Source organism: Ovis canadensis, chromosome 6, assembly GCF_042477335.2.
Source record: "Ovis canadensis isolate MfBH-ARS-UI-01 breed Bighorn chromosome 6, ARS-UI_OviCan_v2, whole genome shotgun sequence".
Classification (NCBI taxonomy): Eukaryota; Metazoa; Chordata; class Mammalia; order Artiodactyla; family Bovidae; genus Ovis; species Ovis canadensis.
In genome coordinates this window covers 101,142,949-101,215,037 of record NC_091250.1, presented here as the reverse complement: position 1 = coordinate 101,215,037, position 72,089 = coordinate 101,142,949, and the positions used below count along the sequence as shown (strand labels likewise).

The window sequence follows — 72,089 nt, the reverse complement described above, 5'->3', positions numbered from 1 at the left end:
CCTGCCAAACCCCTGCCTAAGGTCGCCTACTCCTCTTTGTTCTTCTTTGTTAACTTTGTGTTTTCAATAGGAATCATGCTGTATTCTTTATTTAAAATGTTTGATTACAGTGAGTCAGATGTGGGAAGCTGGATAAAGTGACTTTCTAGTTAGATATTGATATATGTCTATATGAACAAAGTATCTGAATTTCATTGTCGTTCCAGAATAAGCTACAATATGTGGGACACTTTAAGAATATGTCAGTTAAATAACAGCTTTATTATTCAACACATAATGAAGCATAATAAGATATCCACTAAACAATATTTATAGTTATATTACATTGTATAAGTAATATAATATTAGCTGCATTATTATAATTATATTATAATTGTAATGTTATAGGATAATTATTTATGTCACATATTCTAGGAGTACTAACATACACTAATGGTGTAGATACAGTTTTTGCTACCTGACACTCCACTTGGAAAGACAGAATACAAGCAAATCATAAAAACTGTGCAAAAGTGTTATAAAAAGGAAAGAACAGAATGCTAATAATTATCTAGCATGAATCATAGAAGGTATCTCTGATTCACTGAAAATTAAGGTGAAATCAGAAGAATGCTCAAGAATAAACAGAAGGGATGGGGCAGGGGTAAAAGAAGATAAATAAGAAAAGCATGTAGAGTAGTAATGATAGTTGCCAAGAAGTCCAAGCTTAGTGTAAACAGGAAAAGCCCAAGTAAAGAGACAGATGATGCTGGTGAAGTCAGGTGGAAACGGATAGCGACTTAAAACATCTAGTAGGGGCATTGGGAAAACATTGAAAGGATTAAGAAAGAAAGCAGTAAAATATTGTTTAAACAGGCTTTCCTGGTAGCTTAGCTGGTAAAGAATCCACCTGCAATGGATTCCTGGGTGGGGAAGATCCCCTGGAGAAGGGATAGGTTATCCACTTCACTATTCTTGTACTTCCCTACTGGCTCAAACAATAAAGAATACACCTGCAATGTGGGAGACCTGGGTTCAGTCCCTGGGTTGGGAAGATCCCCTGCAGGAGGGCATGGCAACCCACTCCAGTATTCTTGCCTGGAGAATCCCCATGGACAGAGGAGCCTGGTGGGCTACAGTCCATGGGATCACAAAGAGTTGGACATGACTGAGCGACTAAGCACTATGTTATACTATTGCTTAAACAAACAAAAAAACAAGACAACAAGTAACATGTAGTCACTGGGTTAGATGTAAAGAGTAAATTGTGGGAAAAAAGACCACTTTGCAGGTTGTTGCTAGATGTAGGCAACAATGAGTGAAAACTAGACTACAGTGTTCTTAGAGATACAACCACACTGTATCTTATAATAAATAGTACCAACCTTATATTGTTGAGAGAAAAAATTTGTAAGTACATGTGAAACATCCAAAATGTCACTGGCATATACTCATGGTCCAAAAGATATATTCACTGCTGTCATTTTTTTAATTTTGTTATTATAATATAGTATCAATAACCTAATGTATGCCAGCCACCTTGATCTAATTCCTAATTGAAACTGATTTTCTTAATCATCAAGATTATAGTATTCAGCAAACTGCTAGAGATTAGATATCCAATGGAGTGTTTTAATGGTAAATTATAAAAATTTACATAAAAATTAATGAAAATAATTTAATAAATTTAATAAAATTCACTTTAAATAAAATTTAATTTAACATACTTAATGTAAACTTTTTAATGTTAGGAATTTTTAAGATTTTGGCAATCAGATATGTAAGATGAAATGCTAAAGTCTTTCTGTGAGCTTTGAGGCTCTTCACCTGTGCTTTGGCTAAAATGAACATTCTGCTTCTACAATATAAATGCATGTATTTATAAGGAATATTTAACCACATTAAATTATACATAATATTTAGTTGGAAAATAACAGATATAATAAGATCACAGTTTTCTCTAAGGTTAAAAAAATATAAGCTGGAATTACAATTTTCAAGATTAGGAAACTTTTCTTTGTGTTCTATAAGAGCTAAACCAACTTTCTAACAGAAGTGACATAATATTGTGATTTTGAAATACGTTTCCCTGATAATTAGTGATATTGAGTATCTTTTCATATACCTGGTGGTGATTTAGAAGCCTTCTTTAGAAAATGTCTATTTTGTTCTTCTGCCCATTCTTTAATTGAATTTTGTCGTATGAGTTCTATATGTATTCTGGACATTAATCCCTCATTCAATATGTGGTTAAAACTTTCTTTTTTTCCATTCTGTAGGTTGCAGTTTCATGCTGTTGATTGTTTCTTCTACTGTGCAGATGCTTTAAGTATAATACAGTACCACTTGTGGATTTTTTCTTTTGTTGTGGCTTTTATGTCATATCAAAAAAAAAATCATTTTTAAGACAGATGCCAAAGAGTTCCATCCTTACATTTTCCTTTAGGGATGTTATGATATATAGTCTTATGTTTAAGTCTTTGGAATTATTTTAAGTCATTTGGAGCTATTTTTGTGAGGGGTGTAAGGCAGGGGTCTCATTTCATTTCTTGTGTATATACTTATCCAATTTTCTCCAAAAAGAAAGAAGTGACTATTTTTTCCACAGGGGGTGTTCTTGTCTCCCTTGCTGAATTGGTTGGCTATATATTCAGGGTTTTAATTCTAAACCCTGTATGCAGTTCCATTAATCTACGTGTCTATTCTGGGGCTCGTACATTATCATTTGAAATGTTGCAGCTTTAGTATAATTTGAAATTGGAAGGTATGATACTTTTGGTAGTGTGAACATTTTAACAATATAATAACATTATATTCAACAGTAAAAATTTGAAAACTTTTTCTCTAAAATGAGAAACAAAATAAGGATATATCAAATATATTTCACCCTTTTCTAAAAGTATATAAATTTGAAAATAAGGATATCTCTGAATGGAGCATTTTAGTAAATCTTATTTCCTATTATATAAATGTTCATACTTTTGAGCTTATATTATTTTCACAAAGATATCAGAGTATAAAATGAATCAGTCCACATCAGTGATTAATTTGTATAGATAGGATATATTAAAATAATACCAAATCAGTGTATCTTTCACAGCATAGATGGAGCATTTTTGGTTAGCAAGCCAACATGGCAATGCAATGAAGACAAGTAACTTTAAATGCTACTACTGGTCAGGAAAATTTTGCTCCTCTACATTTATTAAACCGGATCATTGAGCAATGTGTAATTATTCTAGTATAGTGTGTACACTTTTTAAATTAGAAAGGATAAAGGACCACAAGCCAAAGCAATTCAGAAGCAATACAAGCAAATACAGATTCACATGGAGTTTTATATAGTTTAAAGTGAACTACTAAAAAGGTGACCAGATCTCTGCTGCAGAAAGCCCTGGGGCACTAATGCCCCCATTAGTGCCCCATTTGGAGAAGGCAATGACATCCCACTCCAGTACTTTTGCCTGGAAAATCCCATGGATGGAGGAGCCTGGTAGGCTGCAGTCCATGGGGTCGCTAGAGTCAGACACGACTGAGCGACTTCCCTTTCACTTTTCACTTTCATGCATTGGAGAAGGAAATGGCAACCCACTCCAGTGTTCTTGCCTGGAGAATCCCAGGGACAGGGAAGCCTGGTGGGCTGCTATCTATGGGGTCGCACAGAGTCGGACACGATTGAAGTGACTTAGCAGCAGCAGTGCCCCATTAGTGCTCACTGGGGGCCCTAATGTAGGGGACTCTGAAGGTCCTTCACCACAGCTGACATTGTACATCCTACTGTGACACCAATTATACAATATAGTTCAGGATGAAGGTTGCCACATGTAAACAAATTCAGCAATATGGTCAGTCAAATAAGTAACTACACAAGTATATCTCTGAGTTATACACAGGACTTATAGGACTATCTCATAGAACTCCCCAACAATAATACCAGACTCCTCAATGTCAGAGATTAATAATTTAGACAGCTTGGGAAATTATGACAAATTTTAAGATAAGGATTATAGAGCTGAGTGAATGATAGACATAAGTGATTCAAACTAAAAGTTTTTCATAGTGCTAATAGAGAAATGAAATATTAATGACTAATCTAAAATAATTATCAAAAAAGTATGTTTGGGATAAATAACTGATTTAGTAGACCTATAATAATAAAGAATTTAAGGTCAGTTTAATCCTGCAGTACAACTTCCTTCTAAGAATCTATGTTAGTAATTAATAACATAATAGATGAAAAATGTCAGTATAATAGTGTTTAACAGTGTCTCCTTGCCACCAATGTGTATTGGCCCTATCTCATTTCCTGCTTATAAACAAATATATTTGCAGAAATATACATAATACTTCTGCTTCATTGACTATGCCAAAGCCTTTGACTGTGTGGATCACAACAAAATGCAGAAAATTCTTCAAGAGATGGGAATACCAGACCACCTGACCTGCCTCTTGAGAAACCTATATGCAGGTCAGGAAGTAACAATTAGAACTGGACATAGAACAACAGACTGGTTCCAAATAAGGAAAGGAGTACATCAAGGCTGTATATTGTCACCCTGCCTATTTAACTTATATGCAGAGTACATCATGAAAAATGCTGGGTTGGATAAAGCACAAGTCAAGATTGCTGGGAGAAATAGCAATAACCTCAGATATGCAAATGGCACCACCCTTATGGCAGAAGGTGAAGAACTAAAGAGCCTCTTGATGAAAGTGAAAAAGGAGAGTGAAAAAGTTGGCTTAAAGCTCAACATTCAGAAAACTAAGATCATGGCATCTTTTCCTATCACTTCATGGCAAATAGATAGGGAAACAATGGAAACAGTGACAGACTTCACTTTTTTGGGCTCCAAAATCACTGCAGATGGTGATTGCAGCCATGAAATTAAAAGATGCTTACTCCTTGGAAGGAAAGTTATGACCAGCCTAGAAAGCATATTAAAAAGCAGAGACAGTACTTTGCCAACAATGGTCTATCAAGTCAAAGCTATAGTTTTTCCAGTAGTCATGTGTGGATGTGAGAGTTGGACTGTAAAGAAAGCTGAGCACTGAAGAATTGATGCTTTTGAACTGTGGTATTGGAGAAGACTCTTGAGAGTCTCTTGGACTGCAAGGAGATCCAATAAATCCATCCTAAAGGAAATCAGTCTTGAATATTCATTGGAAGGACTGATGCTCAAGCTGAAACTTTGGCCACCTGATGAGAAGAACTGACTTATTTGAAAAGACCCTGATGCTGGGAAAGATTGAAGGCAGGAGGAGAAGGGGATGACAGAGGATGAGATGGCTGGATGGCATCACTGACTCAATTGGCATGAGTTTGAGTAAACTCCCAGAGTTGGTGATGGACTGGAAAGTCTGGCGTGCTGTAGTCCATGGGGTCACAAAGAGTCAGGTGCAACCGAGCAACTGAACTGAACTCAATATAATGGAAGAAATAGACCTCATATCACCCATTTCTTTTTCAAGGACTTCAGGGATGATTTATGTTGAAAAAACAGCCATTATGGAAAATAATATGGAGTTTTCCAAATTTTTAAAATATTTTTTCTTAGTGCTGGATATTTATTAGCACAACTAACCAACATCCAAGATGTGAAGTTAACATATTTAAGGAACATGAGGAGGAAGGAAATCACTCTATAAACTATATAGTATGTGGTAAGAATAATATATATCAACACCTATGGCTCAGCAACATCTCTTCTTTGGGTAAGTATACAAAAGAATTGAAATTATTATCCCAATGAGATATCTCTACATGTGCATAAAAGCTCAACTCACAAGAGTCAAGAGGCTAAAGCAACCCAAGTGTCCACCAACTAAGGAATCAATAAACAAAATGTCATATACACCAGTGATGGAATATTACTCACATTTAAAAGGAAATTCTAACAAATGTCACAACATGAAGGAACCTTTTGCTAAGTGAAATAAGTCAATCAGAAAAAGATAAATACTCTACAATTCAACTTATAAGAAGTATCCAGACTAATTGCATTTGTAGAAACATAGGGTAGAATGAAGCTTGCCAGAGGCTAGAGAATGAGGAATATGGAGTTTCTTAATGAGCATAGAATTCCAATTTTGCCAGATGAAAAAGTTCTGGAGATTGGTTACACAGTGGGAATATACTTAATGTTGCTATACTATACATTTAAGAATGATTAACAAAGTAGATTTTATGTCATGTGTATCTTACCACATATTTTTTTAAAAAACCTCTACTACAGACTATATTTTATTTTCTCTCTTTAGTTGCTGGTAGCAATCCCTTCCTGAGAAGGCAATGGCACCCCACTCCAGTACTCTTGCCTGGAAAATCCCATGGGTGGAAGGCTCACGAAGAGTCAGATATGACTGAGCGACTTCACTTTCACTTTTCACTTTCATGCATTGGAGAAGGAAATGGCAACCCACTCCAGTGTTCTTGCCTGGAGAATCCCAGGGACGGGGAGCCTGGTGGGCTGCCGTCTATGGGGTGGCACAGAGTCAGACACGACTGAAGCGACTTAGCAGCAGCAGCAGCAGCAGCAGCAGCAGCAGGAGCAGCAGCAGCAATCCCTTCAATAATATTTGCTGTGCTCCTTCTCTTTTGTGATGGAACAAATTCTTTTTTTTTCACAGGAAATGGAAGAATTTGTGCAGAGCTCTGGAGAACATGGTATCGTGGTGTTTTCGTTGGGGTCAATGGTCAGTAACATGTCAGAAGAAAGAGCCAATGTGATTGCATCAGCCCTTGCCCAGATTCCACAAAAGGTACACACAGTAACTTAACAGTGAGCAACTATTTAATGTCTGTTAAACTCTATGAAAGTTCTGATTTTAGACATTTTCTAACAGAAAGGTAAACTATATAACTCCAATTTGTCTCTCATTTATATAAACCAAAATATACATAGTAGGTGTTGTAGAATTACAAGGAGTGTCTTTCATCCGTAGTAGATTTAGATTAACATTGTAATAAAAGAAAGAATGATATTAAAGAGATACAATATGAATTTTGGTATTATAATGGTATTGTGGGGCCGGAAAAGAAACCACCAAATTCTGCTTTGTCACTTGTTCCACTTCCTTGAATGATATCTGAGGTACAGTACACATACAAATGTTCTCTGGGGTTAAATTTTAATAGAAAATATAGTCACACAATAATGTCAAGCAATACTGAGAGAAGTCTGTTGTGCTTCTTGCAGTGTACATTTAGCATGTAATCCTGGTCTTTTTTGTATCCCCTAAGTTTTGGAACAGAACTATCAGTGTGTTTTTCAGAATGCTACTCAGAGAAAGGATGGACAAGATTCCTCAAACTGCCATCCCCCAACTGATTTAGAGAAGAGATATATCTGCCTCCCTGCTTGACTAGGCCCTGCTAAAATCTGCAGCAGGAAGATCAATGTGAAAGAGTGAAGATAGGGTCCTTGCCCTTAAGGTGAACTCTGTAAAGTCTGGTCCTTAATAAACTGTGCTTCTAACCTGTCACATTCTTCCTCCTGAGTGAAGAGGGAGAAGGGACTATAAGAAGCAGTCAAGCATAAGGGAGACTGGCATGGAGAAGATTCAGCTGCCTTCTTCTTCATAAAATGCAGCAATAACTTTTTTTTCTAATATATAAAATACCCCTGCAGTCTTCGGATATTTGTTAACAACCTTTTTAGTTTGCAATTGATAGGCCTCTCCTAATAATTTATGCTATTTTTTTGCTGAGAAACTAAAATTAATTTACATTCATTCACAGAGCAAATAGAAGTTAAACACTAATGAATTAGAATCCAGTTTATGAGAATTGCTTGGAATTCTAAAATTGTTCCTTATTTTTGTGCTGGATCTAGAGACCACACTAATCAATTCTGTCAATGCTTTGTGCTTCATTGTTGAAGTATTCAGGATCAGTTGAATAAACTTTGATGCCACTATTTTGGAACTTTTTCAATAGTCCTGTTGTCCCTTTCAAATTTCCAACTGGCTCTTCTTTTCTAAAGGTAAAACATCCAAGTCTAGTAATAGAGATAATACTTTGGATTCATGTCAAAAAATTCCAGTTGTCATTGCTTTTGAAAGTGCTTAACAGTTTATAATTTAAGTGAAGCTATACTTCCTAAGAAGCACTAATTAACTTATTATTAATAAATTATGAATAAGCAAAGGTATTTATTTCTAAGTGGCTGAGGCATGCCATTTTCCTCTTTGTAACCAAAATGTGTGAAATTCTAATAAAATAACTTGTTATACTAACAAGTTGATATAACTAAACTCTCTTCTATAATGGTCAAAAAGAAATCAGTGAATATTAAATTTGAAGATGACAGCTAGTATAAAAAGAAGGCATATAAGTGTTTAGGTTACTTGTAATCTGTCACTGTCTTTTTGTTCTTGAAATAAGACCACCTAGAAATTATTTAAGTTTTCATGTTGGCACTGACATCTCAGTCGTCTATGCCGTCATGTGTATATCAAATGTAGGTATTCCTGTTCATGTCAGGGTATTGTGCATGGGTGCTAATTCACTTCAGTCGTATCCAGTTCTTTGCAACCCTATGGACCATATCCCACTTGGCCCCTCTGTCCACGGAATTCTCCAGGCAAAATTACTGGAATGGGTTGCCGTGCGCTACTCTAGGGCATCTTCCCAACTTAGGGACTGAACCCACATCACTTATTTCTCCTGCATTGGCAGGTGGGTTCTTTACAAGCAGCGTCACCTGGGAAGCCCATCAATGTATTAACAGCTAGTATTACTTAATATGCCCTCATTTCTTACATGTCATATGGAAGACATGTAACTAGATATATTTTGATCACTTTAGAATTCTAACGTTGAAGTTCAACTCATAGAATAAGATATTACCCTTACCCTAACAGGTTCTATGGAGATACGATGGCAAGAAACCAGACACCTTAGGACCCAATACTCGGCTGTATAAGTGGATGCCCCAGAATGACCTTCTTGGTAAGACCTGGTAGAAAAAAATATTGAAAACATGGGTAACAGCTGAGCAAAGTGATAGCACTTCAAAAGGAAACAAATGTATAGAAAATTATTGAAACACTTGAAAAATGTATTATTTTTTTTTATTTCCTATGCGAGGGAAAAAAAGGAGATTATATAACAATTGGCCTTTTATTCTACACAGTCACACCCCTTATGGCCAGAATCTTTATTTTGGCTCTAATTTCTACTCACCATGATCTTTTCAATAACTCCCTTGATTGTTGTTCTGTCTCTGAATTCTTTCCTTATACCTCTTTTTTCCCCTCTGTAGGGGTATGCTAAATGCTACTAAAAATGAGTCCCCTTTTTATTAAAGGAGACTCTCCATTTTCTGTTAAAAAAAAATCTGCAATCATTTGTATGATACAATAACACACTTCATGAAAAAAGGTTGCTTTTCCTTCCTCTGGTTCCAGTGCTACTACCACTACCCTTCTTTTCCCCTGATACCATTCCTGTCAGACTAAATGACTCCACTATATCTTTAAGAGAATAATTTCTGGCATGCCCTCCTCTTTTTTTTGCATGTGTGGTTTCTTTTACCCAGAATGTTCTTTCAAGTTGTTCACCTGCCAATCATGGATTCATCTGTGACGTTCAAGTGACTCAGCACTTCTTTCACAAAGTCTTTATTTACCCTTTCAGCAGACATAGCAGTTTCTTCTCCGAGTTCTGAAAGCAATTTAAAAGCACTCTCACATGTGTAGTAATCTGTTATCTAAAAAAACACTGCTTCTTTCAGTGCCTTATAAAGCCCATTTCTCATTTATTCTAAAAGTTATAATTAATCATGTTATTGAAATTCGCTCAATCCTAGGTCATCCAAGAACCAAAGCCTTTATAACTCATGGTGGAAGCAATGGCATTTATGAAGCCATCTACCACGGAATCCCTATGGTGGGCCTTCCTTTGTTTGCTGATCAACCTCATAATGTTGTTCATATGACGGCTAAGGGAGCAGCTATCAGATTGAACTTGGAAACAATGTCAACAGAAGATTTGCTCAATGCATTGAAAGAAGTCATTAATAATCCTTTGTGAGTATATGTTTTTTACCTGACATTCTTTCTAGAGAAGTTCTCATCTGAAGGCCAAGGAGGCAGAAATGAGCCTTTGCATAAGTATAATGAAGAGTAAGATTTATTCAATGCTTTGAAAACAATCAACAATAACCTATTGTGAGTGTCTCAATATTTTTTCATGTTTTTATGGGGAAAGTTTGTCAGTAGTTTAAAGACGGTAGAGAAATTCTGAGACTTAATCATTAGAATGAGAAGAATCACTGAAATGGTAATAGAAGGATTAAGAAGCATTGAGAACAAAGGTAAGTAGGGAACCATGAATCATATTAATATGAATATTCATCTGCTCACTTTACTTTCTTTCAGCCTGTGAACTCCTCAAATGTTTTAAACTCTGCAAAGATACTTTATTTTCAGTAAACCACTTTGACATAATCAGTCTTAAATTCCCATTATATTTAATGTTTTCCAAGTTTTCTATGCTAATATTTTGACTCCATCGCTGATAAATGGTAAACACCTAGAACTTTCTAATTACTCATTTTCAACTATGTAAATAATATTTATAAATACAAGTTTATTCTTAGGTTTTCTGATTGTGATAAATTTTGTCTAATTTAGAAGAATTATAAATCTAAATGCAGTTGATTTGGAAGGATATGTTGGGATATTCCTTTTTAAAAAAACTTTACACAGTTGTTTTTTTTTTTAATTTTAAAATCTTTAATTCTTACATGCGTTCCCAAACATGACCCCCCCTCCCATCTCCCTCCCCACAACATCTCTCTGGGTCATCCCCATGCACCAGCCCCAAGCATGCTGCACCCTACGTCAGACATGGACTGGCGATTCAATTCTTACATGATAGTATACATGTTAGAATTCCCATTCTCCCAAATCATCCCACCCTCTCCCTCCCTCTGAGCCCAAAAGTCCGTTATACACATCTGTGTCTTTTTTCCTGACTTGCATACAGGGTCGTCATTGCCATCTTCCTAAATTCCATATATATGTGTTAGTATATTGTATTGGTGTTTTTCTTTCTGGCTTACTTCACTCTGTATAATTGGCTCCAGTTTCATCCATCTCATCAGAACTGATTCAAATGAATTCTTTTTAACGGCTGAGTAATACTCCATTGTGTATATGTACCACAGCTTTCTTATCCATTCATCTATTTTCCATTCAAAATTATTACCAAATATTGGTTATGTTCACAGTGTTGTACAACAAAACCTTGAGCTTATATTATTCCCAGTAGTTTAGCTTCCTACACCTCATACATATATTTTTATTCCTCCAATCTGATAACCAAAATTGTTCTCTATATCTGCAAGTTTTTAATCATACTTTGCTAACTAGAACTTTCTAACTTAATTTCAACTATACAGATATTGCTTATAAATGTAGACATATCCTGAGTTCTTTAGGTTGTGATTGATTTTGTCTTATTTGGAAGAGATATGATGGGATATTACTGTTTAAAAGCCAAATTTTCAAAAATGAGAAATATTTGATTTCCAAATCACTTCAGGATATATGTGAATTTCAGTTACACAATTATATTAATATCATAAATATGATATATATATATGTTTCCCCCTATTATTTCATAATGACTTTGCAATGAAACATTTTGAGAATGTCAGTAATAGTAGCACAGTGTGTATTTGTGTTTTTATAGCAGTGTTATTTAAATTTAATTTTAGCACAGCTATTGTCCTAAATTAGTAGTGCAAAAAGCACATTTTCTTTTTTTTCTTAAGTAATAGATCTTTCATTTGCTGTACATCTCTTTAGTATCTTTATATTTTTTAATTTTAATAATGTAAAGTTGGTATCAAAAATGAAGCTGATTTCTTAGCTGCTATATACTTAGTGTTCATGATATGCTACATATATTTTTAGTAAGTAGCTTCTTTATTATAGTCTATTCATGAGATGGTTAGATGGTATCACGGACTTAATGGACATGAGTCTGAGCAAGCTCTGAAAGTTAGTGATGGACAGGGAAGCCTGGCATGCTGCAGTTCATGGAGTAACAAAGAGTCAGACATCACTGAGTGACTGAACTGATTCCTATTGTATCACAAATATGTTTCCTGATTACTGTAATCTTTGCAAACACCAAGTGCTCCCCCTATGCTTTGACAGAAAAGGGAAAAAAGTTAACTCCATTGTTATCACTACAGTACCATGTTATAGCACTTTGTGATTTAGAGTTCATGAACCATATCTCATTATTCTTTCTACTTTCTTGTCTGTTAGCCATCATCTCTAGGTCAGGAAGATCCCCTGAAGAGAATGGCTACTGACTCTAGTACTCTTGCCTGGAGAATTCCATGGACAGATGAGCCTGGCAGGCTACTGTCTATGGGGCTGTAAAGAGTCAGACACAACTGAACACAAACACACACACAGTCCATCATCATTTTAACAGTAGAAACAGTAGTTCAGGCATTGTAACTACAATGCCTGAAAGTGAAATTTTGAGTCTTCTCCACATTCTAAGAGAATCTTGTTCTAAAAGAACAAGAACCTGAACAATATGAGAAAACATTTTCTGAGAGTATACTAGATTCTAAGAATGTCCCTGGTTCAATTCCTGGGTCAGGAAGATCCTGGCAAAGAGATAGGATAATCCAATATTCTCAGGCTTCCTTGGTAGCTAGAATAGTAAACAATCTGCCTGCAATGCAGGAGATCTGGGTTCAATCACTGGGTTACGAAGATCCCTTGGAGGAGGGCATGACAACCCACTCCAATATTCCTACCTGGAGTATCGCCATGGACAGAGTAGCCTAGCTGGCTACGATCCATGGTGTGACAAAGAGTCGGACACGATTGACTGATTAAGCACAGCACAGCCCATAAGCTAAGATCCCAGTAATCACCTTGGAGGAAAAGTAGCTACTTTTCTTCCACTCTGCGTTGCACTTTTTGCTACCATTTGCAAGAAAATTTGATTTATTTATCTATTATAGCTCATTCTATAAATTAATCACTGATTTTCCTTCAGCTACAAAGAGAATGTCATGAGGTTATCAGCCATTCAACATGATCAGCCTATGAAACCCTTGGACCGAGCGATCTTCTGGATTGAATTTGTCATGCGCCACAGAGGAGCCAAGCACCTGCGGCCAGCCGCCCACAACCTCACCTGGTTCCAGTACCACTCTCTGGATGTGATTGGGTTTCTGCTGGCCTGTGTGGCAACTGTTGTATTTGTCATTACAAAGTGTTGTCTATTTTGTTGCCAGAAGTTTGCTAGCATAGGAAAGAAGGGCAAAAAAGACTAGCTGTTTCTGAGATGTCTAGCACGTTTGCCACATAAGTAGAACTCCTCATATTTATTACAGTAGGATGAATCATGATAAAATTCTACTTCTCTTGTGACAAAATGTAAATTTTATTTGCAAAGGATTTTCTACCTGACAAATCATGTCTTGCCAAGAAAAAACACTGATGAAAAATTAAATAAAACTATATGCATACATATTGAAATTTAATTTTTTAATTAAAAAGTTAATCTAAAAAGAAATGATTGTGTTTAACTATTTTTCACATGCGCTTCGTAAAACAGCAAGAAGTCTACTCATAGCATCTGTGTCATTTTCTAGATATTCAGAATTTTTAACTTCATTTTGATGTCAAATTTTATAGGTTTTCCTTGTTATTGAAATTGTTCAATAATTGGAATTCTGTAAAAAGTTTCATCCATTCATTCTATTTGTGAGACCACTATCTGGTCTTCATTTTTACTGTGCATGCAGCCTCAGCATCACCTCCTACCTAGAGCCATGGCAAGACTTTTGCTTTCATCCAAGTTAGCTTATTTCCCAGAAGAGTGTTTGTAGATTTAGAAATATAGCAATTGCTACCTGCTTCCTATTATAAAATTGAAATATCTGTGAAAATCTTTAATTTCATTACTTAATATTCTTTTTTTCATCCACCTTTTAGTCACCTATTATTTTCCCTCCCATATTCAACTTTTAATAATGGATGTAAGTTCTCAACTGTATATTAAGAAAATATATAACCTGGACTCTAAAGGGACTTAGAAAATTTTCATTCTCTCAAAATGTACCTGAATTTATCTACAGATCCTATCTATATCTATATACATATCTAAGTCTGTATATACTCTTACAAAACTGGACACAGCATCACTTAACTACTTGCAGATATGATGTGATATCCAATGGGTTTGTTGACCATAGATTGAATTAATTACTATTGCATTATAATGTATTTTGAACCACACTTTTGATTAGCATTTATCATTCTTTTGTCTCTTTATTCAAGCAGCTATTGCCTCATTCCTTGCCATAGCACTTGTATGTAAAATTCAATTCCTTATCATGACAGAAAATAACATAGACATCATGTTTTTAAACCTGGGTCCACTATAACTGAAATAATCTGCAACAATGAGCACAGTACAGGTGGGAGGGGGGTTCAGGATTGGGAACACGTGTACACCCATGGCAGACTCATGTTGATGTATGGCAAAACCAATACAGTGTTGTAAAGTAAAATAAAGTAAAAAAAAAAAAAAAACTATAGCTGTTTAAAAAAATAAATACAGTGAGCACTAAAAAAAAAATTACAGAAATTTTAAGAAAAATTGGTGAATCAGATGAAAGCAATCTGAAGCCACACTCATGAAAACTGCACATCAAGAAAGCAGCTTATGATTGAACTGGTCCAGGTGAAGAAATGAGTATTTTAGTCAAGAGGACCACAATCCACACTGTATGACATTCATCAACCTAAGACATAATTAATATTAAAAGTAAATTGAAACATGATTATACAGTGGAAGTGAGAAATAGATTTAAGGGACTAGATCTAATAGAGTGCCTGATGAACTATGGACAGACGTTCTTGATACTGTACAGGAGACAGGGATCAACCATCCCCAAGAAAAAGAAATGCAAATAAGCAAAATGACTGTCTGAGGAGGCCTTACAAGTAGCTGTGAAAAGATGAGAAGCAAAAAACAAAGGAGAAAAGGAAAGATATATACATCTGAATGAAAAGTTCCAAAGAACATCAAGGAGAGATAAGAAAGCCTTCCTCTGTGATCAATGCAAAGAAATGGAGGAAAACAATAGAATGAGAAAGAATAGAGATCTCTTCAAGAAAATCAGAGATATCAGGGAAAATTTCATGCAAAGATGGGTTCAATAAAGGACAGGAATAGTATGGACCTAACAGAAGCAGAAGATATTAAGAAGAGGTGGCAAGAATACACAGAAGCACTGTACAAAAAAATCTTCATGACCCAGATAATCATGATGGTGTGATCACTCACATTCACCTAGAGCCAGACATCCTGGAATGTGAAGGCAAGTGGGCCTTAGGAAGCATCACTATGAACAAAGCTAGTGGAGGTGATGGAATTCCAGTTGAGCTATTTCAAATCCTAAAAGATGATGCTATAAAGTGTTGCACTCAATGTGTCAGCAAATTTGGAAAACTCAGCAGTGGCAACAGGACTGAAAAAGGTCAGTTTCAATTCCAATCCCAAAGAAAGACAATGCCAAAGAATGCTCAAACTACCGCACTGTTGCACTCATCTCACACGCTGGTAAAATAATGTCAAAATTCTCCAAGCCAGGCTTCAGCAATATGTGGACCGTGAACTTCCTGAGGTTCAAGCTTGTTTTAGAAAAGGCAGAGGAACCAGAGATCAAATTACCAACATCCGCTGGATCATTGAAAAAGCAAGAGAGTTCCAGAAAAACATCTGTTTCTTCTTTATTGACTATGCCAACACCTTTGACTGTGTGGATCACAACAAACTGTGGAAAATTCTGAAAGAGATGGGAATACCAGACCACCTGACTTGCTTCTTGAGAAACATGTATGCGGGTCAGGAAGTAAGAGTTAGAACTGGACATGGAACAACGGACTGGTTCCATATAGAAAAAGGAGTATATCAAGGCTGTATATTGTCACCCTGCTTATTTTAAGTTAAATATGCAGAGAACACCATGAGAAGCACAGGACTGGATGAAGCACAGGCTGAATCAAGATTGCTGGGACAAATATAAATAACCACAGATATGCAAATGACACCACCATTATGGCAGAAAGTGAAGAACTAAGAGCCTCTTGATGATGAAGAGGGAATTCATAGGGCCTGGACCCCATCTTAGACCTGTTCATGCTGATCATGCTAAGCCACCTTTCCAATGGGCTCTGAACTCTGTGTTTAGTGTCTATGAAAACAACAACAGAAGGATAAGACACCCTCCAGACAGGGGAACCTTGAAGATCATATCTAGGTTACTCAACGCCTAAGAGAAAACATACACTAATCTCCCCTTCCTCCAGAAAGGCCATATATTTTTCTGTATCTATCGGAGTGTAACCTCTGGTTTACTGATTATTGGATAACTGTTTGACTGTTTGAGCACATGAGTACATAGCACGTGAATGATGGGGTTATTGGGATTGCATTTTCCTTGGTTTATGTAAGTCTCAAGGAATTTGGAGTGATGGGTTCTGACACGTATGCACAGGGTAGAAAAGGTTTTCACAAATGCTGGTCAGTGTCCTTGGCTAAGAGGAGACTCTCCCTTGGGCCCACCAGTGTAATAAACTGCACTCCACTATCTGCATTGTCCTTCTGAGTGAGTTTGTTTCCCAGTACGTGTGGCTACAACAATGAAAGTGAAAGAGGAGAGTGAAAAAGTTGGCCTAAAGCTCAACATTCAGAAAACTAAGATCATGGCCTCTGGCCCTATCACTTCATGGCAAATACATGGGGAAACAGTGGCAGACTTTATTATTTTGGGCTCCAAAATCACTGAAGATGGTGACTGCAGTAATGAAATTAAGAGATGCTTGTACCTTGGAAGGAAAGTTATGATCAACCTAGACAGCATATTAAAAAACAGAGACATTATTTTGACAACAAAGGTCTGTCTCAGTTCAGTTCAGTTCAGTTCAGTTCAGTTGCTCAGTTGTGTCCGACTCTTTGCGACCCCATGAATCGCAGCACGCCAAGCCTCCCTGTCCATCACCATCTCCCAGAGCTCACTCAGACTCACGTCCATCGAGTCCATGATGCCATCCAGCCATCTCATCCTCGGTTGTCTCCTTCTCCTCCTGCCCCCAAATCCCCCCCAGCATCAGAGTCTTTTCCAATGAGTCAACTCTTCACATGAGCTGGCCAAAATACTGAGTTTCAGCTTCAGCATCATTCCCTCCAAAGAAATCCCAGGCTGATCTCCTTCAGAATGGACCGGTTGGATCTCCTTGCAGTCCAAGGGACTCTCAAGAGTCTTCTCCAACACCACAGTTCAAAAGCATCAATTCTTCGGTGCTCAGCTTTCTTCACGTTCAACTCTCACATCCATACATGACCACTGGAAAGACCATAGCCTTGACTAGACAGACGTTAGTCGGCAAAGTGATGTCTCTGCTTTTCAATATGCTATCTAGATTGCTCATAACTTTTCTTCCAAGGAGTAAGCATCTTTTAATTTCATGGCTGCAATCACCATCTGCAATGATTTTGGAGCCCCAAAAAATAGTCTGCCACTGTTTCCACTGTTTCCCCATCTATTTCCCATGAAGTGACCACTTCTTGCATTCTCCCAGCTCATCAGCAATCACTGTGGGGGCTGGCAGCATCCACTGGATCTCAGTTTGGGGAGCTCTCATTCACATTGGAGGCCAGAAATTGCTAATGGCTATCACATTTCTTCTTTATTAATATGACCGGAGATATTTTCATTTCACATTTCAGTGCTTTAATAAAACCCATTTCTCACTTTATTGTGAATCTTATAATTAATAATTTTTACTGAAATTCATTCATTCCTAGGTCCCAAAAACCAAAGCCTTTGTAACTCATGGTGGAAGCAACAGCATTTATGAGGCCATCTACCACAGGATCCGTACAGTGGGCCTTCCTTTGTTTGCCGATCAACCTCACAACAACATTCATATGAAGGCCAAGGAAGCTGCTGTCATATTGGACTTGGAAACAATATCAAGAAGAGATTTGCTCAGTGCATTGAAGGAAGTCATTAATAATCCTTTATGAATTTTTTTTAATTAGATATTCTTTCTAGAGAAGTTCTCATCTGAAAGCCAGGGAGGCAGCCATGAGTCTTCACAGAAGCACAATGAGAAGTAAGTTTGGCTCAATGCTTTGAAAACAGTCACCAATAATCTATTGTGAGTGTCACATTAATATTTTTTCGTGATTTTATGGGAAAGGTTTGTCAGTGGTTTAAAGACAGTGGAGAAATTTTGAAAGAACTAATCATTAAAAGGGGATGACAGAAGATGAGATGACTGGATGTCATCACTGACTCAATGGACATGAGTTTGAGCAAACTCTAGGGGATGGTAAAGGACAGGAAACCCTGGCCTGCTGCAGTCTATGGGGTCACAAATAGTCGGACATGACTGACAGACTGAACAACAGCAACAAAATCATTAACATGAAAGAATCACTGAAATGGTAATAGAAGGATTAAGAAGCATTGAGAACAAAGTTATAGTAGGGAACAATGAATGCTATGAATGTTTGTCTGCCCACTTTACTTTCCTTCAGCATGAGAACTCCTCAGATGTTTTAAACTCTTCAAAGATGGCTAGGAAACCACCTTGACATAATCAATCTCAACTTCCCATTACATTTAATATTTTCCAGGATTTCTAATATTTTGAAATATTAGAAAATAGTATGCCAATATTTTGATTCCATCACTGATAAGTGGTAAACAGCTAGAACTTTCCAATTACCCAATTTCAACTATGTAGATACTAGGTATGAATGTACATAGTTTTGGGGTTTTTTGGTTGTGATAGTTTTGTCTTCTTTGGAAGAATTACAAAATCTAAATGTGGTTGACTTGGAAGGGATATGCTGGATATTTCTTTTATAAAACATTTTACACAATTTTTAGGTAATTTTCCATTCAAAACAAAATATTGGTTATATTCCTAATGTTGTACAATACAACTTTGTACTTATATTATTCCCAGTAGTTTTTGCCTCTTACCCATATATTTCTATTCCCCTAAATACAGTAACTAATAGATTGTTCTCTATCTGCAAGTCTTTAATACTTTGAACCCATCACTCATAAATGGTAAACAAATAGAACTTTTTAACTTAATTACAACTATGTCGATGCTGCTTATAAATATAAATATATTTTGAGTTATTTTGGTTGTGTCTGTTCTTGTCTTATTTGGAAGAGATATGTTGTGCTATTACTATCTAAAAGCCAAATTTTCTAAAAGCAAAAATATTTGATTTCCAAATCACTTCAGAATATACATGAATTTCAGTAACACAATTATATTAATATCACAAATATGACACATACATGGAACATACACAAACAGTGGAAACAGTGGCTGACTTTATTTTTCTGGGCTCCAAAATCACTGCAGATGGTGATTGCAGCCATGAAATTAAAAGCTGCTTACTCTTTGGAAGGTAAGTTATTACCAACCTAGATAGCATATTAAAAAACAGAGATATTACTTTGTCAACAAAGGTCTGTCTAGTCAAGGCTATGGTTTTTTCAGTGGTCATGTATGGATGTGAGTGCTGCACTCTAAAGAAAGCTGAGAGCAGAAGAATAGATGTTTTTGAACTGTGGTGTTGGGGAAGACTCTTGAGAGTCGCTTGGACTGCAAGGAGATCCAACCAGTCCATCCTAAAGGAGATCAGTCCTGGGTGTTCATTGGAAGGACTGATGTTGAAGCTGAAACTGTAATACTTTGGCTACCTGAGGCAAAGAAATAACTCATTTGAAAAGACCCTGATGCTGGGAAAGATTGAGGGCGGGAGGAGAAGGGGATGATGGAATATGAGATGGTTGGATGGCATCATCAACACAATGGAAATGGGTTTGGGTGGACTCCAGGAGTTGGTGATGGACAGGGAGACTTGGCATGCTGCGGTTCATGGAGTCTCAAAGAGTTGGACACAACTGAGCGACTGAACTGAACTGAACTCATACATATGTATACTTCCCTCTTTTGTTTCATAATGTCTTTGAAATGAAACTTTTAGAGAATGTGTCAATGATAGTAGTACAGTGTCCATTTATGCTTTATAAGTTGTGTTATTTAATTTTAGTGCAGCTATTTACCTAAATAAGCAATATAAAAAGCAAATTTTTTTCTTAAGAAATAGATCTTTCATTTGCTGATTTTCTATATGTATATCTTTCTAGTATATTTATATGTTTTTAAATTTTATTTTATTTTTTTAATTAATTTTTTCAGATTTTATTTTATTTTACTTTACAATACTGTATTGGTTTTGCCATACATCAACATGAATCCATCACAGGTATACATGTGTTCCCCATCCTGAACCCCTCTCCCACCTCCCCCATACCATCCCTTTGGGTCATCCCAATGCACCAGCCCCAAGCATCCTGTATCCTGCATTGAACCTGGACTGGCGATTCATTTCTTGTATGATATACATGTTTCAATGCCATTCTCCCAAATCATCCCACCCTCTCCCTCTCCCACAGAGTTCAAAAGACTGTTCTACACATCTATGTCTCTTTTGCTCTCTCACATACAGGGTTATCATTGGTGTCAGAAAATTAGGATGATTTATTAGCTGCTATATACTGAAGGCTATGATATAATGCATATTTTATTTAGTAACATAGTGTTGTGCATGCCTGGTAGGTCGTTTCAGTCGTGTCTGACTCTTTGCGACCCCATGGACTATAGCCCACCAGGCTCTTCTGTCCATGGGATTCTCCAGGCAATAATACTGGACTTTACACATATTAAGTAACTTTTTTATTGTATTCTTTTGCTATAGTATTGCAAAAAATGTTTCCAGATTATCACAGTCCTCTCGAAAACCCAGTGCTCCCCTCATGTTTTTGACAGAAAAGAGAAAGAAGTTACCTCCATTGTCATTGCTACAATGCCATGTTATAGCACTTTGTGATTTAGAGTTCATGAACCATATTTCTTTATTCTTCCTACTTTTTTGTCTATTAGTCCATCATCCTTGTGTCAAGAAGATCCCCTGGAGAAGAAAATGGCTACCCTCTCCAATATCTGAGCCTGGAAAATTCCATGGACAGAGAAGCATGGCCAACTATAGTCCATGGGGTCTCACACAGTCAGACTTGACTAAGCAACTAACACACACACACACACACACACACACAGTCCATCAACACACACACACACTCCATCATCATTTCAACAGTAGAAAAGAATGTAACCGCAATGCTTAAAAGTGAAATTTTGAGTCTTTTCCAGATTCTTTCAGAACAAGAACCAAAGCAACAACAATATAAGAAAACATTTTCTGAGAGAATACTACCTGCTAGGAATGTCTCTAAGAATCAATACATTATTCTCAAAATAATCAGATGAGGTACTATTCCTATCCAATTTATATAGCAATTGGGCCCTCCAATTATAAAATGAGTAGTTTGAAAATAAAAAGGTTTTAAAAAATTTAATAAAATTATACTAAAAAACAAAAATAGAGGAATAGAAAGAATATAAAAAAGCAGCCAGCAATTGTCAGTCAGTCAGGAATCAAACCGAGTCAATCCACTTCCACACTTTCAGCCACTACTTCACTAATGTAAGATCAGCTCTGTTTGGACATGCCTCTGAACCTCACCATAGACTTACCTGCTTATCTCTAGATTATGACTACATTTTAAAACGTATCTACCAGATTTATTAACAATTCTTTACTAGAGAATTCAAACTTTGCACAAACATGAATTCCTTTCCTTTCTTTCCCCTTTGGGACTTAACTCATTCCATTCTTTAGACTACACAATTATCCTCTCCCATTTTCTTTCTATTCTTCAGCTCTTGAAATTCTATGCATTTAAGATATCCTAACCCACAAGTTAAGGTCTCAATAATCACCTTGGCGTAAAATTATCTATTTTTCTTCCACTCTGTGTTGTTTTCTCTGTTACCATCTGAAAGAAAATTTCACACATTTGATCAATTAGAGCTCATTCTATAAATAGATGTCTGTTTGATTTTCTTTCAGCTACAAAGGGAATGTCATGAGGTTATTAGCTATTCAACATGATCAGCCTATGAATCCCTTGGACAGAGCAGTCTTCTGGATCGAGTTTGTCATGTGCCACGAAGGAGCCAATCACCTGTGACCAGTTATCCAAGACCTCAACTGGTTCCAGTAAAACTCTCTGGATGTGCTTGGGTTCCTGCTGACCTGTGTGACAACTGCTGCATTTGTCATCACAAAGTGTTTTCTGTTTTGTTGCCAGAAGTTTGCTGGCACAGGAAAGAAGGGGAAAAGAGACTAGCTGTTTCTGAGATATCAAGCTTGTTTGCCACATAAATAGAACTCTTCATGCTTATTTCAGTAGGAGGAATTATGGTAAAGTTCCTCTCCTTTTGTGACAAAATATAAATTTCACTTTCAAGGGATTGTCTACCTGACTTAGAATTGTGTTTTGCAAAGGAAAAATACTGGTTAAAATTAAATAAAAATGAATTTGCATGCATATATAGTGAAATTTATTATTTTAATTCAAAAGTTATACTAAAGAGAAATTATTGAATGTAATTGTTTTTCACATGTTGAGTGCAGAAACAAGAACAATAACCAGTCTACTCAACTGTATTATTTTGTAGATATTCAGAATTTTAAACTTCATTTGATATAGAATTTTATAGTTTTTCCTTGCTATAGAAATTGTTCAATAATTAGAATTTTGTAAAAAGATTCACCCCTTAATTTTATTTGTGAGACTATTAATAGTTCTTTGTTTTCACTGTGCATCCAGCCTCAACAGCACTTCTTACCTAAAGCCATGGCAAGACATTCACTTTCATCCAATTAAACTATTTCCCAGAAGAGTGTTTGTGGGATTAGAAACACAGCAAAGATCACATAATCGTTTCAATAGACACAAAATAGTATTCGATATAATCCAACATCCATTCATTAAAAAAAAAAAACTCTCATCAAACTGAATATGGAAGGAATATATCTAAACATAATAAAGGCCATTTATTATAAAAACACAGTCAATATAATACTCAAAATTGAAAACTTGATCAAAATCAAGGAAAAGATGCCCACTCTCACTTCCTGTTTAATACAGTATGAGAATTCATACCCATAGCAATCAGACTAGAAAAAAAGAATAGAACTATCCAAATTGGAAAGGAAGAGGTAAAAGTGCCACCACTTGCAGATGACACGATACTCTATGTAGAAAGCCCTAATTATCTTCATCAACATTATGAAAATAAATTAATTTAGCAAAGTTGAAGGACACAAGATTAATACACAGAAACCTGTTGCATTTCTATACACTAATACTGAAATATCAAAATACTAAATGACAAAGAAAATGTGAAGAAAAGGGAACCCTCATACAGTGTTGCTGGGAATGTAAATTGGTGCAATTGCTATAAAAAATTATGCAAATCACTTAAATACCAAAAATAAAACTACCACATGATCCAGCAATCCTACTTTAGGTATATAAAATGAAAAAATGAAAAACTCTAGTTTCAAAAGATACGTGCACCCCAATGTTCATAGCAGCACCATTTATAATAGCTAAAACATGATGGGACTTCCCTATAGCCCAGATGGTAAAGAATCTGCCTGCAATGCAGGAGACCCAGGTTCAATCCCTAGGTCAGGAAAATCCCCTTGAGAAGGAAATGGCAACCCACTCCAGTATTCTTGCTTGGAAAATTCCATGGACAGATGAGCCTGGCAGGCTACAGTCCATGGGGTTGCAAAGAGTCATACATGACTAAGCAACTAACACACACAAAGCATAGAAGCCACCTAATTCCCATTAACAGAAAATTATCTTAAGAAGGTGTGGCATATGTGTACTAAGGAATATTACTCACCCTCGGAAAGAATAAAATATTGCCATCTGTAATAACTTGGTTGGAACTAGAGATCACTATTCTTAGTGAAATATGCCACAAAGAGAAAAATACTATGTCACTTAACATAATAACTAAAAAAATAATACAAATGAATCTATATACAACAGATTGACAGACATAGAGAATAAACTTATGCTTACCAAACAGCAGGGGAGACAGCAACCAATTAAGAGTATGGACTAAAAGATGCAAACTACAATACATAAAATAAGCAACAAGAATCTACAAGAGAGCACAGGGAATTATTACCCAACATATTGTAATAAGTATAATAGAATGTAATTTTTAAAAAATACTAATTAATTATACTATACCCCTGAAATAACACAAAATTATAAATCAACTACACATCAACATAGATAGATCGATATAGATAGAAAATTTTGCACCTTGACTTCCCACTTCTTTTTCTTTTAGTTTGTAGCTGTGCTGGGTCTTCTTGCTGCACAGGCTTTCTTCTAGCTGCAGAGAGTGAAGGCTGCTCTCTAGTTGTGGTACACAGGCTCCTCATTGAGGTGGCTTTTCTTTTTGCAGAGCGCTGGCCCTAGAATGCATGGGCTTCAGTAGTTGGAATGCATGGGCTCAGTAGATGCAGTTTCCCAGCACTAGAGTGCAGGCCGAATAGCTGTGATGCCCTGGCTTAGTTGCCCTGCAATATATAGGATCTTCCTGAACCAGGGATCAAACTTGTGTCTCCTGTATTGACAGACTGATTCCGTACCACTGAGCCATAGTTGAAGCCCAGGCACTCTCATTTCTGAAATGGCAACATGATATATTCCATGAACAAATTCTTACATGAAGTAACAATAACTACTGAAAGTTATATTTTAAAACAATTATTTAGTGTCTAGAAAGTGCCCTAAAGATATACAGCAAGTACAGACACATTTATTTCAGAAAAATACATTAAGAGAAAAATCACTTAAAGCCTTTGCCATTTAAACCCCAAACATCTCCCTCTCTTATCATCTTTATTCAGAAAACTAGACTCCACTCTGGGTAGGTTCAGAAAGAACACTAGGCTCTCACTATCCACAGCTCCCTTTTGAGTGTTATTGTATCATCTTAGAAGGGTTTAGTCACTAGACTTTCTCCCACGTACACACACATACCCCCTAGTTATGAGTTACAGTGGCTAATTTCCATATAAGTATGGCCATCAAATTTCCCCCTTCTTCCACCAGCTCCACTAATAGGGCCAAGGTTCTATTCACGCACAGAATATTGAGAATACTGAATCACAGAAGGTGTTTTCCCAGTTCATTCATAGAATGGAAGTTCCATGATGAAAAGGAAAACTAAAAACTGACACTACTGTTTACATAAAAAAGAGGGATTTCACAGAGAAAGATATACACCACACTGTTCCTATTTCCAGCTCTGAAGAGAAAGTTCAGAAAGTTTGACCAGAGGGAGACTTAGGATATAAAAGCTATTCTTAAGGGGCTCAGTTAATAGAACAAGACTGTGAAAAAGTCAAGCCTATGAGCACTCACAAACTATGAAAGATCTGTTGGTAAACAGTTAAGAGGAAGGTAATTGTTTAATGACAGATACAAGCTAAACATTGACAAACTAGTTTATCAGAGAAAATCAGAGAAAGACACAGCTATGAAAATCATTCCTGAAGTCAGAACACATCTCAAACACTGACTTTTAAAACTATCTGGCAAGGGGTCAGATTTTGGAGCAATTTATGCCCCCAAGATGTTATAAACAGCTATGGCACAATCACTAAACAACTGATGAAATCTAACAGCATGAAGTTCTGTTCAGTTCAGTTCGGTCGCTCAGTCATGGCTGACTCTTTATGACCCCATGAACTGCAGCATGCTAGGCCTCCCTGTTTATCACCAACCCGGAACCTACCCAAACCCATGTTCATTGAGTTGGTTATGCCATCCAACCATCTCATCCCCTGTCGTCCACTCCTCCTCTTGCCCTCAATCTTTCCCAACATCAGAATCTTTTCAAATGAGTCAGCTCTTCACATCAGGTGGCCAAAGTATCGGAGTTTCAGCTTCAACATCAGTCCTTCCAATGAACATCCAGGACTGATTTCCTTTATGATGGACTGGTTGGATCTCACTGCAGTCCAAGGGACTCTCAAGAGTCTTCTCCAACACCACAGTTCAAAAGCATCAATTCTTTGGTGCCCAGCTTTCTTTATAGTCCAACTCTCACATCCATACATGACTACTGGAAAAACCATAGCCTTGACTAGATGGACCTTTGTTGACAAAATAATGTCTTTACCTTTTAATACGCTGTCTTCATAACCTTCCTTCCGAGGAGTAAGTGTCTTTTAATTTCATGGCTATAATCACCATCTGCAGTGATTTTGGAGCCCAGAAAAATAATGTCAGCCACTGGTTCCACTGTTTCCCCATCTATTTCCCATGAAGTGACACATGCCATGTCTAAGTTTTCTGAATGTTGAGCTTTAGGCCAACTTTTTAACTCTCCACTTCCACTTTCATCAAGGGGCTCTTTAGTTCTTCTTCACCTTCTGCCATAAGGGTGGTGTCATCTGCATATCTGAGGTTGTTGATATTTCTCCCCGCAATCTTGATTCTAGCTTGTGCTTCATCCAGCCCAGCATTTCTCATGATGTGTTCTACATATAAGTTAAATAAGCAGGGTGACAATATACAGCCTTGATGTACTCCTTTTCCTATTTGGAACCAGTCTGTTGTTCCATGTCCAGTTCTAACTGTTGCTTTCTGACCTACATACAGGTTTCTCAAGAGGCAAGTCAGGTGGTCTGGTATTCCTATATCTTTCAGAATTTTCAACAGCTTATTGTGATCCACACAGTCAAAGGCTTTGGCATAGTCAATAAAGCAGAAATAGATGCTTTTCTGGAATTCTCTTGCTTCTTCAGTAATCCACAAGATATTGGCAATTTGCTCTCTGGTTCCTCTGCCTTTTCTAAAACCAGCTGGAACATCAGGGAGTTCATGGTTCACGTATTGCTGAAGCCTGGCTTGGAGAATTTTGAGCATTACTTTACTGGTGTGTGAGATGAAAGGAGGCAGTTAAAAGAAGAGTGCTACTAAAAGCACTGTCTGCCCAGGTAATGTGAATTTTGTGGCAGCTGCACCCTCCAAATAGTTGCATCAGATGCTTTACCCTGTAAGGGAAAGAGACTTTATTAAAATGGTCCATGTAGTCAGTAAACATATATCAGTAACAAGACATGGAATTAGAGTTGCTACACTTCATTGTCTAAATGTAATACCTTAACAATAATTTCACATGACATATAAAGAAATACAAATATGTGACCTAAATGGTGAAAAAACAGTCAATAGAAACTGCTTATGAAAGGGACTAATGGCTGGCTCTAACAAGGAAAAACTTCAAATTAGCTAATGTCAATGGGTTCAGTGACCCAAAGGAAACTAACAAAAAGACAAAACACTGAAATAAATAAAATGAGAAACTAAAATAAAAATATAGGTGATCATAAGAGACTATTCAGTATCATTATATTCTTCAAATTGGAGAACTTTGGAGAAATATATAAATTGTTGGAAGCATACAACCTATCGTCATGAAACTATGATGAAAGAAGAAAGATATAATAAAAATGTACATCTAATAGAGCCTAAAAATGAGAAATAAAAATCATATTTTACAAAAATAACAAATGGAAATTTTGGAGTTGAAATTACTGTATTTGAAATGAAAAATTCACTAGTGGGAATAAATAAGAAGCTGATGAAAAAGCAAGTGAATTTGAAGATAAAAAAAAATAAAAAAAAAAATGAAGATAGATCAATAACATAATATCATCCAAAGAACAGAGACAAAAAATGAAAAGAGGGTTAGAGAATATTGGTACATGATAAAGCACACTAACATACACAAAAGAAAGCTCAAGTCAGAAAACCTTAAAGCACTAAAGAAAAATAATTCAACCTTACAAGGGAATATCAAGATACTGCTTATATCTTATGAGAAGCAGTGGATGCTCTCTGTCAGTGAGATGATATAGTCAAAATCCAGATAGTCAAAACTGTCAATCAAAAATTCTATATCAAAGTCATTGTTGTTCAGTCGCCCAGTCATGTCCAAACTTTGCAATGCCATGGACTGCAGCACACCAGGCCTCTCTGACCCTTACCATCTCCTGAAGTTTGCCCAAGTTCATGTTCATTGCATCTTTCATGCCATCCGTCCATCTCATCCTCTGACACCCTCTACTTCTGCTCTCAATCTTTCCAGCATCAGGGACTTTTTCAATGAATCAGCTGTTTGCAACAGATGACCAAAATACTGGAATTTCAACTTCAGCATCAGTCCTTCCACCAAATATTCAGGGCTGATATCCCTTAAGATTGATGGTTTGATCTCCTTGCTGTTCAAGGGACTCTCAGGAATCTTCTCCAGCAATCACAGTTCAGTGCTCCGCCTTCTTTACGGTCTGACTCTCACAACCTTACTTGGCCACTGGGAAGATCATTGCCTTGACTATACAGACTTTGTCAACAGAATAATATCTCTGTTTTTTTAACCCAGTCTCTAGGTTTATAATAGCTTTCCTGCCAAGAAGCAAACATCTCCTGATTTCATGGCTGCAGTCACCATCTGCAGTGATTCTAGAGCCCAAAAAGAGGAAACTTGTCACTACTTCCATATTTTCCCCTTCTACTTGCCATGAAGTAATGGGGCCAGATGCCATGATCTTAGTTATTTAAGACTTAGTTTTAAGCCAGCTTTTTCACTCTCCTCCTTCACCCTGATCAAGAGGCTCTTTAGTTCCTCTTTGCTTCTGCCATTAGAGTGGTATCATCTGCATATCTGAGGTTGTTGTTTCTCCTGCCTATCTTGATTCCAGCTTTTAACTCATCCAGCCTAGCATTCCTCATGATATCAAATGAAACACTCTTTCAAAACTGAGGACAAAATATAGATAGTCCTCTACCCTTATCCACCCAAAAGAATATATTGCTGAGAAATCTACATTACAGAAAAAAAAAAAAAAAAGAAGAAGAAGAAGGAAAGCCTATGGCTTAAGAATGTAAGTCCGGGCTACAATTCTAATCAGCATGATAAACCCAAGAGCACTGCTAATGGTAAGAAATTATATAAGACAGTACAAGTGCATATGGAAGAGGTGGCAAGAATACACAGAAGAACTGTACAAAAAAGATCTTCATGACCTGGATAATCATGATGATGTGATCAATAATCTGGAGCCAGACATCTTGGAATGTGAAGTCAAGTGGGTCTTAGGAAGCATCACTATGAACAAAGCTAGTGGAGGTGATGGAATTCCAGTTGAGCACTTTCAAATCCTGAAAGATGATGCTGTGAAAGTGCTGCACTCAATATGCCAGCAAATTTGGAAAACTCAGCAATGGCCACAGGACTGGAAAAGGTCAGTTTTCATTCCAATCCCAAAGAAAGACAATGCCAAAGAATGCTCAAAGTACCGCACAATTGCACCCATCTCACACGCTAGTAAAGTAATGCTCAAAATTCTCCAAACCAGGCTTCAGCAATATGTGAACCGTGAACTCCCTGATGTTCCAGCTGGTTTTACAAAAGGCAGAGGAACCAGAGAGCAAATTGCCAACATCCGCTGGATCATCAAAAAAGCAAGAGAGTTCCAGAAAAGCATCTATTTCTGCTTTATTGACTATGCCAAAGCCTTTGACTGTGTGGATCACAATAAACTGTGGAAAATTCTGAAAGAGATGGGAATACCAGACCACCTAACCTGCCTCTTGAGAAATCTGTATGCAGGTCAGGAAGCAACAGTTAGAACTGGACATGGAACAACAGACTGGTTCCAAATAGGAAAAGGAGTATGTCAAGGCTGTGTATTTTCACCCTGCTTATTTAACTTATATGCAGAATACATCCTGAGAAATGCTGGACTGGAAGAAGTACAAGCTGGAATCAAGATTACCAGGAGAAATATCAATAACCTCAGATATGCAGATGACACCATATTTATGGCAGAAAGTGAAGAGGAGCTAAAAAGCCTCTTGATGAAAGTGAAAGAGTGAAAAAGTTGGCTTAAAGCTCAACATTCAGAAAACGAAGATCATGGCATCCGGTCCCATCACTTCATGGGAAATAGATGGGGAAACAGCGGAATCAGTGGCAGACTTTATTTTTGGGGGCTCCAAAATCACTTCAGATGGTGACTACAGCCATGAAATTAAAAGACGCTTACTCCTTGGAAGAAAAGTTATGACCAATCTAGACAGTATATTCAAAAGCAGAGACATTACTTTGCCGACTAAGGTCTATCTAGTCAAGGCTATGGTTTTTCCAGTGGTCACGTATGGATGTGAGAGTTGGGCTGTGAAGAAGGCTGAGTGCCAAAGAATTGATGCTTTTGAACTGTGGTGTTGGAGAAGACTCTTGAGAGTCCCTTGGACTGCAAGGAGATCCAACCAGTCCATCTGAAGGAGATCAACCCTGGGATTTCTTTGGAAGGAATGATGCTGAAGCTGAGGCTCCAGTACTTTGGCCACCTCATGTGAAGAGTTGACTCATTGGAAAAGACTCTGATGCTGGGAGGGATTGGGAGCAGGAGGAGAAGGGGACGACCGAGGATGAGATGGCTGGATGGCATCATGAACTCGATGGTCGTGAGTCTGAGTGAACTCCGGGAGTTGGTGATGGACAGGGAGGCCTGGCCTGCTGCGCTTCATGGGGTCGCAAAGAGTCGGACACGACAGAGTGACTGAACTGAACTGAACTGAACTGAGGCTTCCTAGATGGCACTAGTGGCAAAGAACCCAGCTGCCAAAGGAGGAGACATGAGAGACATGAGTTTGATCCCAGATCAAAAAGAGTCCCCTAGAGAAGGGCACAGCAATCTACTCAGTATTCTTGCCTAAAGAATCCCATGGACAGAAGTTCCTTGCAGGCTACAGTCCATAGGGTCGCAGTGAGTTGGGCACTACGGAAGCAAATTAACACACACAAACACACACACACACACACACACACACACAAGTGCATTTATCTTCTCCTTTTCTTTCTTGACAAATATAAAAAGCAGGCATGTAAAACATTTACGTAGTTGTATTTCTAGACATATGAAATATTGTTAATGTATTGTAGAGGTAAGGGGAATGCAGCAGAGGTAAAGGCCCTGACATGACAGGGTTGTGCAGTGGCTTAAGCCCAGGTGTCAGGTGCTGTACCTGGGATACACAGCCTGGGGATGATGAGTCAAAGTTCCACTTCTGGCCACAGAGGAAGTCAGAGACCATCAGCAGTATGTTCCTAGTAATGACCTATCAGAGCCACATGTTGGGACCCAAGGGTGAGGTACAGAAGCAGTGGTGTGAACACGGTAATTGTGGATCAGAACCCTAACTAGGTCCCATGGTGAGGCACAGAGTGTCTGCACTGTTGCCCCAGCAATGATAGACTAAAGCCGTGACTCAGGACCCAGGAATGGCATGTGAAACAGCAGCAGCTCAGCCTAGACAATGGTCAGTCAAAACCAAGACTAGGATTAACAGGGTGAGTCCCAAATAAACAGCAGCATGACCACAGCTATTATAAGACAAACCTGGGAGCAAGGCACAGATCAGAAACTCCAGTTGCACAGAGGGTAAAGCACTGTGACACCTCAATCAGGGAAAGCAGGGTACAAAGTGATGAGGAGGCTCCTTGACCCCAAGATCAGGTCTCACCACAGCGAAATTTCAGCCTCAGGAAGGACACAACTGAAGGGACCCTGGGCAGCTCTGTCATTGAATCAATGGAGGTGCACACTGTGGGAGTGCTCAAGAGCAAGGCTGCGAAGGTCATGATGATGAGGTTGCTGGAGTTCCCCTGCATTATTTTTCTCCATGGGCTGAAATCCCTCTGAGGGGATCTCTGCCAGTGCCAAGCCCCTCTGAGCTAAAGGAAGGGGTGGGAGATGTAAACTCTTTCCCACACTTTTCTACATGGTGATCCTCAGGCTTTGCAATATGCAGGGTTTCTGCTGCTTCTTCACTGTAGTCGAGAAATTTCCCAAAGTAATTTGTAGTTGTTCATTTATGGTTTTTGCTATTTTTGTGAAAGATAATGGCATTGGGACCTCCTAACCACGCATCTTGTTGATGTCAGTTGAGTTCAGTCGCTCAGTTGTGTCCGACTCTCTGCGACCCCATGAATCACAGCATGCCAGGCCTCCCTGTCGATCACCATCTCCTGGAGTTCACGCAAACTCACGTCCATTGACTAGGTAAAGTAATCCAGCCATCTCATCCTGTTGTCTCCTTTTCCTCTTGCCCCCAATCCCTCCCAGCATGAGTCTTTTCCAATGAGTCAACTCTTCGCATGAGGTGGCCAAAGTACTGGAGTTTTAGCTTTAGCATCATTCCTTTCAAAGAACACCCAGGGCTGATTTCCTTCAGAATGAACTGGTTGGATCTCCTTGCAGTTCAAGGACTCTCAAAAGTCTTCTCCAACACCACAGTTCAAAAGCATCAATTCTTCGGTGCTCAGCTTTCTTCATAGTCCAACTCTCACATCCATACATGACCAGTGGAAAAACCATAGCCTTGACTAGATGGATCTTTGTTGGCAAAGTAATGTCTCTGCTTTTGAATATGCTATCTAGATTGGTCATAACTTTTCTTCCAAGGAGTAAGCATCTTTTAATTTCATGGCTGTAGTCACCATCTGAAGTGATTTTGGAGTCCCCAAAACTAAAATCTGACACTGTTTCCACTGTTTCCCCATCTATTTCCCATGAAGTGATGGGACTGGATGTCATGATCTTCGTTTGCTGAATGTTGAGCTTTAAGCCAACTTTTTCACTCTCCTCTTTCACCTTCATCAAGAGGCTTTTTAGCTCCTCTTCACTTTCTGCCATAAATATGGTGTCATCTGCATATCTGAGGTTATTGATATTTCTCCTGGTAATCTTGATTCCAGCTTGTACTTCTTCCAGTCCAGCATTTCTCAGGATGTATTCTGCATATAAGTTAAATAAGCAGGGTGAAAATACACAGCCTTGACATACTCCTTTTCCTATTTGGAACCAGTCTGTTGTTCCATGTCCAGTTCTAACTGTTGCTTCCTGACCTGCATACAGATTTCTCAAGAGGCAGGTTAGGTGGTCTGGTATTCCCATCTCTTTCAGAATTTTCCACAGTTTATTGTGATCCACACAGTCAAAGGCTTTGGCATAGTCAATAAAGCAGAAATAGATGCTTTTCTGGAACTCTCTTGCTTTTTTGATGATCCAGCGGATGTTGGCAATTTGCTCTCTGGTTCCTCTGCCTTTTGTAAAACCAGCTGGAACATCAGGGAGTTCACGGTTCACATATTGCTGAAGCCTGGCTTGGAGAATTTTGAGCATTACTTTACTAGCGTGTGAGATGGGTGCAATTGTGCGGTACTTTGAGCATTCTTTGGCATTGCCTTTCTTTGGGATTGGAATGAAAACTGACCTTTTCCAGTCCTGTGGCCACTGCTGAAGGTGAAGGTGCAGGTGAAGTCGCTCAGTCATGTCCAACTCTTTGTGGCCCCGTGGACGGTAACCTACTAGGCTTCTACGTCCATGGGATTCTCCAGGGAAGAATACTGGAGTGGATTGCCATTTCCTTCTTCAGGGGATCTTCCCAACCCAGAGATCGAACCCAGGTCTCCCGCATTGGAGGCACACACTTTAACCTCTGAGCCACGAGGGAAGTCCTGCTGAGGTTTCCAAATTTGCTGGCATATTGAGTGCAGCACTTTCACAGCATCACCTTCCAGGATTTGAAACAGCTCAACTGGAATTCCATCACCTCCACTAGCTTTGTTCCTAGTGATACTTTCTAAGGCCCACTTGACTTCACATTCCAGAATGTCTGGCTCTAGATGAGTGATCACACCATCTAGATTATCTTGGTCGTGAAGATCTTTTCTGTAGTTTTTCTTTGTATTCTTGCCACCTCTTCTTAATATCTTCTGCTTCTGTTAGGTCCCTACCATTTCTTTCCTTTATTGAGCCCATCTTTGCATGAAATGTTCCCTTAGTATCTCTAATTTTCTTGAAGAGATCTCTAGTCTTTCCCATTCTGTTATTTGCCTCTATTTCTTTGCATTGATCGCTGAAGAAGGCTTTCTTATCTCTTCTTGCTATTCTTTGGAACTTTGCATAGAGATGCTTATATTTTTCCTTTTCTCCTTTGCTTTTCCCCTCTCTTCTTTTCACAGCTATTTGTAAGGCCTCCCCAGACAGCCATTTTGCTTTTTTGCATTTCTTTTCCATGGGGATGGTCTTGATCCCTGTCTCCTGTACAATGTCATGAACCTCATTCCATAGTTCATCAGGCACTCTATCTATCAGATCTAGTCCCTTAAATCTATTTCTCACTTCCACTGTATAATCATAAGGGAATTTATTTAGTTTATATCTGAATGATCTAGTGGTTTTCCCTACTTTCTTCAATTTGAGTCTGAATTTGATAATAACGAGCTCATGATCTGAGCCACAGTCAGCTGCCGGTCTTGTTTTTTCTGACTGTATAGACCTTCTCCATCTTGGGCTGAAAAGAATATAATCAATCTGATTTTGGTGTTGACCATCTGGTGATGTCCATGTGTAGTCTTCTCTTGTGTTGTTGAAAGAGGCTGTTTGCAATGACCAGTGTGTTCTGTTGGCAAAACTGTATTAGCCTTTGCCCTGCTTTATTTCATATTCCAAGGCCAAATTTGTTGATGTCATCCTTCTCTAATTCTGTGTCAATGAAACAGCAGACACATGAGCCTCTCATTTGCAGTGATTTACATTAATCTTCTCTCTTAGGTAATATAATGGATTTGCGTGTAAAAGTTCATCGACTTTTACATTGGTGACAGTGGTGATAAAACAGTAATAAACACACTTCATAATCTTGAAGTGTTATATACTTCTCCCTTCACCTGATTTCCACATCTGCTGACTATGTGTGTAATCTATTTACTTTAGGCATAGGAGTTATAATTTAACTTCTGATTGATGTCTTCTGGATATAAGCCTGAGCAATAGAAAAAGTCTTCAGTGTTTGCTTAAAGTACTGCATATGAACAAGATGTCTATGAAATGGCTCTCACTTCTGCTGCTGCTACAATTGGCTTGCTACTTTAGTTTTGGAAGTTGCGGAAAGGTGCTGGTGTGGCCAATGGACTATAGTCATTGGATGAATATGAAGACAATTCTGGATGAACTTGTTACAAGGAGTCATGAGGTGACTGTTTTGACACCTTCAGTTTCCACTTTCATTGATCCCCAAAAAACATCTTCTCTCAAATTAGTGACTTTCCCTCTATCTTTAATTAAAGAAGAAAATGAGAATTTTCTCAAACTTTTCATTGAGAAATGGAAGCATGCAGTGAGAGATTCCTTTTGGAACCATCTTTCAACAGTGGAAAGTTTATCTTGGGGATATTCTGATATTTTAATGACGACTTGTAGAGAAGTTGTTTCAAACAAGGAACTTATGGTAAAACTGCATGAAGAAAGGTTTGATGTCATTTTTGCAGATGCTGTTGGACCCTGTGGTGAGCTGCTGGCTGAGATACTTAAAATACCATTCATGTACAGTCTCTACTCCACACCTGGATCTTCAGTTGAAAAGAAGAGTGGAAGGCTTCCATTCCCACCATCCTATGTACCTGTGATGCTGTCAGAATTAAGTGATCACATGACATTCATGGAGAGGGTCAAAAATATGATATATGCACTCTATTTTGAATTCTGGTTCCAGGCATACAATGAGAAGAAGTGGAATCAGTTTTACAGTGAAGTACTAGGTAAGTCATGTGCTTAGTTGGTAACATTAAGTCTTATCTTTATAGAGCCTTGAAATGTGAGTTTGTATAAGTATAAATTCACTGAAATTTGTCTCAAATAAGTGAAACATTCAAATAAAAATATAAAATAACCATCAGTCTTATAAATATCATGAAATGAAAACACTTAAATTATAGGGTGAGGTACAACCTTGTAGTCCTTTACTAGTACTGGATACCAAGAAGTCATATACCATAAGTTGAGGCACATACGACCTTTGCTAGTGACTATCAACTTACCAAACTTTTTTTTTTTAACTTAAAATTTTAAGTCACTAAAAATCTCACAAAATGTCTTGGCAAATGACATGTACACTGAGAATTAAACACATATTTGTAGCTCAAGTATCTAGGTAGCATTTAGAAATTGTTTCTACTTGTGTAGTTCATTTTCCAAATAGTGTTATATTATATCATATCATCCTATCTAATGTTGTATATTTGTCAAAGAACAGTTTCATTGAAACATATTTGGTCACATCATCTCAAGGTCCTTTATAAAACTTACCTAATGTATATACATGGGCTTCCATGGTGGCTCAGAAGGTAAAGAATCCACTTGCGATGTGGGAGACCTGGGTTCCATCCCTGAGTTGGTAAGATCCCCTGAAAGAGGACATGGCAACCCACTCCAGTATTCTTGCCTGGAGAATCCCCGTGGACAGAGGAGCCTGGAGGACTGCAGTCCATGGGGTCGCAGTCAGACACGACTGAGTGACTAAGCATAATACATATACACACACAGCAATATTCTCATTTGATCCAACATTTGTTGTTGTTTTGTTTTTATTTTCACTTTCAGGAAGGCCCACTACATTAGTTGAGACAATGGGGAAAGCTGAAATGTGGCTCATTCGAAACTATTGGGATTTTTCATTTCCTCGCCCACGGCTACCAAATTTTGAATTTGTTGGCGGCATCCACTGCAAACCTGCCAAATCCCTGCCTAAGGTCACCTACTCCTCATTGTTATGCTTTGTTAACTTTGTATTTTCAATAAGAATTATCCTGCATTCTTTATTTAGAATGTTTGATTGCAATGAGTCAGATATGGGAAGCTGGATACAGTGAACTTCCAGCTAGAAATTGATATATTTCTATGTTACCACACGTATCTGAAATTTATTAACATCACAGAATAAACATAATATGCTAGAGACTTTGAGACTATGTTAAATTATGACTTCACTATTCAACACATAATGAAGTATCAGACATTTATAGTTATATTATTATATAAAAATATAGTAAATATATAATTCATATTTTAATATTAGCATAATATTAGTTACAATTATAGTAGCATAATTATCCTACTATAAGATAATTATATATATATAAATTATTTGGGGAGTGCTAATATAGAGAAACGGTGTAGACAGTTTCTGCCACCTGACCCTCCACCTAGAAAGACAGAATACAAGGAAGTCATAAAAAGTGTGTAAAAGTATTATAAGAAAAGACCACTGTGCTATAGAAACATCCAGTATGAATCATAGGAAAATCTGAAGATGTTCATGAATAAACAGAAGAGACAGGGCTGGGACAGAAGAAGATAGAAAAGAAAAGCGGGTAGAGTGATAATGACAGTTTCCAAGAAGTACAAGTTCAATCTAAACAAGAAGAGGCTAAGTAAAGAGGCTGATAATGCTGGTGATGTGAATTGGAAACAGATAATTATTAACTTGAGAAACGTCTAGCAGGAGCACCTGCAAGAACATTGAAAGGGATAAGAAAGAGATATGGTCACATATTCTTAAAAAAAAAAACAAAACACAAAACCAGGATGTAGTCATTGGGTTGGATTGTGAACGGTAGGGTGGGAAAGGAGAATATTCGGCAGGTTGTTCAGGATACAGGCAACATACTCAGAGATAGGACAACACTAAATCTTATAATAGTAGCAACCTCATATTATCATTGAGGGAAAAATTGTAAGTACATGTGAAACATCCAAAATGTCAGTAGCATCTAATGATCCAGAAGAAATATTAACTATCTTCATTATTCTTATTTTGTTACTATAACATACTATCACTAACCCAATGTTTGCCAGGAATCTTACTGAAATTGAGATGATTTTCCTAATCAAGATTATATTATTCAGAAAGCTGTAAAGTAGATACCCCATTGTTGCTGTCTAGTTGCTAAGTTGTGTCCGACTCTTTTGTGATCTGATGGACTGTAGCCCACCAGGCTCCTCTGTCCATGAGATTTCCCAAGCTAAAATACTGGAGTGGGTTGGCATTTCCTTCTCCAGAGTACCTTCCAGACCCAGGGATCAAACTTGCATCTCCTGCTTTGCAGGCAAATTCTTCTAACACTGAGCCAATAGGGAAGTCTTATGGAGTTTTAAAAAAATAAATTTAAAAAGTTTACTAAGTTAAAAAATTAATTTAATGTAAATAATTCAATAAATTTAATAAACTTTACTAAAGCAAATTTAATTTAATTTGACATATTTAAATTAAATTTTTAATTTAAAAAAAGAATATTTAAGATTTGGCAATCAGGTGAGCAAGATGACTAAAATATTTTTTTAAGTTATAAGGCTCTAGCTAAAATGAACAACCTTCTTCAACAATATAGATGAATGTATGTATAAATCTATATTTTCATAAAAATGCTTAATTACACTAAATCAGCTATAATGCAATATTCAGATGTAAAATAAGAAATATTAAAAGGTCACAATTTTCCTGAAGGTTAAAAAAGAATGTAAGCTTGAATTACAATTTTCATGATATATGTCATAATTCATATTTCATTATAGAAGTAGATAAAGATTAGAATTAAAGCACAAATTTTAGCATCATGTCTTCAAGGTCCCTCTACGTTATTGAAATTGGTAGGATTTCCTTCTTTCTCATGGGTGAATAACATTCCATTCTGAGTGTGTGTGTGTGAAACCTCTTTTTTAAGATTTACCCATTGATGGGCGCATAAGTTGTTTCTTAGCTATTGTGAATAATGCTACAATAAACATGGGAGAATATATATCTCTTTGCTATCCTGTCTTTATTTTTATTCTTTGGCTGTATACCCAGAAATGGGATAACTGGGTCATACAGCAGATCTATTTTTAATTATTTTAGGAACTTTCATTTTGTGTTCTCTAAGAGCTAAACAGTTTACATTCCCACTGACAGTGGGACACTTTTCTCTACCTTCTCACAACACATCTCTTCTTAGTTGCAGACTTTCTAACAGGTATGAGGTAATATCTCTTTGTGGTTTTGAAATACATTTCCCTGATGATTAGTGTTATTGAGCATCTTTCCGTATATCTGGTGGTCATTTGGACATTTTTTTTGGAAAATGTTAATTTGTTAATCTGCCCATTCTTTAACTGAATTTTGTAGTATGAGTTTTATGTATATTCTGGATATTACCCTCCTCGCTCAACGTGTGGTTACAAAACTATTTTTGTTCCATTCTGCAGGTTGCATTTTCATCTTGTTGTTTGTTTCTTTTGTTATGAAGAAACTTTTAAGTTTGACATAGTCCAATTCATCGTTTTTTTTCTTTTATTATGGTTGTGATATATCAAAAAATCATTTTCAAAATCAAACATAGGGAGATTCATCCCTATGTTTTCTTGTAGGTAGGAGTGGCATAGTATCTGGTCTTATGTTTAAATCTTTGATTGATTTTGAGTTATTTTTGTGAGTGGTGTAAGATAAGGGCCTCATTTCATTTTTTTTGCTTATGTTTATTCAATTTTCTTGGAAAATAAAGAAGTGACTGTTAAATTTACCCACTGGGTATTCTTGTTTCCCTTGTTGAATATTGGTTGACTATATTCTCAGGATTCTGATTCTAAATCTTGAATGCTGTTCCATTGGTCAATGTGTCTATTTTTTGCCAATACAATATGATTTGAAATATTGCAGCTTTGTAATAAAATTTAAAATTGTGAGGTGCCTTTGAAATTGCCTTTGGCTCTGGGTAGTGTGAATATTTTAACAATACTAATTCTGATCCATGAACACAGGACAACTTTCTATTTATCTGTATTTTCTTGTATTTCTAAAACAAATGCTTGTAATAACTGTACAGATTTTTCACATCATTCGCTAAATTTATTCCTAGTCATCTTCTTCTTTTGATGCTGTTGTGACTGGGATAGCTTTTTTCAGAAGTTACATTGTTAGTACATAAAAACAGAACTAATTTCTGTATGTTGATATTATCAACATATAACCTTAATGTAGTTTTATTGAATTTATTAATTAATTCAGGTTTTTAGTTGAATCTGTGAGATTTTTTGTACAAAAAAAAATGTCTTCTGCAAAAAAAATTAAAAAGTTTATTCCTTCCTTTCTATTTAGGATGCTCTTCATTTCATTGTCTTGCCTAGTTGCTCTAGCTAAGACTATGTTGAATCAATATGACATTTGGCATCCTTGTCTTGTTCCTGATCTTTGAGAAAAAGCTTTCAAACTTTCACTGTTGAGCATAATGTTAGGTCTGGGTTTGTCATGCATCTCTTTTATTACATTGTAACTCTTTTATTACATTTTTACAATATAACTTTATTACCTTGAGTTATGTTCTTTCTTCCTTATGTTGAGGGGTTTTATCATGAGAATGTTGTATCTTATCAAATGTTTTTTGTACATCTATTGAAGTAATAAAGTTATTTTATATTTCATTCTATTCATGCAGTGTATCACAATTATTATTTGGATACACTGAAGCATCCTTACATGTTAGAGATAATTCTCACTTGGTCTTGGTATATAATTCTTTTAATGTGTTCTTGAATTTAATTGCTGATACTTTGTTGATAATTTTTGCATCTATACTATAGTCTGGACATTGGCCTGTAGTTTTTACTTTTGTACTGTTCTTGATATAAGGGTAATTCTGGCCTTGTAGAATGGGTTTGGAAATGTTCCCATCCTCTTTTTTAATTTTTAAGATTTTCTGAAGAACTGGATTAATTATCCTATACTGTTTTATAGAATTCCTCAGTGCAGCCATATGGTCCCGGTGTTTTATGTGTTGGTTATGGTTAGTAGTTAGTTCATTCATTCAGTCATGTCTGACTCTTTGTGACCTCATGGACTGCAGCACGCCAGGCTTCCCTGTCCATCATGTCCATTGAGTCAGTGATGTCATGTAACCATCTTATGTGTTGGTAGGCTTTTGATTACTGATTTGACTTCTTTACTCATTATGACTATTCAGATTTTCTATTTCTTCCTTACTCAGTCCTGGTAGGTTGTGTTTTTAAAAAGTTATCCATTCTTGGGTATATAGTTTGTTAGCATATAATTATTCATGGTAGTCCCTTTGGATCCTATGTATTTTTACAGTATCAATTTTAATGTATCCTGTTTCATTTATAATTGTATTTATTTGAGTCCTCTTTTTCTTGGTAAGTCTAGCTAAAGGTTTTTAATTTTGTTTACTTCTTTGAAAAGACAGAAAGGCAAATGTGTAATATCACTTACACATGGAATCCAAAAATGCTGACTCATAATAATAGAGAGTGGTGGCTTCTAGGGGCTGCTGCTGCTGCTGCTAAGTTGCTTCAGTCATGTCCGATTCTGGGCAATCCCATAGCCAGCAGTCCACGAGGCTCCCCCGTCCCTGGTTGCCATTTTCTTCTCCTTCCAGGGCCTAGTAGGTGGGAAATAGGAGAGATGTTGTTTAAGGCTACAAACTTGTAAGCCCTAGAGATATAAGGTACAAAATAGTGAATATAGACTACAATATTTTATTATAACCAGCATACTTGCTAAGAGGCCAGATGTTAATTTATCCAGCCACACACACAAAAAAAAATCATAATGATGGAAGTTTGAACCATCATTAAAATGGCAATCGTATTACAATAATAGATGCATCAATCATCATGTTTTATATCTTAGCTTACATAATGTAATATGTCAAATACATTTTCAACACTTTCTACAAATATATGAATTTGAAATTAAGAATATCCCTGGATAGAGAGTTTTAGTAAATCTTGCTGCTGCTGCTTCCCTTTTAAATAATTTTTCATACTTTTGCATATTTTCTTACCATGAACTTACATTATTTTTTAAAGATATCAGAGAATGAGATGAACCGGTCCTTATCAGTAATCAATTTGTAGAGATAAAAATGTATTACAATAACACCAATTGGATGCATTTTTCACAAAACAGATGAAAAGTTTTGGGTAGCAAGCCAATGAAACAAAATATTGAAAATGAGTAACTTTAAATGCTAATACAGCTCACTGGAAATACAATCATTACCTGGATATACTGTGAGAATCTTAAGAGAGTTCAGTGTCTTAATATTAAGACTGATATCACCAGGGTGAAATTATACTTTTGAAAAAGCTCATCAAATACAGTCTTCAAGGTTAAGTTTAAAAAATTCCTTATTTTCCTTTTTAGGTTATAAAATAGTTTTGCAAAGAAGTTTTACAAAATAATTAGTATCAGAAAGTATACATTTTATGATGGAAGAATTGGGTCATTATTTTCCAGATAGAAAAGGATAATGAATCCAAAATAGAAGAAAGAACTAAGAAAATATGAATATGTGATTTTGATCAAATATCTAAGAAAAATTTGCTCCTCTACATTTTAAAACTAGAGAACATTGATCACAGCAGACTTACTCTAGTATAGAAAGTAAGTTTCTAATTAGAAAGGATCAAGGATCACAAAACAAAATAATTCAGAAACAATTCCAGGCAAGTTCAGATTCAACAGGAACTTTATTTAGTTTGAAATGAACTACCCAAAAGATGACTTGATCTCTGCTGCAGAAAGCCCTGGGGCACGTTTCCCACTGTGGGGTAGGTGCACCCTGAGGTGACTAATGTAGGTGATACTGAGGGTCCTTCAACACAGTTGGACATAGCACATCCTACCATGACATCAATTATACAATATAGTTTAGACAAAGGGTACCATACGTAAACAAACCCAGAAATATGGTGGCTCAAATAAATAACTATGCAAGTGCATCTCTGGGTTATAAATAGGACTTACAGAACTGTTTCACAGAATTTCCAAAATACAATGTCAGACTCCTCCATGTCTCTGATTAAAAATTTAGATAAAGAGTTTGGGAAATTATGACAAAGTTGAAGGTAAGGGATAAGGATTACAGAGCTGAGTGAATGATAAACATAAAGTGATTCAAATAATAAATTTTTCATGTACTAACAGGGAAATGAAGTACTAATGACGAACCTAAAATAATTCTCAAAAAATCTGCCTGGAATAAATAAATAATTTAGTAGACCTAGAATAATAAGGGATTACAGGTGAATTAAATCCTGCAGTGTAGCTTCTAAAAATTTATGTTAGTAATTAACAACATAACTGATGCAGAGGCTGAGTATAATACTGTTTAACAGTACTTCCTTGTCACTACCGTGTACTGGCTCTATCTCATTTCCTGCTTATACGAAACACCTTTGCACAATTATACATAATAAAAGAAATGACCACATATGACCCATTTCCCTCCAAGTACCTCCGAGTACCTCCAAGGGATGAAGTCTGTTTAAAAAAAAAAAAAAGTCATTACTGAAAATAACATACAGTTTACTCAAAAGATTTTTTAGTGTTAAATATTTATTAGCACATGTGACCAAAGTCCAAGATGAGAAGTTGGCATGTTCAAGAACATAGTGGGGTGCAAGGAAAGGGAATCAGTCTATAAACTAGCTATATAGCATGCAGTAAGAATAATGTACACTTTCTAGTATAAAACTTGTCTATCTATACAGCTCAGCAATTCCTCTGGATGAGATATTTGCACAACAGGTAAGTAAAAGCTGTATTAGCAGGACCCAGGAAGCTGGACAACCCAAGTGTCCATCAAGAGACAAAACAATAAATAAAATGTCATATGCACAATGATGAAATATTGCTTATCTTTAAAAGGAAATTCTGACATGTCACAACATAAATGAACCTTACGCTGAGTGAAATAAACCAATCAGAAAAAGACAAATACTGTAGGATTTAACATATAAGAAGTATCCAGACTAGTTACATTTGTAGAAACACAGGGTAGTATGAAACTTGCCAGAGGCTAGAGAAAGAGAAAACGGAGTTTCTTAATGAGCATAGACTTCCAGTTTTTCTCCAGAAAAAGTTCTGGAGATTGGTTGCATGGTGTGAATATACTTTACACTACAATACTATACATTTAGGAATGATTAAGAAAGTAAATTTTCTGTTATGTGTATCCTTCCATAATATTTTTTAAGAAGCCACTACTCTAGTATCTTCAGACTATATCTTATTTTCTCCCTTTAGTTGCTTGCATCAATCCCTTCAATAATGTCTGCTATGCTGCTGCTCTTTTGTGATGGGGCAAATTCTTTTCTTCACAGGAAATGGAAGAGTTTGTGCAGAGCTCTGGAGAACATGGTATTGTGGTGTTTTCATTGGGGTCAATGGTCAGTAACATGTCAGAAGAAAGAGCCAATGTGATTGCTTCAGCTCTTGCCCAGATTCCACAAAAGGTATACACAGTAACTCAATAGTGGACAACTATTTAATGAGTCTGTTAAACTTTATAAAAGGTCTGATTTTTCTTCCAGAAAGGTAACTAATATGATAGCTCCAATTTTTTGCAGGTGCTATAGCCATGCAGGGACTGTCTTTGATAGATAATAATTTTAGATTATTACCTTTACCTTAACAGGTTCTATGGAGATATGATGGCAAAAAACCAGACACCCTAGGACCCAATACTCAGCTGTATAAGTGGCTCCCCCAAAACGACCTTCTTGGTAAGACTTGGCAGAAAAAAAATATTGAAAACATGAATAACAACTGAACAGAGTGATAGTACTTCAAAGGGAAACAAATATATAGAGAATTATTGAAACAGTCGAAAAGAAAACTTTACTGCTTCATTTCTATCTACTATGCTAGGGGGAAAATGGGGACAGCTGGCAGAGCTTCCCAATCTGCTCAGTGGTAAAGAATCAGCCTGCCAGTACAAGAGATGCAGGAGAAGTGGGTTCTATCCATGGGTCCCCAAGATCCTCTATAGAAGGAAATGGCCACCCACTTCAATATTTTTGTCTGAAAAATCCCATGAACAAAGGAGCCTGGTGAGCTTCTGTTCATGGGGTCACAAAAAGTCGGAGAAGACTGAGCGACTTAGCATACACACCCATAACAACTGGCATTTTACTATACACAGTCATATCCCTTATGACCAGAATCTTTATTTTAGCTGTAATTATTTCTGACTGTGAACTTTTCAATAACTTCTTGGATTGTTGTTCTGTCTCTGAATTCTTTCGTCACATCTATTTTTTCCCCTCTGTAGGGGTATGATAAATGCTATTGAAAATAAGAACTCTCCTTTTTTTTTTTTTTTTTTTTGAGGGGTATTTTCATGTGTTTTATTTATTTATTTATTTTTTAATTTTTAGTTTTTTATTTTTTAAATTTTAAAATCTTTAATTCTTATTACCAGTGACTCTTCACTTTCTGTAAGAAAAAAATTCATAATAATTTTTATAAAGCAATAAAACACTCCAAAGTAAAAGGTTACTTTTCCTTCCTCTGGTTCCAGTGCCTCTACTATTACCATTCTCTTCCCCTGACACCATTCCTAATCAGACTAAATGACTCCACTATATCTTTAAGAGAATAATTTCTGGCATGCCCTCCTCTTTTTTTGCACATATGGTTTCTTTTACCCAGAATGCTCTTTCAAGTTGCTCACCTGTCAATCCTGGATTCATTTGTGAAGTCCAAGTGACTCAGCACTTCTTTCATGAAGTCTTCATTTACCCCTTCAGCAGATGCAGCAGTTACTTCTCTGAGTTCTGAAAGCAATTTAAAAGGACTTTCATATGTGTAATAACCTGTTATTGAAGACTGTTTCCTTCAGTTACCTTATAATGCACTTTTCTCAATTTATTTCTAAGACTTACAATTAATAATTTTATTGAGTATACTACCCAAAGCAATTTACAAATTCAATGCAATCCCTATCAAGCTATCAGCCACATTTTTCACAGAACTAGAACAAATAATTTCAAGATTTGTATGGAAATACAAAAAACCTCGAATAGCCAAAGCAATCTTGAGAAAGAAGAATGGAACTGGAGGAATCAACCTGCCTGACTTCAGGCTCTACTACAAAGCCACAGTCATCAAGACAGTATGGTACTGGCACAAAGACAGACATATAGATCAATGGAACAAAATAGAAAGCCCAGAGATAAATCCACACACATATGGACACCTTATCTTTGACAAAGGAGGCAAGAATATACAATGGAGTAAAGACAATCTCTTTAACAAGTGGTGCTGGGAAAACTGGTCAAACACTTGTAAAAGAATGAAACTAGATCACTTCCTAACACCGCACACAAAAATAAACTCAAAATGGATTAAAGATCTAAATGTAAGACCAGAAACTATAAAACTCCTAGAGGAGAACATAGGCAAAACACTCTCCGACATAAATCACAGCAGGATCCTCTATGATCCACCTCCCAGAATTCTGGAAATAAAAGCAAAAATAAACAAATGGGATCTAATTAAAATTATAAGCTTCTGCACAACCAAGGAAAATATAAGCAAGGTGAAAAGACAGCCTTCGGAATGGGAGAAAATAATAGCAAATGAAGCAACTGACAAACAACTAATCTCAAAAATATACAAGCAACTTATGCAGCTCAATTCCAAAAAAATAAACGACCCAATCAAAAAATGGGCCAAAGAACTAAACAGAAATTTCTCCAAAGAAGACATACGGATGGCTAACAAACACATGAAAAGATGCTCAACATCACTCATTATTAGAGAAATGCAAATCAAAACCACAATGAGGTACCACTTCACACCAGTCAGAATGGCTGCGATCCAAAAATCTGCAAGCAATAAATGCTGGAGAGGGTGTGGAGAAAAGGGAACCCTCCTACACTGTTGGTGGGAATGCAAACTAGTACAGCCACTATGGAGAACAGTGTGGACATTCCTTAAAAAATTGCAAATAGAACTACCTTATGACCCAGCAATCCCACTTCTGGGCATACACACCGAGGAAACCAGAATTGAAAGAGACACATGTACCCCAATGTTCATCGCAGCACTGTTTATAATAGCCAGGACATGGAAACAACCTAGATGTCCATCAGCAGATGAATGGATAAGAAAGCTGTGTACATATACACAATGGAGTATTACTCAGCCGTTAAAAAGAATTCATTTGAATCAGTTCTGATGAGATGGATGAAACTGGAGCCGATTATACAGAGTGAAGTAAGCCAGAAAGAAAAACACCAATACAGTATACTAACACATATATATGGAATTTAGGAAGATGGCAATGACGACCCTGTATGCAGGACAGGGAAAGAGACACAGATGTGTATAACGGACTTTTGGACTCAGAGGGAGAGGGAGAGGGTGGGATGATTTGGGAGAATGACATTCTAACATGTATACTATCATGTGAATTGAATCGCCAGTCTATGTCTGACGCAGGATGCAGCATGCTTGGGGCTGGTGCATGGGGATGACCCAGAGAGATGTTTTGGGGAGGGAGGTGGGAGGGGGGTTCATGTTTGGGAATGCATGTAAGAATTAAAGATTTTAAAATTTAAAAAAAAAAGAATAAAAAAAAAAGAAAAATAAAAAAAAAATAATTTTATTGAAATTCACTCAATCCTAGGTCATCCAAAAACCAAAGCCTTTGTAACTCATGGTGGAAGCAACAGCGTTTATGAGGCCATCTACCACGGGATCCCTATGGTGGGCCTTCCTTTGTTTGCTGATCAACCTCATAACATTGTTCACATGAAGGCCAAGGGAGCTGCTGTCAGATTGGACTTGGAAACAATGTCAACAGAAGATTTGCTCAATGCATTGAAGGAAGTCATTAATAATCCTTCGTGAGTATATTTTTTTTTACTAGATACTCTTTCTGGAGAAGTTCTCATATGAAGACTCATTAGTCTTTACATAAGCACCATGAGGAGTAAGATTCACTCAGTTCAGTCATCAATAACCTATTGTGAGTGTCACAGTAATATTTTTTCATGGTTTTATGGGAAAGGTTTGTCAGTGGTTTAAAGACAGTGGAGAAATTTTGTAAGATCTAACCATTAGAATGAGAAGAATCTCTGAAATGGTAATAGAGGAATTAAGAAGTTTGAAAATGAAGTTAAAGTAGGGAAACAGATGTCCACTTTACTTTCTTTCAGCAAGTGAATTCCAAAAATGTTTTAATCTCTTCTAACAATTTATTTTCAGTAAACAACCTTGATATAAGCAATCTGAAATTCCCATTACATTCAATATCTTCCAAGTTTTCTATGCTAATATTTAGACCCAATCACTGATAAATGGTGAATAGCTAGTACTTTCTAATTAGCCAGTTTCAACTATCAAGATATTTATTTATAAATGTAGGTATATTCTTAGGCTTTTTGATTGTTACCATTTTTGTCTTGTTTGGAAGAATTATAAAATTTAAACATAATCAACTTGGAAGTGATATGTTGGGATAGTTCTCTTTTAAAAATTCACACAATTTTTAAATATTACTTTCCATTTAAAACTAGTAGAAAATATTGGTTCAATTTCCAGTGTTGTACAATGCATCCTTGAGCTTATATACTTCTCAGTTTTTGCCTCCTAATCCCCTACCCATATATTTCTACTCCCCCAAATATGGTAACCAATAAATTGTCCTCTATGTCTGCAAGTCTGTAATAATATTTTGGTTCCATCACTGATAAATGGTAAACAACTAGAACATACTAATTTATTCAATTACAGCTACGTAGATACTATTTACAAAGGTAGGTATAATCTGAGTTCCTGTCATTGTCCTTTTTGTCTTATTTGAACAGGTATTTTGAGATATTGCTATTTAAAAGCCAAATTTACAAAACCAAAAATATTTGATTTCCAAATCACTTCAGAATATACATGAATTCCAATAACACAATTAAATTAATATAACAAATATGATGTATATGTTTCCCCTTTTCTTTATAATGTCTTTATAAAGAAAACATTTTGAGAATTTGTCAGTAATAGTAGCACAGTGTATATCTGTGTTTTATAAGAAGTGTTATGTAAATTTAATCTTAGCACTGCTATTGTCCTAAATGAACAGCAAAAATATTATATTCAGTTCAGTTCAGTTCAGTCACTCAGTCATGTCCAACTCTTTGCGACTCCACGAACTGCAGCATGCCAGGCCTTCCTGTCCATCACAAACTCCCAGAGTTTACCCAAACTAATGTCCACTGAGTCAGTGATGCTGTCCAACCATCTCATCCTCTGTCGTCCCCTTCTCCTCCTGCCCTCAATCTTTCCCAGCATCAGGGTCTTTTCAAATGAGTCAGCTCTTCACATCTTATGGCCAAAGTATTGGAGTTTCAGCTTCAACATCAGTCCTTCCAATGAATACCCAGGACTGATCTCCTTTCAGATGGACTGGTTGGATCATCTTGCAGTCCAAGGGACTCTCAAGAGTCTTCTCCAACACCACAGTTCAAAACTATTAATTCTTTGGCACTCAGCCTTCTTTATAGTCCAGATCTCACATCCATTCATAACTATTGGAAAAATCATAGCCTTGACTAGACAGACCTTTGTTGACAAAGTAATGTCTCTGCTTTTTAATATGCTGTCTAGGTTGGTCATAACTTTCCTTCCAAGGAGTAAGCGTCTTTTAATTTCATGGCTGCAATCACCATCTGCAGTGATTTTGAAGCCCCCCAAAATAAAGTCAGCCACTGTTTCCACTGTCTAAATGAACAGCAAAAATATTACATTATTTTTCTCTTTTTTTAAAGAAATAAACCTTTCATTTGACAATTTTATATAAATGTACATCTCTTTAGTATCTTTATTGATTTTTACTTAATAATGTAAAACTGGTGTCAAAAAATGAAGATGATTTATTACCTGCTATATACTGAATATTCATGTTCTGCTACATATTATGTTTGGTAACATACTGTTGTTACCATTGTTGTGGCAGTTGTTCAGTCACTAAGTTGTAGCCAACTCTTTGTGACCCAGTGGACTGTAGCATGCTAGGGTTCCCTGTCCTTCACTATCTCCTGGAGTTTGCTCAAACTCATGTCCATTGAGTTGGTGATGCTATCTAACCACCTCATTCTCTGCTGCCTGCTCCTCTTTTTGCCCTCAATCTTTCCCAGCATCAAGGTCTTTTCTAATGAGTTGGCTGTTTGCATCATGTGGCCAAAGTATCAGAGCTTCAGCATCAGTCCTTCCAATGAATATTCATGGTTGATTTCCTATAGGATTGACTGGTTTGATATCCTTGCAAGTTTGGTCTCCTCAAGTGAGTCTCCTCAAGTGATTCTCAAGAGTCTTCTCCAGCACCACAATTCAGAAGTATCAATTCTTCAGTGCTCTGCCTTCTTCATGGCCCAACACTCACATCTGTACTTGAAAAAACGTACTTTGGTTATATGGGTCTTTGTCAGCAAAGCGATGTCTCTGCTTTTTAATACGCTGTCTAGGTTTGCTATAGCTTTCCTTCCAAAGAACAAGTATCTTTTAATTTCATGGCTGCAGTCACCATCCCCAGTGATTTTGGAACCTAAGAAAATAAAATCTGTCTCTGTTTCAACTTTTCCCCCTTCTATTTACCATGAAGTGATGGGAGAGGATTTCACAATCTTAGTTTTTTGAATGTTGATTTTTAAGCTCTAGGTGACTACACCATTGTGGTTATCCAGGTCATTAACACCTTTTTCGTATAGTTCTTCTGTGTATTCTTGCTACCTCTTCTTAATCTCTTTTTCTTCTGTTAGGTCCTTACCATTTCTATCCTTTATTTTGCCCATCCTTGCGTGAAATGTTCCCTTGATATTGCCAATTTTCTTAAAGAGATTTCTAGTCTTTCCCATTCTACTGTTTTCCTCTAATTCTTTGCTTTGTTCACTTAAATGGCCTGGCACTTTGCATTCTTTGGAACTCTGCATTCAGTTGGGTATATCTTTCCCTTTCTTCCTTGCCTTTTGCTTTTCTTCTTTTCTCAGCTATTTATAAAGGCTTCTCAGACAACCACATTGCCTTCTTTATTTCTTCTCTCTCTCTCTCTCTCTTTTTTTTTTTTTTTTTTGTTGTTGTTGTTGAGCATATAGAACTTCTCTATTTTGGGTGCAAAGAATATAATCAATATGATTTTTACTCTGACCATTCGTTTCCAGATTACTGCTGCTGCTGCTGCTGCTAAGTCGCTTCAGTCGTGTCCGACTCTGTGCAACCCCATAGACGGCAGCCCACTAGGCTCCTCTGTCCCTGGGGTTCTCCAGGCAAGAATACTGGAGTGGGTTGCCATTTCCTTCTCCAATGCATCCCACTCCAGTACTCTTGCCTGGAAAATCCATGGACAGAGGAGCCTGGTGGGCTGCAGTCCATGGGGTCGCTAAGAGTCAGACACGACTGAGTGACTTCACTTTTACTTTCCAGATTACTGAAGTCCTCTCAAAAATCCAGTGCACCTCCTCTGTTTTGACAGAAAAGGGAGGGAAGTTGCCTCCATTGCTATTGCTCACAGTGTCATCTTGTAACACTTTGTGATTTAGAGTTCTTGAGCTATATCTCTTTATTCTCCCTTCTTTCTTGTCTACTAGCCTATTATCAGCAGTAGAAATGAATGTAATTGCAATGCCTGGAAGTAAAATATTGAGCCTTCTCCAGAGTCTTTTAGAACAAGAACGACAACAATGCTAGCAAATATTTGCTGCAAGTATACAATATGCTAGGAATGCCTATAAGAATCAATACAATATTCTCAAAATATCTCAAAAAATTATCTCAAAATAATCAGATATGATACTATTCCTATCCATTCCTTAGAAAAATGAAAAACTGAGGAACAGATTATATCATGAATGGCCTCTCCAATATAAAAATAAAAACATTTTTTTAAAAATTTAGTAAACTTAAAGCAAATAAAACTGTGAGACAAAAAGAATAAAAAAGCAGCCAACAAGATAAATGTCAGAATCAGGAGTCAAACACAGACAATCCACTTCAACACTTTGGAACACTATTTCACTAAGGTAAGATCAGCCCTGCCTAGACATATCTTGGAACCTCATCATAGACTTTCCTGCTATCTCTGGATTATGACAGCATTTTAACACGTTTCTATCAGGTCTTTACTAGATAATTCAAACTTTGAGCAACAAACCATGATTTTTGTTGTTGTTGTTTTCTTTCCTTTTGGGACTTAATTCATTCCATTCTTTAGACTGCACAAACCCCTCCCATTTTCTTTCTTTCCTTTGTAGCTTGAAATGCTATACATTTAAGAAGTCCTAGCTCTTAAGCTAAGATCTCAAGAATCACCTCACAGGAAAATTATCTATTTTTCTTTAAGTCTGTGATGCATTCTTTGTTTCCATCTGCAAGAAAATTTCACAAATTTTCAGTTATAGCTCATCCTATATATCGATGTCTGTTTGATTTTCCTTCAGCTACAAACAGAATGTGATGAGGTTATCAGCCATTCATCATGATCGGCCTGTAAAGCCCCTAGACCTAGCAGTCTTCTGGATTGAGTTCGTCATGCGCCACAAAGGAGCCAAGCACCTGCGACCAGCTATCCACAACCTCACCTGGCTCCAGTACCACTCTCTGGACGTGATTGGGTTTCTGCTAGCCTGTGTAGCAACTGCTGCATTTGTCGTCACAAAGTGTTGCCTGTTTTGTTACCGGAAGTTTGCTGGCAAAGGAAAGAAGGGGAAAAGAGACTAGCTGTTTCTGAGACCTCAAGCAGTTTTGCCCCATAGATAACACTCCTCCAATTTATTCCAGTTGGAAAAATTATAAGTTTCCCATCCTCTTGTGACAAAATACAAACTTCACTTTCAAGGGATTTTCTACTTGGGTTAGAAATATGGCTTACCAAGGAAAAATACTGGCAAAAAATTGAATGAAAATAAAACTGTAAGCTTATATATTGAAATTTATTACTTTAATTCTAAGTAAATAAGTGTTAGTTGTTCAGTCATGTCCAACTCTGCAACGCCATGGACTGCAGCCCACCAGGCTCCTGGGTCCATGAGATTTTCCAGGCAAGGATACTGGAGTGGGTTGCCATTTCCTTCTCCAGAGGATCTTCCCAGCCCAGGTATCGAACCCGGGTCTCCTGCACTGCAGGTAGATTCTTTACTGACTGAGCTTCTAAAGTTATACTAAAAAGAAATTAACAAATGTAATTATATTTAACATATCGAGAGTAAAACAAGGACAATAGCAAGTCTACTCATAGCATCCACATTATTTTGTAGATATTCATAATTCTTAACTTCATTTTGATGTAGAATTTTTACTTTCTCCTTGCTATAGAAATTGCCCAATAATTGGAATTCTGTAAAAAGATATGTCTTTTTATTTTATTTGAGAGGTCATTAACAATTCTTCATTTTCACTGTGCATCCAGCCTCAGCATCACTTCTTAAAGTTATGGCAAGACATTTGAGTTCATCCAGTTTAACTCATTTCCCAGAACAGTGTTTGTGGAATTAGAAATACAGCAACTACTACCTACTTCCTATTATAAAACTGAGATATTTGCAAAAATCTTCAATTTCATGACCTAATTCTCTTTTCTCATTCACTTTTTAGTCATCTATTATTTTCACTCCTTGATAATGAATGTAAGTTCTCAAGTGTATATTAAGAAGATATATAGCCTGTACTATATATAGAGACTATATAAAGAGACTTATTGAATTTTCATTCTCTCCTAATGAACCTGACTATATCTACAGACTGTATCTGTATACATATCTAAATCTATATATATTCTTATGAAACTGGACACAACACCACTTAGCTACTTGCAGATATGATGTGATATTCCTTGGGTTTGTTGAACACAGATTGAATTAAATACTATTACATTATAATATATTTTGAACCACACTTTAGATCAGTATTTATCATTCTTTTGTCTCTTTCATCAAGGCGCTATTGTCTTGTCCCTCCCACAACACTTACACATAAGCATTCAATCTTTTATCATGACAGGAAATAATGTAGACATCATTTTCTTTAAACCTAGGCCCACTATGACTGACCTAATCAGAAACAATGAGCACAATACAAGAATTACAAATTTTAGGAAAAATTAGTGAATCAAATGAAAGCAATCTGAGAGCACTTATGAAAAATGTGCACCAGGAAAACAGTTTATGATTAAAGTGGTGCAGGTGCAGAAACACATTCTTGTCTTATTAATCAAGAGGACCATCATCCACATTACACAATATTCTTCAGCCTAAGGCATAATTGATATTAAAAATAAATTGAAACATTGAGACTTGGGAAATTATAGGAAAATTTACTGTAGAATTTTTTACAGAACCTCATTAGATAATTGACACATTTTTAAGAAAAATAGAATTAATATCCCTTTCCTGGATCACAGCCTTGTTGCCACAGAGGGACTTACATAACTAAATGAAGCTATTAGCCGTGCCATGCAGGACCACCCAAGATGTATGGCTCATGGTGAAGAGTTCTGACAAAATAAAGTCCACTGGAGGAGGAAATGGCAACCCACTCCAGTATTTTTGCCAAGAAAACTCCATAAACAGTATGAAAAGGCAAAAAGATGTGAGATTAGAAGATGAGCCCCACAGGTCAGAAGGTGTCCAATATGCCACTGGGGAAGAGACAAGAGCTATTAACTAACAGCTGCAGAAAGAAGGAAGTGGCTGGGCCAAAGCAGAAGCAACACTCAATTGTGGATGTTTCTGGTGGTGAAAATAAAGTCTGATGCTCTAAAGAACAATATTGCAAGGGAACCCAGAAAGTTAGGCCCATGAATCAAGGTAAATGGGACATGGTCAAGCTAAAGATGGAAAGACTGAATTAGTGAGCTAAAACGAACAGGTTCGGTGAATTTAATGCAGATGACCATTATATTTACTATTGTGGGCAAAAATTCCTCCCTAGAAGAAATGGAGCAGCCCTCGTAATCAACAAGAGTTCAAAGTGTAGTACTTGGCTGCAACCTCAAAAACGAAGAATAATCTTCACTTGTTTCCAAACTACTCAACATCAAATAATCCAAGTCTATGCCCCAAACACTGATGCCAAAGAAGCTGAAGTTGGCTGGTTCTATGAAGACCTACAACCAATTCTAGAACAAACAACAAAAAGAGATGTCCTTTTTATCATAAGGAATTAGAATGCAAAAGTAGAAAGTCAAAAAAGTAATCTGGACTAACATACAAGTTTGAACTTGGAGAGAAAATGAAACAGGCAAAGGCTAACAGAGTTTTGTCAAGAGAACATGCTGATCATAGTAAACACCCCTTTCCAACAGCCCAAGAGACAACTCTACACAAGGACATTGCCAGATGCAGCCAAAGATGAATAAGCTCAATACAGCCAGCAAAAAGAAGAAGAAATTTAAAAAGGCAAGATGTTGTCTAAGGAGGCTTTACAAATAGTTGAAGAAACAAGAGAAACAAAAGGAAAGGGAGAAAGGGAAAGACGAACTCAACTGAATGCAGAGTGCCAGAGAATAGCAAGGAGAGAAAAGAAGGTCTTCTTAGTCGAACAATGCAAAGAAATAGAGGAAAACAATAGAATGGGAAAGACTAGAAAGCTCTTCAAGAAAATTGGAGATATCAAGGGAATATTTCATGCCAGGATGGGCATGATAAAAAACAGAAATGGTAAGGATCTAACAGAAGCGGAAGAAAGTAAGAAGTGGCAAGAGTACACAGAAGACTATGCAAAAAAGGTCACAGTCATCCAGGTAACCACAATGGTGTGGTCACTCACCTAGAGCTGGACATCCTAAAGTGAGAAGTCAAGTGGGCCTTAAGAAGCATTACTGTAAACAAAGCTAGTGGAGGTGATGGAATTCCAGCTGAGTTATTTAAAATCCTAAAAGATAATGCTGTTAAAATGTTGCACTCAATACATCAGCAAATTTGGAAAACTCAGCAGTGACGACAGCACTGAAAAATGTCAGTTTTCATTCCAATCCCAAAGAAAGGCAATGCCAAAGAATGTTCAAACTAGTGCACAATTGCACTCATTTCACATGCTAGTAAGGTTATACTCAAAAATCCTTCAAGCTAAGATTCAGCAGTACATGAACCAGGAACTTCCAGATGTACACCTGGGTTTTGAAGAGACAGAGAAACCAGAGGTCAAATTTCCAACATCCTTGGATAATAGACAAAGCAAGGGAATTCCGGAAAAAAAATTTTGCTTCATTGACTCTGCAAAAGCCTTTGACTGTGTGAATCACAACACACTGTGTAAAATTATTAAAAAGATGGGAGTAACAGACCACCTTACCTGCCTCCTGAGAAACCTGCATGCAGGTCAAGGAGCAACAGTTAGAACCAGACAAGGAACAACCGACTGATTCAAATTTGGTAAAGAAGTATTAACAAAGCTGTATGGAGTCAGCCTGCTTATTTAACTTATAAGCACAGTACAACATGTGAAATACCAGGCTGGATAAATTCTAAGCTGGAATCAGGACTGCTGGGAGAAATATCAATAACCTCAATGATGTAGATGATACCACTCTAATGGCAGAAAGTGAAGAGGAATTAAAGAGCCTTTTGATGAGGGTGAAGGAGGAAAGTGAAAAAAGTGGCTTGAAACTCAACGTTTAAAAAAACCTAAGATCTTGGCATCTTGTCCCATCAGTTCATGGCAAATAGAAGGGGAAAAGGAGAAGCAGTGACAGAATTTATTTTCTTTTGGATGATGACTACAGCCATGAAATTAAAAGATGCTTGCTCATTGGAAAGAATGCTATGAGAAACCTACAGTGTATTGAAAAGCAGAACCATCACTTTGCTAACAAAGATGTATATAATCAAAGCTATGGTCTCTCCATAGCTATGATGAAAATGCTTGAGACCTTGAACATGGTCTAGAAGAGGTGACCACCACCAATGTTGACACTTAGACATCGTCTCAAAAGTCAGCATGATAAGTGTGCCATAGTCCCTCTCCCAGCTGGCCAGGTACTCTGGCCCCACCTACTCCACAAGACAGACTTACATTATATCTGGACAACCACATAAGGCAGAGGACACAAGCTTAGGCTGCACATGAGCATGCCTACACAGGTGGTGTATAGGACCTCTGTGAGCACACATACCTCACTGACTTCAGTACTCTCCACCCATGGTGAAAGGAAAATAATTACTATGAAAATAGCCGGATCAAGCCTAACTCTCAGGGCTTGTACTGCAGCAAGCAGTGAATAGACCCTGCCTGTGATAGAGTGGCAACAGCTTGGAGCAGAAAGGGAATCCCACCTTACATCCTTCTGGGTTTTAGACACTTCAGTTCAGTTCAGTTCAGTCGCTCAGTCGTGCCCGACTCTTTGCTACCACATGAATCGCAGCACGCCAGGCCTCCCTGTCCATCACCATCTCCCGGAGTTTACTCAGACTCACGTCCATCGAGTCCGTGATGCCATCCAGCCATCTTATCCTCGCTCGTCCCCTTCTCCTCCTGCCCCTAATCCATCCCAGCATCAGAGTCTTTTCCAGTGAGTCAACTCTTCACATGAGGTGGCCAAAGTACTGGAGTTTCAGCTTTAGCATCATTCCTTCCAAAGAAATCCCAGGGTTGATCTTCAGAATGGACTGGTTGGATCTCCTTGCACTTCAGACACTTAAGCAGCAACAATACCCCCTATCAAGGTGATAACACCCAGCACACACACCCTGATGGAAGATATGATGGATACCCATTTCTAAATCAGTCTTCATACCAAAGACATCGAAAACATGCAGTCTACACAGGGATACTCACACAGAAAAACACCCTTTCAAGACCACAATACAGAAGTTTCTCCTAAATTCAGAGAGGCAAAGTTAAGTGAAATGAAAAAGAAGAAGAAACACTCCCATTAAAAGAGCAAGAGAAATCCCTTGAAATAGCAAATGATGAAACAGCCATCACCAGTCTACTAGGTACTGAGCTTTAAAAGGAGGTAATAAAAGTATTAATTAAATTAAGAAAAAGTTATAGATAAAAATACTGATCATTATAACATGTAGTTAGAAATTATAAAGATCAACTCATGAAAAATAATTAAATTTGAGATAAAAAGCAATTTATAAACAATGAATAGCTAACTAAATGACACAGAAGAAAAACTAAGTCATCTGGGAAATAGGATAGTGCCCATCAACAGATAACTATGTTAAGAAGATGTAGGATATATGTACAAGGACTATTACTCACCCTTAGAAAGTATAAAATTTTGCATTTGCAACAACGTGGATGGAACTAGAAAGCATTATTCTTAGTGAAATATGTCACACAGAGGAAAAATATTACATCGTTTATATGTAGAATCTAAAAAATAATACAAATGAATCTATATACAAAATAGACTCAGATTCACAGACATAGGCAATAAATAAAATTATGCTTACCAAACAGCAGGAAGGGAGCGACCAATTAAGAGTATGGAGTAAGAGATATAAACAACCAAACACAAAAATTGATAAGCAAAAGAATCTAATGGATAGTAGAGGGAATTATACCCAATATCTTATAATAATTTGTAATGGAATATAATCTACAGAAACACTGCATCATTAAGCTATACCCCTGAAACTAACACAAAATTGTAAATCGACTACACTTCAAGGTAGATAGGTAGAAACAGATGATAGGTAGATAGAAAATTTTATTCCTGGAACCTCTGACTCTTTTTGGGCTGTACTGTGGCTTTGTTGCTGTGCAGCCTTTCCTCTAGCTGCAGGGCATGAGGGCTGCTCTCTAGTTGTGATGCACAAGTTTCTCATTGATGTGGCTTCTCTTGTTGGGGAGCACAGGTTCTAAGGCATGCAGGCTGCAGAAGTTGCAATGGGTGGGCTCACTATTTGTGGTTCCCAGGCCCTCGAGCACAGGCTCAATATTTGTGGTGCACCAGTTTAACTCATCCCATGATATGTGGGATCCTCCTGGACCAAGGATCAAACCTCGCGTCTCCTACATTGCCAGGCATATTCTTTACCACTGGGCCACCAAGGAAACCCCAAACCTCCCACATCTTAAATGGCAACATGACATATTCCATGGACAAGCTCTTACACAAAGTAAGAATAACTACTGAAAATGATACTTTAAAACAACTATTTAGTGTCTAGAAAATGCCCTAAAAAAAAAAAAATACATTCTGAGTTCCAAACAAGTGATATAACACAGCACTCCTGGAAAAAAAAAAAAGAAATGCAGCAAATAAAGACACATTTGTTCCAGAAAAATACATTAACAGTAAAGTTGCTGAAAGCCTATGACGTTTAAATCCAAAGTTCTCCCTCTCGTACTATCCATTAGCAGAAAAATAGATTCCACTCTAAGCAGGTTCAGAAAGAACACCTGGCTCTCACTACCTCCAGCTCCCATTTGAGTGTTATCGTATCTTCATAGAAGGATCAAGCCACTTGAATTTCTCTCTCACACACACGCTATAGCTGTGCATTACAGTAGCTAAGTTCCAGACAAGTATGGCCAACAAAATTCTCCCTTCTTCCATACAACCCCAGTCATAGGGCAGCTGTTTGCTCAGTTCATTCATAGAATGGAGGCTCTGTGATGAAAAAAGCAAGCTAAAAATAAACCTTACTGTTTACACTTAAAAGAGGGATGTCACAGAGAGAGAAGTGTGCCTTGGTCCCTATCCCCAGGTCTGAAAGCCAAGGTGCAGAGTTTCATGATAGGGAGACTTAGGACATAAAATGAAAGTCGCTCAATCATGTCCGACTCTTTGTGACCCCATGGACTATAGTCCATGGAATTCTCCAGGCCACAATGCTGGAGTGGGTACCCTTTCCCTTCTCCAGAGGATCTTCCCAATCCAGGGATAGAACTTAGGTCTCCCGCATTGCAGACTGATTCTTTACCAGCTGAGCCACAAGGGAAGCACAGAACACTGGAATGGGTAGCTGTTCCCTTCTCCAGGGGATCTTCCTGACCCAGGAATTGAACTGGTGTCTCCAGCATTGCAGGTGGATTCTTTACTAATTGAGGCATCAAGTAAGCCCTAGGACATAAAAGCCATTCTCAAAACACTTTATTTTTTTTTTATCAAACTGTAGGAAGGTCAAGCCTATAATTACTCACAAACTATGAAAGATATGTTGATAAGCAGTTAAGAGGAAGCTGATTGCTTCATGAAAGATACAGGCTAAACCACTGGCAAGCTAGTTTATCAGAGAAAACCAGAGAAAGAAACAGCTAAGAAGAGCCTTCCTGAGGTCTAGCTAAAAGACAAAGAACACAAATAAATAAAATGAGAAACTAAAATAAAGAATATAATAGATCATAGGCTACTATTGTGATATTCCTACAAACTGGAGAACTTAGAAGAAAAGGATAAATTCTTGTAAGCATGAAACCTATCTTCAGGCAACTATGCTTAAAGAAGAAAAGTATAATGGCAATGTATAATAATAATATTCCATCTAATAAAGCCTATAAATAAAAGATAGGAATCATATTTTACAAAAGTAACAGATGGAAATTTTGGAGTTGAGAATTACTATATCTGAAATGAAAAATTCACTAGAGGAAGTCAATAGTAGATTTTAAGAAGCTGATGAAAAAGCCAGGAAACATAAAGATATTACAGATCAATGAGTTAACATAATCAAATGAACAGAGGGAAAAAAAGAATAATGAACAGAAGTTTAGAGAATGGTGATACATAATAAAGCACACTAACATACACAGAGGGAGAGAGCCAGAAGAGAAAAGATGCAGAGCAAAATATTTTAAGTGTGTGAAAGCATTTCAATTAAGATGCAAAATCCCAACTACACATCCCAATTGTCCACCTAATTCCAAGTAGGATAAATATTGGAGAGCCATACACAGACACTAGTGAAATGTTGAAAGCTAAAGCAGAAAGTCTTGAAGAACTAAAAGAGAAATAATTCCTTCTTACAAGTGAATGCCAAGATAGTGCTTATTTCTCATAAGAAATAAGGAATGCTCCATGGCAGTGGGATGACCTTTTAAAGTGCTGAAAGTCAAAACTTTCAACCTAAAATTCATTATCAAGCAAAACTATTTTTGAAATATGAGTGAAAAATATAGTCTTGTGCCCTCTAACTCCAAAAGAAAATTTATTCCTGGGAAATGTGCTCTACAGGAAAAACTGAGAGAAGTCCTATGACAGAAGAAAGTAAACCCAGACTATAATTCTAATCCCCATGATAGACCAAAGAGCAGTGATAAAGAGAAGCCATTTATAAAACATGTATCTTTTCCTTTCTTCTCTTAAAAAAATATAAAAAGCAAGCATGTAAAATATGTATATAGTTGCATTTCCAGGCCTATGACATATAGTTATTTAATAATATATTTGAGAGGTGGGAGAAATGCAGCAGTGGTGAAAAGTGAAGTGAAAGTGTTAATTACTCAGTCATGTCCAACTCTTTGCAACCCCATGGACAATAATGGCCTACCAGGCTCCTCTGTCCATGAACTTCTTCAGGAAAGATACTGGAGCAGTGGTGCAGGGCCGAGGTGAAAGTGTTCTGCAGTGGCTTAATACTGCAGAGACGTGCTGTAGCTGGGAATGCACCAACTGAGAATGGTGGTCCAAAGTTCCACTTCTGGCCCCAAAGAAAGTGAGGGAAGATGAGCAATATGTCCACAATGATGACCCAAAAAAGATGTCCTTTTCATTATAGGGGACTGGAATGCAAAAGTAGGAAGTCAAGAAACAGCTGGAATAACAGCAGGGCAAAGGCTAATAGAGATTTGCCAAGAGAATGCACTGGTCATAGCAAGCACCCTCTTTCAAAAACACAAGAGAAAACTCTACACATGGACTTCACCAGATGGCCAACACTGAAATCAGATTGATTATATTCTTTGCAGCCAAAGATGGAGAAGCTCTATACAGTCAGCAAAAACAATAAAAGAAACTAACTGTGGCTCAGATCATCAACACCTTATTGCCGAATTCAGACTTAAATTGAAGAAAATACGGAAAACCACTAAACCATTCAGGTATGACCTAAATTTAATCCCTTACTATTATCCAGGGGAAGTGAGAAAAAGATTTAAGGGACTAGATCTGATAGAGTGCCTGCTGAACTATGGATGGAGGTTTGTGACACTATACAGGAGACAGGGATCAAGACCATCCTCAAGAAAAAGGAATGCAAAAAAGCAAAATGGTTGTCTGAGGAGGCCTCATAAATAGCTGTGAAAAGAAGAAAAGTAAAAAGCAAAGGAGAAAAGGAAAGATATACCCATTTGAGCAGAGTCCCAAAGAATAGCAAGGAGAGATAAGAAAGCCTTCCTCATTTGATCAGGGCAAAGAAATAGAGGAAAACAACAGAAAGGGAAAGACTAGAGATCTCTTCAAGAAAATTAGAGATACAAAGGGAATATTTCATGCAAGGATGGGCTCAGTGAAGGATAGAAATGATATAGACCTAACAGAAGCAGAAGATATTAAGAAGAGGTGGCAAAAATACACAGAAGAACTGTAAATAATAATAATAATAATAATAATAATGATAATAACCCAGATAATAAGGATGATGTAATCACTCACCTAGAGCCAGACATCCTGGAATGTGAATTCAAGTGCGCTTTAGAAAGCATCACTATGAACAAAGCTAGTGGAGGTGATAGAATTCCGGTTGAGCTATTTCAAATCCTAAAAGATGATGCAGTGAAAGCTCTGCACTCAATATGCCAACAAATTTAGAAAACACAGCAGTGGCCACAGGACTGGAAAATGTCAATTTGCATTTCAATGCCAAAGAAAGGCAATGCCAAAGAATGATCAATTGCACTCATCTCACACTCTAGTAAAATAATGCTCAAAATTCTCCATGCCAGGCTTTAGCAATACGTGAACTGTGAACTTTCAGATGTTCAAGCTGGTTTTAGAAAATGGAGAGGAACCAGAGATCAAATTGCCAACATCCGCTGGATCATCAAAAAAGCAAGAGAGTTCCAGAAAAACATCTATTTCTGCTTTATTGACTATGCCAAAGCCTTTGACTGTGTGAATCACAATAAACTATGGAAAATTCTGAAAGAGATGGGAATACCAGACCACCTGACCTGCCTTTTGAGAAATCTGTATGCAGGTCAGGAAGCAACAGTTAGAACTGGACATGAAGCAGACTGGTTCCAAATAGGAAAAGGAGTACGTCAAGGCTGTATTTGACCCTTTTTATTTAACTTACATGCAGATTCTTGCCTAGAGAATCCCATGGACAGAGGAACCTGGTGGGCTGCTGTCCATAGGGTCACACAGAGTCGGACACGACTGACATGACTTAGCGTGCATGCATGCATTGAAGAAGGAAATGCAACCCAGTCCAGTATTCTTGCTTGGAGAATCCCGGGAACAGAGGAGCCTGGTGGGCTGCTGCCTATGGAATTGCACAGAGTCGGACACAACTGAAGAGGCTTAGCAGATGCAGCAGCAGCAGAGTACATAATGAGAAAGACTAAGATGGATGAAGCACAAGCTAGAATCAAGATTGCTGGGAGAAATATCAATAACCTCAGCTATGCAGATGACACCACCCTTATGGCAGAAAGTGAAGAACTAAAGAGCCTTTTTATGAAAGTGAAACAGGAGAGTGAAAAAATTGGCTTAAAGCTCAATATTCAGAAAACTAAGATCATGGCATCTGGTCCCATCACTTCATGGCAAATAGATGGGGAAACAGTTGCAGATTTATTTTTGGGGGCTCCAAAATCACTGCAGATGGTGACTGCAGCCATGAAATTAAAAGATGCTTACTCCTTGAAAGAAATGTTATGCCAAACCTAGAAAGCATATTAAAAAGCAGAGACATTACTTTGCCAAGATCCAGTTAGTCAAGGCTATGGTTTTTCCACTAGTCATGTATGGTTGTGAGAGTTGGACTATAAAGAAAGCTGAGTTCTGAAGAATAGATGCTTTTGAACTGTGGTGCTGGAGAAGACTATTGAGATTCTTGATTTTGGAGCCCAAGAAAATATTTTTATTTCACTCTTTCACTTTTTTAAAACAAATTTGTGTGAATTTATATTTATACAAACTCTCCTAGGTACTAGGACAGATAGGACTTAATGCTACCAACTAAAAGCATGACTTACCTAGTTGTTGCTTGTTGTTTAGTCATTAAGTCTTATATGACTTTTGCCACCCCGTGGACTATAACCCACCAGACTTCTCTCTCTGTGGGATTTTCCAGGAAAGAATGCTAGAATGGATTACCATTCCCTTCTCCAGGTTATCTCCCTAACCTAGGGATCAAATTCACATCTCCAGGTGAATTCTTCAACACTGAATGTCAGAGAAGTCCATACTTACCTAGCTCAGTTCAGTCCCTCAGTTGTATCTGATTCTTTGCGACCCCATGGACTGCAGCATGCCAGCCTCCTGTCCAATACCAGCCATCGGACTTTACTCAAACTTATGTCCATTGAGTCAGTGATGCCATCCAACCATCTCATTCTCTGTTGTCCGCTTCTCTTCCTGCCTTCAATCTTTCCCAAAACAGGATCTTTTCCAATGAATCAGTTCTTTGCATCAGGTGGCTAAAGTATTGGAGTTTCAGCTTCAACATCAGCCTTTCCAAAGAATATTCAGGACTGATTTCCTTTAGGATGGACTGGTTGGATCTCCTTGCAGTCCAAGGGACTCTCAAGAGTCTTCTCCAACACCACAGTTCAAAAACATTAATTATTCAGTGCTCAGCTTTCTTTATAATCCAATTCTCACATCCATACATGACTACTGGAAAAACCATAGTTTTGACTACATGGACCTTTGTTGGAAAAATAATGTCTCTTTTTTTTAATATGCTATCTAGGTTGGTCATAACTTTCCTTTCAAGGAGCAAGCATCTTTTAATCATGGCTGCAGTCACCACCTGCAGTGATTTTGCAGCCCAAGAATATAAAGTCTGTCACTGTTTCCATTATATCCCCATCTGTTTGCCATGATATAATGGGACCCAATGCCATGATCTTAGTTTTCTGAATGTTGAATTTTAAACCAACTTTTTCACTCTCTTCTTTCACTTTCATCAAGAGGCTCTTTAGTTCTTCCTCACTTTCTGCCATAAGGGTGGTATAATCTGTGTATCTAAGGTTGTTGATATTTCTCCTGGCAATCTTGATTCCAGCTTGTGCTTCATTCAGCCCAGCATTTCTCATGATGTACTTTGCATATTAATTAAATAAGCAGTGTATAATATACAGCCTTGATGTACTTCTTTCCCAATTTGGAACCAGTCTATTGTTCCATGTCCGGTTCTAAGTGTTGCTTATTTACCTGCATACAGATTTCTCAAGAGGCAGGTAAGGTGGTCTGGTATTCCCATCTCTTTAAGAATATTCCACAGTTTGTTGTGATCTGCACAGTCAAAGGCTTTGGCGTAATCAATAAAGCAGAAGTAGATGTTTTTCTGGAATATCTTTGCTTTTTCTTTGATTCAGCGGATGTTGGCAACTTGATCTCTGGTTCCTGTGCCTTTTCTAAATCCAGCTTGAACATCTAGAAGTTCACAGCTCACATACTTGTTAACTTATCTGGCCACAAAGTAGAAATTATAATTATATGGCATGATATAGGTTTGAACCATCATTAAAATGGCAATCATATTATAATATATAGATGTATCAGTCATCATGTTATATATGTTAACTTAATGTTATATGTTAAATATATTCACCCTTTTCTATAAGTATATAATTTGAAACTAAGACTATCCCTGTATGGAGAGCTTTAATAAATCTTATTTCCCTTTATATAAATTTTCATACCTTTCAATATTTTATTGCCATGAGCTTATATTATTTTCATAAAGATATCAGAGGATGAAGTGAATCATTCCATATCAGTAATTAATTTGTATAGACAGTACGTACTATAATAATTCCAAATGGATGCATTTTTCACAGCATAGATGAAGCAGCATTGGGTAGCAAGGCAATATGACAAAGCATTGAAGATAAGTAACTTTAAATTCTACTACAGATTACTAGAAATAGAATATTACCTGGACATACCATGTGAGCATTAAGAAAGTTCAGTGACAATAATATTAAAACTGATATCAACAGATGAAATTATACTTTTGAAGAACACTCACATTGGATAAAGAAATGGCAGCGCACTCCAATGTTCTTGCCTGGAGAATCCCAGGGATGAGGAAGCCTGGTGGGCTGCCATCTATGGGGTCGCACAGAGTCGGACAAGACTGAAGTGACTTAGCAGCAGCAGCAGCAGCATCAACACAGCCTTTAAGGTTAAAATTTGAAAAAGTGCTTTCTTTTCTTTTCTTTGTTAAAATATATTTTTGCAAAGAAGTTTTACACAATAATTAGAATCATAAAGTGTATTTTTATGATATACAAATTTGGTCATTATTTTCCAGAGATTAAACAGAAGAAAATATTTTTAAAAAGATGAGTACATGGTTTTAATCAGATATCCAGAAAAATTTTGCTCCTCTAAATCTTAAATAGAAAACTTTGAGAAATGTGGAATTATTCCTGTATAGAAAATAACATATTTTTTTTAACTAGAAAGGATCAAGTACCACAAGACAAAATAATTCAAAAACAGTTTCAGGAAAATAAGTATTCACAAGGAGCTTTATTTAGTTAGAAGTGAACTACTCAAAAGGTGAGCAGATCGCTGGTGCAGAAAGCTCTGGGTTACCTCTCCCACTGTGGGGCAGGTGTTTCCTGGGTCTCAGGTGATGATGATGGTCCCTCACAGCAGTTACACATAGCACATCCTACTGTGACATCAATTATAAGATTTCAGGACAAAGGGTGCTGTACGTAAACAAACCGAGCAATGCCTTGTACTGAGTCATTCAGTTGTGTCCAGACTTTTTGATACCCCATGGACTCTAGCCCACCAGGGTCCCCTGTCCATGGGAATTCTTCAGGCAGGAATACTGGAGTGGGTTACCTTGCCCTCCTCCAGGAGATCTTCCCAACCCAGGGATCAAACCCAGGTCTCCTGCATTGTAGGTGGATTCTTTAGCATCTGAGCCACCAGGGAAACCCAAATCCAGCAATACAGTCACTCAAATAAGTAACTATACAAGTGTACCTCTGGGATACAAACGCAAGTCATAAAACTGTTTCATAAAACTTCTAAACAATAAAACCAGACTCCTCAATATCAGTGACTAGTAATATAGACAGACAGTTTTGGAAATTATTAAAATTTTTAAGGTAAAGAATAAGCAATAAGAATGGTAGACATAAACTGATTAAAATGATAATTTTTTCATAGTGCTAGTAGGAAAAAGCAATATTAATGACTAAATAAAATAATTCTCAAAGGACAGTCTCAAATAAATAAATGATTTAGTAGAACAATAATAAAAAAAATTAAAGGTGAGTTGAATCCTGCATTGTAACTTCCTTCCAAGTATCTATATTAGTAACAAACAACATGACTGATGAAGAATCTGAATATAATATTGTTTAACAGTATCTCCTTGTCAGCACTATGTACTGGCTTTATTTCATTTCCTGCTTATACACAAACACATTTGCACAAATATACATAAGAGAAGAAATTGACCTCATATCACCCATTTCCTTCCCAACGAAGTCAAGGATGATTTATGCTAAAAACAGCCATGGATTATAATATGGAGTTTCCTCAATAAATTTTAACTTCTTTAGTGTTAAATACTGACCAATGTCCAAAGTACACAGCTGACCAACGTCCAAAGTGTGAAGGCAGCATGTTCAAGAGACATGGCTTTGTAGGGGGGAGTCTGGGGGGTTGGAGGGGTTAGGGAGGGAAATCACTCTATAAACTAGCTATATAGCACATTGTAGGAATAATGCACATTTTCTAATATAACACCTGTCTACATATGTGGCTCAGCAATTCCTCTTCTAGGTATGTATCCAAAAGAATTGAAATTAGGACCCCAGTGAGATATTTGCACACTAAATACATAATAGCTCTATTCAAAGGAGCTAAGAGGTTGAAACAACAAAAGTGTCCATCAACAGATAATGCAATAAACTAAATATCATATACACAAACAATGAAATATTCACCTTTAAAGGGAAATTCTGACACAATCACAACATGAATGAATCTTATGCTAAGTGAAATAAGACAGTCAGAAAAAGACAAATACTATACAATTCACCTTATAAGAAATACCCAATCTAGTCACATTTGTAGAAACATAGAGTAGAATGAGAGGCTTCCTGGGTAGCTCAGACAGTAAAGAAACTTCCTGCAGTGAGGGAAACCTAGATTCAATCCCTGGGTTGGTAAGATTCCCAGAAGAAGGGAATGGATACCCACTTCAGGATTCTTGACTGAAGAATTCCATCTGATTTTCTCTCTTTAGTTGCTTGTAGAAATCCATTCAATATTGTTTGCTACACTACTGTTCTTTTGTGATGGAACAAAATTTTTCATAGGAAATGGAAGAGTTGTTTGTGCAGAGCTCAGGAAAAGATAGTATTATGGTGTTTTCTTTGGGGTCAATGGTCAGTAACATGTCAGAAGAAAGTGCCAATGTGATTGCATCAGCCCTTGCCCAGATTCCACAAAAGGTACACACAGTAACTTAATAGTGGACAACTATTTAATATCTGTTAAACTATAAAAGATCTGATTTTAGACATTTTCTACCAGAAAGGTGAAATATTATGATAGTTAACACTTATCTCAGATATATAAATAAACCAAATATAAATGACAGGCTAGTTATAGCATTACAAGGAGTGTCTTTGATCCATAATAATTTTCAATTAACATTGTAATAAAAAAAAGAATGATATTTGAAGAAATGTAGTGTGAATTTTGGAATTATAATGGTAACATGGGCAGGAAAATAAATCACCATATTCTGCTTTGTCACTGTTCTCTTTCCTTGAAGGGCTTCTTTTTGTAAAATTTTTTTTAATTGAAGGATAAATGTTTTACAAAATTTTATGGTGTTCTGTCATACATCAATAAGAATCAGCCATAGGTACACCCATGTCCCCTCCCTCCAAGACTTCCCTCCCTACCCCACCCTTCAGCCTGTCACAGAGCTCTTGTTTGAGTTGCCTGAGTCATACAGCAAATTCCCATTGGCTATCTGTTTTACATATGATATTGTAAGTTTCTATGTTACTCTCTCCATACATTTTCCCTTCTCCCTCCTCTCCTTCCACCTTGTCCATAGGTCTGTTCTCTATGTCTGTTTCTCCATTGCTGCCCTGAAAGTAAGTTCATCAGTGCCATCTCTCAGATTCCATACATATGTGTCAGTATATGATATTTATATTTCTCTTTCTGACTTACTTCACTCTATATAATGGGCTCTAGTTTCGTCCACCTCGTTAGAACAGATTCAAATGTGTTCCTTTTTATGGCTAAGTAGTGTTCCATTGTATATATGTACCACAACTTCTTAAATATTCATCTGTTGATGGACATCTAGGTTGCTTCCATGTTATAGTTATTGTAAATAATGCTGCAATGAACACTGGGTTATATGTGTCTTTTTCTGTTTTTATTTCCTCATGGTATATGCCTAGGAGTGGGATTGCTGGGTTATCTGGTCATCCTAGCTTTCTAAGGAGTCTCCAAACCATCTTCCATAGTGGCTGGCTGTATCAGTTTACAGTCCCACCAGCAACACAAGAGTGTTCTCTTTTCTCCACAATCTCTCCAGAATTTATTGTTTGTAGACTTTTTGATGATGACCATTCTGACTGATGTGAGGTGGTATCTCATTGTAGTTTTGACTTGCATTTCTCTAATACTGAAGAATTGATGTTTTTGAACTGTGGTGTTGGAGAAGACTCTTGAGAGTCCCTTGGACTGCAAGAAGATCCAACTAGTCCATCCTAAAGGAGACCAGTCCTGGGTGTTCATTGGTGGGACTGATGCTGAGGCTGAAGCTCCAATACTTTGGCCACCTCATGCGAAGAGTTGACTCATTGGAAAAGACCCTGATGCTGGGAGGGATTGGGGGCAGGAGGAGAAGGGGACGATAGGGGATGAGATGGCTGGATGGCATCACTGGCTCAATGAACATGGATTTGGGTAGACTCCGGGAGTTGGTGATGGACAGGGAGGCCTGGCATGCTGTGATTCGTAGGGTCGCAAAGAGTTGAACACGACTGAACGACTGAACTGAACTGAACTGAACTGAACTGAATAATGAGTGATGTTGAGCATCTTTTCATATGCTTGTTAGCCATGCATATATCTTCTTCGTAGAAATGTCTCTTCAGGTCTCTTTCCCACTTTTTGATTGGATTGTTTGCTTTTCTGTTATATAAGATACTTGTATATTTTGGAAATTAATTCTTTATCAGTTGTTTCCCTTGATATTATTTTCTCCCATTCTGAGGGTTGTCTTTTTGCCCTGTTTATATTTTCCTTTGCTGGGCAAAAGCTTTTAAGTTTAATTAGATCCCACTTGTTTATTTTTGTTTTTATTTCCATTACTCTAGGAGATGGGTCATAGGGGATCTTCCTTTGATTTATGTCATCAAGTGTTCTGTCAATGTTCTCCTCTAAAAGTTTAATAATTTCTGATCTTACATTTAGGTCTTTAATTAATTCTGAGCTTATCTTTGTGTATGGCATTAGGTAATGATCTAATTTCATTCTTTTGCATGTAGGTGTACACTTTGCCCAGCACCACTTATTGAAGAGCCTCTCTTTGCCCCATTGTATATTCTTGCCTCTTATGTCAAAAATAAAGTACTCTTTGGTGCACAGGTTTATCTCTGGGTTCCATTGGTCTATATATCTATTTGTGTGTTACTACCATCTGTCTTGATGACTATAGCTTTGTAGTATAGTCTGAAGTCAGAAAGTTTGATTCCTCCAAGTCCATCCTTCCTTCTCAAGACTGCTTTGGCTACTCAGGGTCTTTTGTGTTTCTAATGAATTGTGAAATTTTTTGTTCTAGTTCTGTGAAAAAAGCCATTGGTAATTTGATAGGGATTGCATTGAATCTGTAGAGTGCATTTGGTGATATAGTCATTTTCACTACCAGGAGCCAAGAATATCTCTCCATCTGTTTATGTCATCTTCTTTCATCAGTGTCTTACAGTTTTCCATATACAGGTCTTTCGTTTGCTTCAGTTCAGTTCAGCCGCTCAGTCATGTCCGACTCTTTGTGACCCCATGAATTGCAGCATGCCAGGCCTCCCTGTCCATCACCAATTTCCAGAATTCACTCAAATTCACGTCCATCAAGTCAGTGATGCCATCCAGCCATCATCCTCTGTCGTCCCCTTCTCCTCTTGCCCCCAATCTCTCCCAGCATCAGGGTCTTTCCCAATGAGTCAACTCTTCGCATGAGATGGCCAAAGTATTGGAGCTTCAGCCTTAGCATCATTCCATTCAAAGAACACCCAGGACTGATCTCCTTTAGAAAGGACTGGTTGGATCTCCTTGTGGTCCAAGGGATTCTCAAGAGTCTTCTCCAACACCACAGTTCAAAAGCATCAATTCTTTGGCGCTCAGCTTTTTTCAGTCCAACTCTCATATCCATACATGACTACTGGAAAAACCATAGCCTTGACTAGACGTTCCTTAGTTGGCAAAGTAATGTCTCTGCTTTTGAATATGCTATCTAGGTTGGTCAAAACTTTCCTTCCAAGGAGCAAGCGTCTTTTAATTTCATGGCTGCAATCACCATGCGCAGTGATTTTGTAGCCCCCCAAAATAAAGTCTGACACTGCTTCCACTGTTTCCCCATCTATTTCTCATGAAGTGATGGGACCAGATGCCATGATCTTCGTTTTCTGAATGTTGAGCTTTAAGCCAACTTTTTCACTCTCCTCTTTCACTTTCATCAAAAGGCTTTTTAGTTCCTCTTCACTTTCTGCCATAAGGGTGGTGTCATCTGCATATCTGAGGTTATTGATATTTGTTTCCTTAGGTAGGTTTATTCCTAGATATTTTATTCTTTTTGTTGCAATGGTGAATGGGATTGATTCCTTAATTTTTCTTTCTGATATTTCATTGTTAGTTTATAGGAGTGCAAGTGATTTCTGTGTATTGACGTTGTGTCCCATGACTTTCCTGAGTTTGCTGATTAGCTCTCATAATTTTCTGACAATTTCTTTTGGGTTTTCTATGTATAGTATCATGTCATTTGCAAACAGTGAGAGCTTTACTTCTTCTTTTCTGATCTGGATTCTTTTTATTTCTTTTTCTTCTCTGATTGCTGTAGCTAGGATTTCCAAAACTATGTTGAATAATAGTGGTAAGAGTGAATGTCCTTGTCTTGTTCCTGATCTTAGAGGAAAGCTCTTAGTTTTTCACCATTCAGAACAATATTTGCTGTTGGCCTTTCATATATGGCCTTTATTATGTTAAGGTAGGTT

At 37.2% G+C, this 72,089-nt stretch overlaps 2 protein-coding genes and 1 long non-coding RNA gene across 4 annotated transcripts in view; 2 read left to right on the top strand and 1 right to left on the bottom strand.

Annotated features, from left to right (window-relative positions):
• Positions 1–14,556, top strand: part of LOC138442161 (UDP-glucuronosyltransferase 2B4-like) — a 16,251-nt gene extending 1,695 nt beyond the window's left edge. Inside the window, exons 2-6 of the mRNA XM_069593130.1 lie at positions 1–21; positions 6,607–6,738; positions 8,842–8,929; positions 9,789–10,008; positions 13,013–14,556. The exon at positions 1–21 is cut by the window's left edge and continues 128 nt beyond it. Of these exons, the coding sequence (XP_069449231.1) occupies positions 1–21; positions 6,607–6,738; positions 8,842–8,929; positions 9,789–10,008; positions 13,013–13,292 (741 nt within the window). The 3' untranslated portion in view covers positions 13,293–14,556. The remainder of the gene's footprint in view (positions 22–6,606; positions 6,739–8,841; positions 8,930–9,788; positions 10,009–13,012) is intronic.
• Positions 14,557–34,925: 20,369 nt separating this feature from the next.
• On the top strand, positions 34,926–53,658 carry LOC138442590 (UDP-glucuronosyltransferase 2B18-like). Of its 2 annotated transcripts, XM_069594265.1 has the most exons (7): positions 34,933–35,120; positions 35,416–35,685; positions 36,527–36,675; positions 44,081–44,212; positions 44,395–44,482; positions 47,392–47,611; positions 52,193–53,658. In XM_069594265.1, exons 2-7 carry the CDS (start codon positions 35,469–35,471, stop codon positions 52,470–52,472), a joined length of 1,086 nt encoding a protein of 361 aa, XP_069450366.1. In that variant the 5' UTR covers positions 34,933–35,120; positions 35,416–35,468; the 3' UTR covers positions 52,473–53,658. The 2 variants fall into 2 exon arrangements, with proteins under 2 accessions (XP_069450365.1, XP_069450366.1); XM_069594264.1 differs by having other exon boundaries at positions 34,926–35,685.
• LOC138442592 (uncharacterized) lies at positions 39,187–68,188 on the bottom strand. Its single transcript, XR_011257784.1, has 4 exons — positions 68,050–68,188; positions 64,063–65,285; positions 45,433–45,535; positions 39,187–41,352 (listed from the first exon to the last, which is right to left on the bottom strand). It is a non-coding gene; the product is annotated as an uncharacterized lncRNA (long non-coding RNA).
• Between the last annotated feature and the right edge of the window lie 3,901 nt (positions 68,189–72,089).

Excerpts from the sequence above, each read along its gene's own strand:
- LOC138442590 (XM_069594264.1), top strand. The coding sequence starts at position 34,956 with ATGAACAAGATGTCTATGAAATGGCTCTCACTTCTGCTGCTGCTACAA. Across the intron at positions 35,686-36,526 it reads GTTTTACAGTGAAGTACTAG|GAAGGCCCACTACATTAGTT; the intron begins GTAAGTCATGTG and ends TTTCACTTTCAG. Across the intron at positions 44,213-44,394 it reads TTGCCCAGATTCCACAAAAG|GTTCTATGGAGATATGATGG; the intron begins GTATACACAGTA and ends TTACCTTAACAG.